Here is a 71,303-nt window from a genome sequence, read left to right as displayed (position 1 = left end):
GAACCCTCCGCCGGTCATCCTGGCCTGCTGGGCTTGCTGGGCGGAGCGCGTGTCTATGATGTAACCCAGCTCCGATTCGTCAATCGCCGCCTGGAGGAGGAGCTCATCCTCCCTACAGCGCTTCCTATTGGCTCCTGTCATGGGCTGGCTGCTCCGCATGATCACCTGGAAGCCGATCACACCTTCACTTCATCGTTATCATTATGAGCGGCGTCCTCCTACGGTTCTCACGCTGACAGAACTTTCATCGTTGGTTTGAATTTACTCAGCCTGAACTCACGGTCTTTTTGACTGAACCGACTGAATTACGCTCCGACCTCGACGTACAGATAAGGGGGGAAGACAGCTTTAATATTTAAAAAAAACAACTTCAAACAGCGAAGTCGAAACATTACAGAGTTTTGAAAACAAGACCCTGAATAACGCACAAGCACTTTCAGTACGGTCGGCCTGACCTTTGACCTCGACATGGAATTTTTCCGCCCCCCCGGGACCTGAGTGTGTGTGTGTGTGTGTGGGAGTGTGAGAAAGACGCAGTATGAAGCCATGCAATGCCAAATCATAAGAAACGAACGGATAACAAACTAATAAAGAAGCGAATAAAGAACTCCCGCGGCCGTGTCTGTCTGGTCTCACCCTGCCGTTGCGGTGGTGGCAGTAGCAGAGCACGGGGAATCTGCCGCCCTGTCGGAATCGCGCCGCCTTCACCAGGGTGTCGTCGTCCACCGAGCTCGGGACGATCACGGCGCCCGGGTACGACGGACACACCGAGAAATCCGAGTTCACTCTGCTCAGCCTCCATCTGTCCCACTGTTTAAGAGAAGAACGAGAGAAAGCGTGCTGCTTTGAACAAGAGGAATAAATACATTACGCCGTATTCGGGTTTACGTAAATCACGACCCCGGTAACGGCATGGTAACGGTTCAGTCTCTGATATGATTGGTTACACTTCATTAAAGTGACTCCTTAACGCACCTTTGTCCTGCTTTTGCTAAAATAAATCAGAAAATAAAAAAATAAATAATGTATTGGCACCCTTGCAGGGTGTACCCCGCCTTGTGCCCGATGCTCCCTGGGATAGGCTCCAGGTTCCCCGTGACCCTGAAGAACGATAAGCGGTATAGAAGATGGATGGATGGATAAATAATGTTCCGTTTTATTACACCATTCACGACTACCTCCTCGGTCTGATACCAGGTTCAACCATCTAATAACACGTCTAATAACGTTCTCCTAGCTTCATGAACACTATGCGGTTCTGTTTTATTTCCACTGAAATACACGTGTGTTTATTCTGTCTACTTTTACTTTGATTTCCAACTCCGTTTTGGGGTAAAAACTTCATGACAGCGTGAATAATCCTCCTCATTCCCATTCGTCATACCTGCATGTCAGCTGCACTGTATTCCCAATCTCTGCTGATGAGGTGTGATAAAACCATCGGCCCAAAACGAAGATCAAATCTAGGGGGCGTGTCACCCTGCGTAATCACCGGACACGCCCGTCAGTCAGAACGTTTACACGGACGACGATATTCCGATGTGAACCCGATTAAGACGATACTCTGTTTAAGAAACTAGCATGTAAACAGAGATGATCGATGACCTTAATCCGATTAAAGTCCTACTCGAAGTAAACACGAATGGGATTAAGACGTGTGGAGTATTCCTGTTTTAGTCGCATTACAGACATGTACACACCTTCATCACACTATTAACGCCGTGTGAGAGTTTTCACCGCATTGTGAGACAGGACACGTACACACACGGCAGCGCTCGACCGTTTGACGGCAAACAAGAGAGCACGGCTGCATCCCAAACCGCGTACTTGCCTGCTACAGTGTATAGTAGGAGAAATACATGTATATCAGCTACTATATAGACGGTAAGTACGCGGTTCAGGACGTAGCCCACGGCTTCAATCAGTCGTCTATTATCACGTACAGCACGACTAATAATTAACCGCACTTGAAGGTTTCGTAAAATTAAAAATAAAAACACCCAAACCTGTATACGGTCCCATAACGAAGACCAACTGTACACCGATACGTGAAATTCTGGAGGGAACGTCGGACGGCGTGGCGTGGGGACGTAATGACGTGCGCCGTTAATCCATCTACGTTCTATAACACGTAAAACAGGAACATGAAAGGAATCGTCTAAAAGCGACTCATGTAAACACCTTAATCAGAATATCGTCTTATTCAGAATAAGGTCCGTAATTAGATTACCGCTGTCCGTGTAAACGCAGTCAGTGATTGGCTGCATGAATCTACAGTCTGGTCTGGAAAGAAATCAGCAGCAGCCTCGATTCTCGTGTCTTCAATCCGTGGTAGAGCTTCGATCAGTTCCACAACGATCCAAAACCATCCACTTTAAGGCGTTTGTTCAGAAAATAGTCTGATGGATGTGAAAATGAAACCCGGAATTTTCTCCCATGTAAGTACGTGTTCTGTTTTGATGTGAACTTGTGTTTTGTGGTTTATTTGTTGTCACGCCCATGCACACTTTTTTATTTTTATTTTTATTCTTGTCTTTCTTTTCCTTGTCTTGTTTCTCTCTCGCTCTCTCTCTCTCTCATTCTCTCTCGCTCTCTCTCTCTCTCATTCTCTCTCGCTCTCTCTCTCTCTCGCTCTCTCTCTCTCTCATTCTCTCTCGCTCTCTCAGGAGTGGTTTTGTTTGTCCTTATTGTCCTCCGAGGGGTGGTTAAAAAAAGAGTGTGTGTGTGTGTGTGTGTGTGAGAGAGAGAGTGAGAGAGAGAGAGATCTAAAAAAACAAGTGAGCACAAAGATTTTTAAAAATAAGAGGAGTGAATTACAGAGGAAGCGGAGGAGGAGATGTCCTAGGGTCAAAATACACACACACACACACACACACACACACAAGGTTGCATGTCACTCTTTTATCACAAATGGTGTGTATGTTGTAAAGATATGATCTACAAATTGGCAAAACTAGTTTTAAAACACACACACACAGACACGCACAGAGTGCTTCTTTTCCTGTGAGTGTGTCAGTCACTCACACCACGATTCGTTAACTTCCTGTACCAAACCAACTGCTTCCTGTTTGTCTTCCTTTAAGGGGTTTTGAAATGCACGTGAGCATGTGTGTATGTGTGTGTGAATGTGTGTGTGTGTGTGTGTGTGTGTGTGTGTGTGTGTTGGAGATGATCTCACCATCCTCTCTGTTTGACTGTAGTCCTGCTCCGGAGAGGATAAACCCCAGGGGTCGCTCAGCCTGAGCCCACGAGGCCGGTGGAAGAACGGGTACATTGCTGTCACATTATCCAGGGAGGAGAGAGCCTGACGACACACACACACACACACACACACACACACACACACACACACACACACTAGCTTTACTGGGCTAGAAAGCCAAAAATAAATCCCACACAATCGATTTACGGCCAGCGTGTGCTGTCCCCGTCCCTGTGAACGAGCTGTTACCATAGAAACGATAACGCATCCGAACGAGCGCGTTAATATAAACCCGTGATACCCGAGAAACCTTCCGACCAATCAGAATCCAGTCTTCCACAACACGTAACTATGTTTAAATTAGTCACAGCAGGCCAATATTAAATGATAAAATTGGGAGCACGTGATTGGTCAGGAGGCAGGACCTCTCCTTAAAATGCAAAACGCTGCAATCCGATTGCTCGAGCACCTGTATCTGCAAACCGCTTTATTATTTATGAACCGTTAATAAACTCCAAGCACCTCGATGGAGCTGGCGATGTTCAGGCACTCTTCCATGCCGGGAATATCGAGCTGGAGGATGCGCAGGTCCTTACACTTGATCACGATGCTTCCAGACGACTCGGTTGTTCTACACACACACACACACACACACACAAAGTTCACTACATGGAGCGATTCTCTACAGACGAAAGTGAAAGAAGGCATGAGGAAGCGGTGAAGCTCGCACACGGGCACGGCTGCCGTCAGCAAGCGGACTCCACACAGAAAGACGGGTTTTCGCACAGACGAGACTTTTTGCTTCATAGATGTTTTCGATGTTTCCATTGCTTTCTTGACATTCCGAAAACAAAAAAAAAGCAGGAGAAGGAATCATTTCAGCTCATATTTTTTCTTTTTTCCTTACAATATGTTCAATATGTACAAAGAGGAAGGAAGTGAGTTGCATAAGCATTATCACACCTGGTTCTGCAATTTCATTGCTTACAGGAACAAACAATAACACTGAAGCAATACACTTAACAATGAGATTTTTTTTTATCTATAAACGCAGACAAAGAATAAGCACATATAGCAGTGCAAAGAAAACAACCCAGGATAAATGCAATGCAGGACAAAAACAGGTTTAATATAAATATAACCGGGCCTAGGAGTGAGCCCTGAGGGACACCTTGTGTAACACGGGCGAAAAACCTGCTAGTGTTGAGTAAATTTGAGTGTCTGTTTAAATTTTTTTTTTTTTATTCACAGCTTAAGCAGAGAGACAAACATAGTGAGCAAAGTAGAAAAACAATAAAAGGATAAAAGTTTTTTTCTTGCGACGGCAAACGTAAGCACGGATTGCGACACTTGCGCAGACAAGGAACCGCCCATAAATACTTAACTACAAGCATCACATCATTTAAAAAGGACCACTTTGTGTTTTGTGCTTGCAATTTGGGACGCAGCCGGATCAAACCTTTGCTTCTGGTTTGCTTTGGAGCCCTGCGGATATCCTAGAAGATTCTCAACACTGACGTGGGGAGAGAGAGAAAGAGAGAGAGAGAGAGGGAGGGAGAGGGAAAAAGATATAACACAAATATCATATCACGACACATGAAGACATTTCATGACGACACTACACGACAGTATAATCACGATAAGATTTCTACAAGGCACAATCATGCGTCTGATGATATAGAGGTTTCCTAACAATCTGCCAGCGAAACAGGAAAAAAACTCAATTTAAAAAGCCGAATTTCTAGACAAATAAATAATCTTAAAATGTTAAAAATCATCTACACACACACACACGTGCAGGTGTTTACATATTAACGGTTGTGTGTATATGTAAATCTGAATTCTTTTTCTTTGATTCTACTACTGTACCTTCAAGTACTTTGTGTACTAAGTGTTTATCTTCTAGCAAGAAAAGTCCATGTGGTGTACCTTTAAAGCTATAAAAGCTAATCATGATCTAGTTATACTTCTTAAATCATTTTTAAGGTACACTATATCCACATTTCAAGGTAAAAGGTGCATATTAAAGTTACGCCTCTGTAATATTACTATTTTAATCATCAGAAGTACGTGTACATGTTGTTTAGTACTCATCAGTACTGATTCAGAACATTTCTTTTTAAAGCTCTGTTTATGTTGTTACACGTTTCCCTGAAAGCGTTTCTGTACTGCTGGAAGTCGAGAATGTTTTTAGTTTTCATTGCGTCCGAATCCCCGATAGCGGCCGACCTTCAAGAACGACATACTGGCTGTTAATTAACAGCCGCTCGTTTTCACTCACCTGCGTCGTTCGCCGTCCTGCATTGAGTGTTACGTTTAAGATGTTTTTTATCGCTTGTATTATCGGAAGAAGCTGTAGCGCTGCCTCTGGATATTTTCGCAGAAAATTATTTGCGGTATGCTTTCCCTACGTTTACCGCCATTGTTTCACGTCGCACGCAGTCTCACCTGTGATCGAATGTTAGTATCGTAGCACGTGTGACTGAGCACGATATCGGACCGATACCTGTATCGGTATCGCTATCGATCCATCTCTAGTACAAAACATGGTACAGGTCAGGGCTAATTTATTAATTTTTTTCCCCCTGAGAGTTTGGCGTTAAATAATATCAACACGTTTTTGTTTTTTTTAAATTTTATTTTATTAGATCTCCTGAATACATATTATAAACCTCCAAATGGACAGGATGTGCATCCTTATGGTTTTGTATAGTTAATGATTCTGTGACGAGGCAAGCCAAGATAAACACCACGTTCGCACCTAAGTGATAAGTTTATTTATAAAGCAGGGGTATAGAAAGGTCACACACACAACCACACCAACCATGAACCTAATAATAGGATTAGAAAGACTAAATTTGACTATTACTGCATTATTTCTATACATATCTGAACCACAGTGTATGTGTGTATGTGTATGTGTGTGTACATTTCCTATTTTTGTTTACTCTATAATGTTATGTTATCTCACACAATTAACTCATAAACTAAAGGACTATGTCATTTCATTTGAAGGAATTCTGTGCATATGATAATGTTCTTTAACCTAAGTTAAGACTAAATGCAAACTATGAACCCAACAGTGAGCTCCATGATGATGCTCAGTGCCTGGTTTGGAAAGTTGCTTTATTATTATTATTATTATTATTATTATTATTATTATTATTTACCTTTTCTCGATGGCATCGATGTTTCTGAGGAGCAGCAGGAGTTGCCAGGTGCTGTCCTCCTCTCTGTCCGAGAACAGGAGGTGGTGTCCGGTCACACACAGCGCTCCTCTTCGCGGTGCTCGGAAAGCCACCCTCAGCACCACGTCCTCCACATTAGCCGTCTTAATGTGCTCTGAAAACTCCATTTCCGTTCATTACAAACATCGACCATCACGTTAAAAGGTGGCAAGTTTCACAAAAGTGTCTCAGACACCTCTCGACCCAACGCCTTCCGCTGTGAAAGCCGTTTAAAGAAGTGATAACTGAATCGGCTCCTTTCGAATGACTCTTAAACGAGTCGATCGGAAGACTCGATTCGCAACCGCAGACGAATCTAACCCGACAACAAAGCTGTCAAATCTGTATTTTATTTATCTGTATGTAATTTAAACTATATGATTTCCCCACCACTGTACTGCCGGGCACAGCTTAAGCGAATCGAGGAATCGAATCTAGGCTTTTATGAGTCTGCGAACCGATTTGTTTTAAAGATTCGAATCAGTAAAAATAAGTCAGAATGCATTTCTAGGTATGAAATGGGCTCCGCCCCTTAACACTAGCGCGTGAATATGAAGTGTATGTTTATTGAAAGGTCTTGTAATTATAATGCAGTCTGTTAAATTGAAATTAGAAGTAGAGGATCAAAGAAAGTCCATTTAAAAAAAAAAACAAACAAACAAACTTTCGTGTTTACGCTTTAATGAAACTGGTCAAATCTAAAAACCTAAGCTGTCACTTTTTGGGGGAACCATTAAAGGAACAATGAGTGCATATCAATATTTATACATTAAAATGTCCAAAGCCTCTTTAATCGACATGTTGCTGTATTTTCTCTTTGGTTAAGTATTACCCACAATGCCGTTCTGATAGTGGTGCAGTGGGATGTATCTCTCGCGTCTTCTCTTCCTCAAGAGAGTGCAGCGGCATTTTAGTCTGTCCCGATTTCTCACTTTCTTATCTGTACACAGATTGAACTTTCGTGCTAATACTGCCAACACAGTCACACTTGTCATCTCGTACATCACTAACCAGCTGAGGTGAATCTCAACTGCGTTGTATAGTTGCATCGCGTTCTGAGACTTTGGGTCTAGGATTTGTACTGATGTCTCCAATACTTCTGTGAGAAAAGCAACTCTTTTGTTTTTAGAAGCTAACAGTCAAACCTGACCGCTAACTCTTATGTTTGTTAAATTTGTTTCTCTTATATATCTCTATTGTAACTGTACTAGCAATAACAATGTTCTCCTGTGATGTCTGAGCAACACACAATAACAATAATAATAACAATAACAATAATAATAATAATAATAATAATAATACCTTTTATTTGTAACATGCTTTTTTTTAACACTCAAAGAGCAACAAAATTGAATAAACACATAACATACAACAGCAACCACCATGCCAACAAATTTAAAAAGACTAAACACAAAATTACAACAGACAGCAGCAACCACACGCAAAGCTAATATTAATAAAAATTAAAAGACCACCTTAAATAAATGAGACTTAAGTAAGTTCTTAAAACAATCTAAGGTTGGGGCGTTTCTAATAGTAAAGGGAAGAGCGTAAAAGGTAAAAAGGTTCCACTCTTGACAGGAGGGAAGCACAAGGCTGTTGTCAACCATCAACTTGAGATTTAGGTCAACTTTACGGGTAGCAGCCAGTGTACCAGTGAGCGTGAGCTCAGTTTGAGATCAGTTCAGCTTCAGAAAATGATGCTGCACCAGCACAGTTAACGTGCCGTTAATATCAATCCAGTGCTGATGTAGATTTGTGTATCATCAGCATAGCAGTGATAAAGGCCATACTTCCCAATAATCTGCCTGAGGGGAAGCATATAAATGCTGAATAGAGTTAGGCCCAACACTGACCCCTGTGGAACACCCTGATGCATGAACGTGCTGACAAGCACAACTACTAGCTTCTAAACACTTTCAGCACCAACCAACAGATTAGCACCAGAATCATCAAATATATCACAAATATCTCAGTATAAACATATATTTTTATTTTCTCAATAATATGTCAATATAAAAAACACACAGTTTCAGTGTTAGGGTTTTTTTTTCCCCCTATCAGAGAGAATTTCTTTTTAAGAACCTCTTTTCAGACCTTTGAGATGCAGAACAAGTGTTACCATGGATATAAATAAATATATAATTATGCTGCTATTAATGTGATATATATATATATATATATATATATATATATATATATATATATATATATATTTTAAATGTCACAAACTGAAATCTGATGAAAATGAAACTAAAATTTGGTACAAGCATGACTCGGATGAATCTGATATGTCTGATTATTTGAGACCTTTGGCACACTTTCGTTTTCTCCTTTGACTGGGCTGAGCTTCTCTCTCTCACACACACACACACACACGAGGAAGGAAATTAAAAGCATTTTGCAAAACTGCAGGTCTACCAACTACGTGTGAGTTGTCATATAATAATAATAATAATAATAATAATAATAATAATAATAATAATAATGCGGTACTGCAACACTTCCACAAGAGTCATCAGAGTCAGGACTTACATGTGAAAGACCAGTGAAAGCAGCCAAATAAACTATGATGCTAAAAAAAAACCTCAAGAAAAGCAACAAATTATTAGGATATACTGTATTTAGTAAAGTATCTCATTCAAGTGGAATAAAGTACAGATATTTAAAGGTTAAAGTATTTAAAATGATTCATGAATTTATTACTATAACATCGTGTATATACTGTATGTAACATGACAACAACACGAATGCTTCTTCCTCATCACCTGCTTATTAGTTTCAGTAACTGGTGTAGAATTCCCCTGGGTTGTGCGCCCAAAATGACGTGTCGAACGATATTTTTCTTGCTCAGCTGTATGTTCTCAGAATCCTTCAAACTCACGAGATCGAAAGTGACCCGTGTCAGTGATATAATCAGGTCCACGAGTGTCGCTTTCCATTTAGCTGAGAGAGTCTTGAGGATTTCAGACAGAGGCTTAACATCTCCGTTCACGCAAACCAGAGCCACGCCTCCCACAGCGGCACCTGACGACGTCACGTTATAGGGAAAAAAATACAGGTTTCGCACAAGGTCATGTGGTTTTAGAGGAAAATACAAACAAACATGCGGTGTTATTTCGATGAAAGAAATATACCACACCTGCCAGTACTCCACGGGCACCGCCGTAACACACTCCGACACCAGCAGCCGTGAGACCAATTCCTATCCCCAGTGCCATTTCCTGCACTACTGCCATCGTCCTGTCTATAAAACACAAAACTCTATGAAAACGCACACACACAAGCGCAACTCTTCGGATAAAATTCGTCCAATAGCGACACGATAGTGAATTTCACTTATAAATGACGTATAACACTATAATATAAGTCTGACACTGGAGACTCCTTCCACACATGTTAAATAAACCTTCACTGTACACGTTCCGGTGAATGCGCTGTTACTATAGAAACGATAACGTACTGGAACGAGCGCGTTAATATAAACCTGCACTACTCTCAGAGCTGCTGTTTTAGAAAAATAATCAACACCTTCTGACCAATCACGATCCAGAATCCAACAACACCGTGGTGTTTAATCCATAAAATGAACGAGAAGGGAAATGACCGAGAATGAAGAAATATTCACGTGAATATGGTTAACTCGCCTCGATTTCAAAGTAGAGATATAATATTTTTTAATAGGATTTTTTTTTTTTTTTTAATATGTGGCTCAAAAAACACTGAAAGAATAAATGGTTGTGTAGCAGATTTGTTATCTGGAGGCCTGCAGAGGATTAAAAACAGGAGGGTTTTCTGGTGTGACTCAGGTATTCGTTTTACTAAAGAAAATACCAAAATGAGAGAATGACAGAACTAGTCATATCCAACATGTTAAGTTTGTAGGTGCCGTGCTATAAATCATGCTGTAGTAAATGTCGCCGATTAAGCCAAATTTTAAACTGTTGATTACTGAATAGAAATAACAGAACTAATCATTAAATATATTAAAGAATTTAAATGTTGGCCGACGCCGTATCGGCTCTGCCGTGACGGAGACAAGGTGGACGTGTGAAATATATGAAATTTCATTTGACATGTTAACCAAAACATTGGAAATTCAGCATTCAAACATTCTAATTTTAAGTGGACTAAACAATTATTATTATTTATTTTTTTTTTAGCAAATCCCATATAACTCTGAGAAATCTTTAAATAAAGAAATCTGCAGTATAGTGAGATCTTAAAACTCGTTTTTGTACGCCATTCTACAAGAGACTGAAATTTTCAGTATGAATAGAGACAGGTCATACCACAAAAACAGTCCCAAGACCCAAGACTTTTGAACAGGAAGATCGGTGTAAATTGTTATTTTGTTTAAATATCTTATTTTTTTCATTTAGTAACACCCTTCAGACACTAAATAAGATAGCTACATGTCTCCCAGAAGACAAAATACTAACAATTTACACCGATCATCCTGTTAAAAAGTTTACACCCCCCCGTCCCCCGTCCCCCCGGCTCTTAACGTATCGTGTTGCCTTCTCGAGCATCAGTGAACGTTTGCACCTTCTGTAATAGTCGTGTACGAGTCCCTCAGTCGTCCTCAGTCTGAGAAGATGCATCTCGACATCATATAGCCGCTGTTGGAAAGGAGTCAAATATGCAGAAGATGCTGGAAAAGTAAAGAATGTGCAGGACCTGGAGGATTTTTCTGAAGAACAGTGGGCAGTTTAACTGCTCCGGACAAACAAGGGCCTCGTGAAGAACTTTCACAAAACATAAACACATCATGTCGTCGATCGTCCACGTAACGACACATGGGATTAAGAATCGAGCGCGTGTAAACTTTTTGAACGGGGTAATTTTTATAAACTCAGCTATTATCTTGTCTTGTGGACTGTATGTAAACATCTGTTATGTGAAATAGTTTATTCAGGACAGGACTAAATAAAAAATAACATGGGATTTTCATGATCCGCCATAATTTGTGAAGAGTATTAAGACTTTGCAGATTCTGAAAGGAGTATGTAAACTTTTGAGCACAACTGTATATATACTCAAATTAAGTTTGGCTTTAAAAATATACCTGCATCACTTTCAGTTGGTTCTAACAGTACGAGTTTAAACTCATAACACTTGATTTGTTAGGATCGTCTGAGTGACTATAGCTCTGAAAAGAACTGCAGGTGATTGATGTTTTGACCACCTGAGCGGTGATTATCTATAAATGTAAAAAACCTACTGTACAATACACTACACACTTACACTATGCATTATGTACTCTACTGTCTAGTGTATGAATTTTAGAAGGGTAGTATCGTCTCAAACTTATCGTGACGCCATTACAGTCAACAAAAATGAATTTCACCCTATCATTTTAATATAAACAATAAAAAAGTTTTCACACACCCTTTAAAAAAAAAAATTCTGAGCAAATTTGTGCCGGTGCCAGAGCCTGGTAACCCCACCCCACGTAGGCTATGTAAGCAAAGCTGCGACCGTTGAGTGTATGAAGTGTTCAACATTCCACACTTATAAGAGTAAGTGCATCATCCGGATACTTGAAGTGCACTTCTTGTTGGAATTTTCAGTGTGAACACACTACTCATGCTATTTAAACTACAAAATGGCGTAGATTCGTGCATAAGTATGGAACTTGGGACGCAGCTTGAGTAAGCTCGTGTCAGCCTAAACCTGCTTACTCTAGATGAGAGCTAGTTGGTCACTAATGTTTTCCATTTCAATTACATTAACAAGCAGAAGCATGAATGCAGACAAACTGAATAAATCCAATTAATTAGCATTTAATTCTTACTTGTTTTCCTTTTTCTGTTCTTTTTTCTTCCAGATAGATATTAGTGCTTCACGAGTGATGCTTCTTTTTAATTTTCTGTCATTATTTACTTTATTACTCTAACTGAATTCAGTTTTTTTTGCCCCCACACCACAAGGGGGTGTCCTTTGAGTGCCTGATCCATAAACCTTTTTTTGCTAAAAGTGTGTTTTTGATTTAGTTTTTGTTAATATGCATATTATTTCAAAATCATGGGGCCCCCTGGTGGTGCACGCGTGCTCACATGCTCCACAGTGCGCTGCTTAAAAGGGAACTCGTGACAGAACCCCCCCCCAAGGGCACTCCTCCCGGAGTGCCATGAAACATCCATCTCCACTGGCGGCCCCGGCCCCCTGGGCAGAATGTCCCAAGCAGAGCCTGGAGACTACACGGCGTTCTTGGCGAAACAAACAAGGCAGAGCGACGTACATGGCAGAGCAGGGAAGCAGAGCGACGTCCTCAGCTGAACAGGTAGGCAGAGCGACGACCACAGCCGGGCAGACAGGCTGAGCTACGTCCTCGGCGGAGCATGAAGGCAGAGTGATGACCACAGCCGGGCAGACAGGCTGAGCGAAGTCCTCGGCAGAGCATGAGGGCAGAACGATGACCACAGCCGGGCAGGCAGGCTGAGCGACGTCCTCGGCGGAGCATGAAGGCAGAGCGACAAGCACAGCTGGGCAGAAAAGCAGAGCGACGTCCTCGACTAAGCAGGGAAACAGAGCGCTGTACTCAGCAGAGCAGGGAAGCAGGGCGACGTCCTCGTTGGAGCATGGAAGCGGAGTGACGTCCCCAGCTCAACAGGTAGGCAGAGAGACGACCACTGCTGGGCAGGCAGGCTGAGCGACGTCCTCGGCGGAGCATGAAGGCAGAGCAACGACCTCAGCCAGGCAGACAGGCTGAGCGAAGTCCTCGGCGGAGCATGAAAGCGGAGCGACGACCTCAGCTGAACGGGGAGGCTGAGCGACGACCTCAGCTGAACGGGGAGGCTGAGCGACGACCTCAGCTGAACGGGGAGGCTGAGCGATGACCTCAGCTGAACGGGGAGGCTGAGCGACTTTGAGGTAGCTGAACAGTGGGGAATCCTTGAGTCCGGTAGGAGATGGAGCGACGTCTCTCACAGAACGTGGAGGCAGAGTGACATTCTCCACTGAACATGAAGACTGAGCGAGAGCCATAATAGGGGAGAGAGGGTGGGAGTTGGTCTCCGTCCTGACCACAGACTCCCCCTCCTGACGGCGTGGCATGGCGTAGTCCTTTGTGAACATTGCTGGTGGTGACCTGGTGCATGGTCTGTTCCGCCGCGGCAGCCCGAGCATGCGGTCATTCTGAGCGAGCAGTTCATCTGTCCTTCTTCCCTGCTCCAATAGTCCTCTATACCACTCCTCATATGCTGCAAACCAGGCGTCCATCTTGGTGATCTGCTGCTTCTGATAAATGGTCTTTCGTTCTGTCACGTATCAAGGTTGCAGCCCTGGAGTTGAGATCACCTCGTAGATCTCAAGGTGGGGGCTCTGAGGTCACCAGGTGAACCCTGGGCATGGGCAGAACTTGGGCGGCTAAGTCGGTACACTCGGGCGTGAGCAGAACTAGGCTGTGCGTGTCGGCAGACTCGGGCGTGAGCAGAACTTGGCTGTCCGTGTTATCAACTTGGTGGCTCATCCGCTCATAATGCATATGGAATGGAAGATCAGCACTGTTTGCCACATTAACTCCCTTCAACAGCTCATCCAAGTTGTAGCTCTGTCCTGGTTCTCCAAACTCCCCTCAGAAACAAGTCCGAAAACTGCCTACTGTCCTCCAGTACCCGGGGTCTCATGGCTGCTACTCGCTGTGCCCACTTGCGAGCTGGGCCAAAAAAATCAGGACATCATGAACTTAATCCATTGTCTCTCCCTTGGCTTCGGGTCAAACAGGCTTGAGAAGTAACTCTGGCAGTCCATCATAAAATAGTCCGGATAACCAAAGAAGCCATCATACCGATCGGGAAGGTCCATGAAAGTCCATTGCGAGAACTGCATAGAATCCAAGGCGGGGATGATTGGCGTGGACCTCCAGGTTCTGCGTTCTCGTGCTGCATCCATGAATGGCGGAATGTTCTGTCACTTTTCGTGACGCAACGGAGATAAGGTAGGATGCAAGCGCAGGTTGAACAACAGTTTTATTTAAAGAGAAACAGGCAGACAAATCCAAACGTGATCCAAAAACGTAATCCAGTAACATGCAAGGTTCAGGCGATCGGCAAACAGGCATAAACGAGGCAAGGCAGGAGTCAACATCATGGTCTCGGGATACAGGGTCGATATACCAAACATGAAACATAAACAGCAGCGAGGGACTGGGAGCAGAGAAACCAGCATGAACTTAACAAACGAAACTTGACATGGACTAAGACCATGACACCATGACAGTATGACACCATGACAGTATGACAGTATGACAGTATGACAGTATGACAGTATGACAGTATGACAGTATGACAGTGGCTCTCTATCGTAAGGCCTCTAAACTAATCGACTATCTAACTCATTCAACATTCCGCGTTGTGTGCTGGGAGGCGCGCGGTATATATGCGGAGATAATCAGCGTTGTAATGGCTGACGGCTGAGGGCAATTCAGACACAAGTGAAACTACAACCAATGACAGAACGGGGAGGAGACATGACAGAAACATAAACAAATGCACGTCTCGAAATGTCACGATTGTCCACAAGGGAAAAGCAGGTGCTCGCGCACCTGCTCGTGCATGCGCGCTCACATGCTCCACAGCGCGCTGCTTAAAGGGGAAGTCGTGACATTTAGAATATGATATTAACATTTTTCCTTCGCATGTAGATAGTCACCGCCTTGAGGATCTCAGAAATATGTTGGTGTATCGGTTTAAATAATGTGAACTCAAATGCTGTGAACTCAAAAACTGTCCCAATATATCTGACTTTACACTGTCTAATTGTAAACCACATTGTTTTATTTAGTTGTCCTTAAATGCATTAAATGATATTAGTTATTTAATTTAGTTTATTTTAAAGTTTTTTTTTTGTCCTGGTGCAATTTTAGCATCACGAAAGAAAACCGCTATATGATGTCGGAAAAAGTACTGTACAGGTATGTTTAGGTACAAATAATGATAATTCACCCTCAAAGGTGGAAGCACTCTTCTAGAATCCTGAGGAAATTACTGAAAGCAAGTTAGTGGTTTAGCATGAGCCTATGCAACTTGTCTCCCAGGAAACTGAGCATAGTACCCAGGTGTCTGATTTACTCTGAGAGCGGTAGAATGGTTCTCCTGTATAAGTAAGCTCTCTGCAATTTTGCATTTAATGCATCATTATATATTATATAAATATATTATTTGTGAAATTACTGAGTAAACTGAAAACTAGAAACGGTACAATAACACCTTCTTTTCTGATACTGAAAACTTGTGTATCTGCCCCACATTTACATATGCATGAGGTCATTTGCATCGACCAGTTGTGGATATTTTCTCTTCCTTATTTACCTAGAGAAGAACTGGTTGCATTATGTAATGCCACCTGTATGAGCATCCTGGACTCAGTGGCTCAAGAGACATAAGAAAGACATGAGAGACCTAAAGTAAAAATAAATAAAAAAATATGTACACCCTATAATTCAGTATCGTGTAAAAGCACCTTTGGGAACAATACGTTTTCTGTAGGAATTTATCAGTCTCTCAAATCGTTGTTTTTTTTTTTTTTTGGTCCACTCTTCTGTACAACATTGATTTAGATAATTGATGTTTATGGGAATATTTTCAGTTTAGTCACAGCTCTCTTAAGATCCCGCCACAGCATCTCAATGGGGTTGAGGTCTGGACTTTGACTTGGCCATTCCAACACCTTGTTTTTCCATCTTCTTTAGCCATTCAGATGTTGATTTCCTGTTGCATGACCCAATTTCAGCCCAGCTTAAGCTCATGGATGGATGGCCTCACATTTGTCTCAATAATATTCTGATATAAAGAGGAGGAGTTCATTGTTGTCTCAATGGCTGCAAGTTTCCCCAGGTCCTGTGGCTGTAACACAAGCCCAAATCATCAGCCCTACACCACCATGCTTGACATATAGTATGTATGAGGTGTTTGTAGTGATAGACCATGTTTGCTTTTCACCAAACATCCCCACCTTGGCCTCATCAATCCAAAGGATATTGTTCCAGAACTTTTGTGGTTTGTTCAGAAGAGAACTAAAGTAAAAAAGAAAAAGAAAAAAAAAAAAAGTACAACCTTGTAAATATTTTCTTGCTTTCTTTAGTTAGTACTTCTCACCTTGTAAATACACACCTCCTAAATTTCCTGTCCTACTGTCCTGGACAAACTTGTGTTAAACATAAAACAAACACAAGAAAAACACAAAGGACGCACGCCTCTCCTTCTCTCTGGCACATCCAGCCAGTCCTTTATCTCTCTCTCCCACTGATTAGTCAAATCAGTGCTGGGTGTGAAACAGCCTGGCTTCTCCGTCCTCCTCGTCACATTGAACTACAGTATACTGATACTCTCTGTCAGGTCTTCCCAAAATCTCAGCACATTTAAGGTCCATTTAAAAATGAATCCTTTCTCTTGGGCCTATGCTTAGCTGTAAGATGTGTGGTGTATGCTGATACAGTGCTGTGGTTTTTCTGTATTTTTTCATGTATTAATTTTTTTTTAACTTTATGCAATGTTGTATCTTATCTGTCTTTTAATTTTATTCTTGTATATTTTTTATGCTAGATTATAAATTTTATTTGATTAACTTGGATGAATTTATTTCATCAGGGTTATTTAAACCCTTCCATCTCACCTTATTTCTTCTTCTTCTTCTACTTCTTCTTCATGTTTTTTTTTTCCCTTTAAATAACTGAATATTTTTTTTTTCATTTCATAATAAAAGGGAAAAATGGAATGAAGTGTTTTTTAGGGTAAAGAAATCCAAATCATGTGCGTTCTACCCTTACATATTTTTGCATTTTGTTGAACTTGCATTGTCCTCTCCCTCAGTTTGGGAATTTGGTTTTGCATATTCATTTGTGTGCTGCTGTCACTGATAATTTAATTCCTGTAGAATTGTCAGAGCTGAGCTCAAACACACCACGGTGAGGGAAGATGGCTGTTCTGTCCTTCCTCCTGCTGCTGGCACTAACAGATGCAGCCAAAGGTCTGTTCTGGAGAAAATATGTTCACTGCAATATACCTTTGTCCTGGACTGATGCTCAGACGCACTGCAGAGATAATTATGTAGATCTGGCAGTTATTGAGACACAATGGGAATTCTACAGTTTCGTAAATCAAACGAGTAGTCAGAAATCTGACCAGTGCTGGATCGGCCTTAGAAAAAATAGAAGTGAGCCAGCTTTTACACAGTGGTCTAATGGAAAAGTACTGAACTTCAAAAAGTGGAAAAATGGGCAACCTGACCGTCCTGACACAGAAGACTGTGTGTTTACTGACAATAATGAGTGGCACGATGAAGTTTGTACACGAACTAAGAACTTTTTCTGCTACACTTGGGCACCTCAGATGATCGTGGTGCAGGAGATGAAGAACTGGCACGAGGCTCTGGTGCACTGCAGAACGCACTACACTGACCTGGTAAGTCTCACCACGGACACTGATCACGTTCTGGCCAAGAACAGCAGTATGGAAATTCTTACTCCCACTTTCTGGACCGGTCTACGCTTCATGGATGGCTCATGGTTCTGGGTGAACCGGGATTATATGTCGAGCCCGACTTCAATGCCTTCATGCCCCGCCTGGCCTTACCGGTGTGGAGCGAGAAACATTAGAGATGGTGTCTGGGAGAACAGAGACTGCGAGGAGAAAATGAACTTCATTTGCTACCACTACATTTGGTAAGTGTCTCGACTCGACATCTAATATCTGCTCAATAATGTTCTTTAACTAAGTACATCAAAATCAAATGGAAAACCAATAAAAATGTATCTCCATAGAATTCATTTATAAGATGAAGAGGTTCACTGCAATGAAGACCGGCACGAGACGACGAAGAGATGAAGGACAGAGATTCTGAGCGGATTAATATCAATGAAACAGCATTTAATATTCTATTCTGAATTATTTCACTAGAATTGTTACTCCAGTACTCAATATTTACTCCAATACTATCTTTAACTGCTAAATTATGTTACAGTAAATAGTTTTCTTTAGTAGATGTGTTTTTATTTTATTTTAATCCACTGTAAGGCATACTGTAACCTTTGCCCATAGGTATGATATACTACATGCTATAAGATATGATGTGTTATAAGCTTTTCCGAGTTCATGAAAGGATATTTGTATTTTATCCTCCACTGTAATGATAATAAACATTAAATAAAATGGTGAAGTTTAAAGTTTTGTCATGAAATTGAATTAAATTCTTACTTGCATGTTGTAAAATTAAGACATATTGCACAACTGCTCTCTTGACTGATGCCAGAGTATTAAGATTACTGCAAAACTCCAGATTATATTTTGGAATACACACACACACACACACACACACACACACACACACACACACACACACACACACACACACACTTAGTTGCAAACAAATTATTCAACCCTCATTGCAAACCAGGTTTACTGTCAAAATTTACAGACTTTCAGGTGTTTGTGTTGAACAAATCAAACAAAAGCGATTGAAATAGTTCAACACGGATGCTTCAAGTGGTTTCCCCAAATTCAACTGAAAATGCAACTTATAATGACTTCTTTTTGATACTTATTTCTCTCGTTGTCTTGTTTCAGAAGTTCTTTGGCCATGCACCTGAAAGACAAAAATATAAAATATAACAAGAATGGGGTACTATGGCCCATTTTCCAAGAGGGATCTTACTTCCTGTAATAATGGTGGGCTCTTCTCTGTGCTGACTACCGTGATGAGCAAACCTCCAAACGGGGGGGGGGGGGGGGGGCGCTTTATGATCATTCTCTTATCAGGCTGTTACTGTGGCCGCCCGGTCCCCCTGGCTCTTCCCCTGGCTCTCCACACTTGCCTTCTGTGCCTACCTCACACTTCTGTGCCTAAACTCAGCATGACGGTGAAGGAACTGGATTAAGGCCACTGTTTGCTGTTTTGCTTCTCGAAACCTGTCGGCGATGGCATGAACCGCACCGCTGAACAGGCCGGAAAGTTCAACAGGAGCATCCAGCAAGGAGACCTTATCATTGTCCCCCATCCCTGAGAGGTTGAGCCATAGGTGCCTCTTCGCCACAACCAGTCTACCCATTGAACGACCAATGTGACGGGCCATTTGCTCGGTCGCCCGGAGAGACAAATCCTCTGCTACTGCCTCAGGCGCAATTACCTCCCCATGCAGAGCATTAGAGCACATCATAGTACTCAGTTGGTCCTCCTTAAAGTAACCAATGATGATTATTTAAATGGTGAAAAATAGATCAAGATGGACGTAAAATCAATATCTGTTCAACTTAAATTAAATAGCGTATTTAACACTGAATCAAAATACAATTTATGTACAGATTATGATAAACTGGATAACAAAGTGATTTAAAACAATTAGATGGATTGACATTAAATCTAAGCCCCACCAGTTGGGAAATGAAACTGACCCAAAATCAACATTGATTCACTGTTTGTCTTTTCAACACAGAAAAATAATGAATTATTCACATTGATTCAATATTATTTAGCACTGAATATTCAACCTCAACCAAAATGATGATTCTGATGGAATTTCAACATTGAATCAATGTCATCTTGCTATCTGGGTATGGTTTTCCTCATATGTAAAAGACCTTACCATTTCAATCAGGATAGGAAATTCTTCCTCCTCCACAGCATCCATCACCTGTGGGGTACCACAAGGCTCTATCCTAGGGCTGATCTTAATCTTTTTATATTTGCTTCCATTAGGACACATCCCTCAGAAGCATAATATCTCCTATCATTTCTACGCTGATGATACACAGTTGTACCTCCCTCTCAACCTTGGTAATAATGGCTCTGTAATGTCTCACTGTGATTGTCCGAGGGACATTAAACGTTGGATGGTAGTGAATTGTGTTTGGACACTCTAGTTTCTTTAAAGTTCCTTGGACAAAAGGACACTGGCAAGAATTCTGTGGTTTATGAATATATATTATGCAATATGGATATTTACAGTCACTAGAAAACATCAGGTCAGCCAACGCCAAAACAACAAACAAAAACCTGACATTACCTGTATAGACAGCATGCCTTACCTACCAATTAACATAAAGACAAAGTAAAGACAAGCACTTCCCTTACTCACTGACTAAACAAACACAAACAAAAACCCCACATGCAAAACAGCCAAGCCCTACACCCGGTGACTTCATCTCTGACATCTTACGATGCTTAAAATTCTACATGCAAATTAAGTCATTTGTCCGTACAAGCTTTTTCTGACTTAGAACCAATCACAAGTTGGAGATTGTCTACCATACCTTCATTTCATTTTGTCTTGACTACTGTAATTGTCTTTACTGAGGGCTTAGTCAGTCTTTTCTCTTGAGCCTCCAACTGGGTCAAAACTCTGCTGCTTGCCCCTTGACTGGTACCAGAAAGAGAGACAGTATAACTCCTGTTTTGATTTCATGGTTTAACTTTTTGCTTTTAAGGCATTGCATGGATTATAACTGCTTTACATCTCAGAATGAATCTGCCTGCTACTTCGTCAAGGTTTCGTAGAGGAGTTAGTGAAGCTCTTCTGAATGTCCCACAGTCCCAGTTAAAGTCAGAGAGTGACTGTGCATTTTCAGTTACAGCCCCAAAACTGTGGAATAATTAACTGTAACAAACTTCACAGACGTGCAAGGAGGAGATGGGAACCAGCTGGACATAAACATAATGTTTAATAATAAATATAACTTAAACACAACACAGATATAACAGAAACATAAAGCGCGTATATGTCTCCCTCTATCTGGCACTTCCAGCCACTCCTTTATCCCTCTCTCCCACTGAATAGTCAAATCAGTGCCAGGTGTGAATCCTCACAGCCTGGCTTCTCCCTCCTCCTCGTCACATTGACCTACAGTATACTGATACTTTCAAACCGGTTTGGAAGCAGGCGAAATCCTGGCCAGCAGGAGCCATCTCTCCTCTTCATGACTGTTTTGAGCAACTCCACCAACTTGTAGGAATACACGGCATCGGCGACCAGATACATCAGCAAGTGCACTGATGAAGTCACTGTCTCCAAGACCATCACCACACGCTCTAATCAGAAGCCGTGGATGACCCGAGACTCCGACTTCAGGCAGGTGACAAGGTGGCTCTAAGAACAGCAAGAGCCAAACTGTCACATGCCATCAGAGAGGCAAAGCGCACACACGCCCAGAAAATCCACAGTCACTTCACGGACAGTGGCGACACGGGGAGCATGTGGCAGGGCACTCAGGCCATTAGCAACTACAGGACATCATCCTGACAGAGATGCCTCCCTTAAAGATGTGCTGAATAACTTCTATGCTCAGTTTAAGGCACTGAATGACGTGGCAGCGAGGAAGACCACCCCACCTTCCAACAACCAGGTGCTGTGTCTAACCATGGCTGATGTGAGGAAAACCCTACGCAGAGTCAAACCATGGAAGGCTGCTGGACCAGACAACACTCCTGGCAGAGTACTCAGAGGATGTGCAGGCCAGCTGGCTGATGTTCTCACTGACATCTTCAACATCTCCCTGAGCAGCGCCGTTGTTACAACGTGCTTCAAGGCCACCACCATTGCCGCTGTGCCGAAGAAATCTTCAGTGTCCTGCCTCAGTGTCTACCGTCCCGTTGCACTCATATCCATCATCATTAAGTGCTTTTGAGAGGCTCGTCATCAGACACATCAAGACCCTGGACCCACTGCAGTTCATGTATCGCCCCTACCCTACATCTGGCCCTTACCCCCCTGGACACACACACACACAGACAGACAGACAGAGACACAGACAGACAGACACACACACACTCTGAACTGCTGCTACTGCAATAACTGCTATGTCCATATTTGGTATAAGATAATCTGCTGAATAATAAGTCATAGCATGTTCTGCTTACATTTACACCATATTAAAATTATATTGTTACTCTGTCTTTTTGCACTGCCTGTTATACACTTCCACACTAAAACTGTACTGGTCGATGCTACACTGTCACTTTCTGTGCCTACTGTCCTGTTTTAATAGTACTGTTCTGTCTTGTGTTGTTAGCACACATTTGCATGTGCACTTTATGTAAAAATGTGTAGATCTTATTTAGTTCCGTGTCTCATGTGGTTAGTGTGTTGTGTGTAGCACCATGGTCCTGGAGGAACGTTGTTTCGTTTCACTGTGTACTGTACCAGCTGTACAGTATATGGGCGGGTGTGGATCAGGTGGTAGAGCGAGTTGTCCACTAATCATAGGGTTGGTGGTTCGATTCCCGGCCCATGTGACTCCCCGAAGTGTCCTGGGCAAGACACTGAACCCCAAGTTGCTCCTGATGGCAAGCTAGTGCCTTGCATGGGAGCTCTGCTATCGTTGGTGTGTGTGTGTGTGTGTGTGGGTGAATGAGAAGCAGTGTAAAGTGCTTTTTAAAACTGCTAAGGTTAAAAAAGTGCTGTATAAGTGCAGATCACTTACCATGTGTACATGGTTGAAATGACAATAAAGCCACTTGACTTGATAAAGTTATGATTTGTTTACAATTTTACTGCATACGCCCATGCAAATAAAGGATTTATTTATTCCTTAAATAAGCAAGTGCTTAAGAGCCTATGAATGGATCATTGCAGTGATTAATGTGTTTCAGCTGGTAATAATTCTTCTAACCCTAACTGATGCAGCTTCTCATTTCTTAAGCAGCCATGTCGGAAGACGTATTCCATGGTCATGGAAAGATGATGGTTATAAAAGTGTTTCAGACGGGGCAAATTATTGGCCTGCATCAAACAAAGTAAGCAAAGTGAACAGCTAAGGAGATTGCTGAAATCCCTGGAACTGGGATAAATGCGACGGGAACTTACAGGATTGGGGCTAAACAGCTGTGTGGCCTAATCAGTGTGAGGCTCATCAGAAAAAAAATATTTCAGTTTGCTAGGAAGCATAAAGATTGGACTGTGGAGCAATGGAAAAAGGTCCTGTGGTCCGATGAGTCCAGATTTACCCTATTCTAAAGTGATGGGTGTGTCAGGGTAAGAAGGGAAGAACATAAAGTGATACACGCTTCATTCATAATGCCTACTGTACAAGCCTGTGGAGGCAGTGTTATGATCTGAGGTTGCTTCAACTGGTCAGGTCTAAGCTCAGCAACATTAAGCAGCAATAAAATGGAGTCAACTGAGTGAGTACCTGAATGACCAGGTTTTATATATTATAAACATAAAAACCGGTCAAAGATTAGAAACACTCATTCTTTATTTTAATTTTATATTTTAGCATCTTCGAAGTATACGCCCTTTTTGCCTAGAATTCTCGACATTTTCTCAACCGATTTCTTGAGGATTTCCCTGAGATGCTTTTTAAACACTATTAAAGGAGTTCACACCTACGCTGGACTCTTATCGGCTGCGTTTCGGAATATTTCGCTCCGAGACGTCCATTTAAACAAAGTTTTTTTTTTGTAAATAAAATGTTAGTTTTCTAATGAAAGAAATGAATACGTCGGCACGATTATATTTTTGTCTACGACACCGATTTCACACGTTTAATCCCACACCTTCAGATCAAAAGGTTTTTAACGTCATGAGAAACATTTCAGTCGAGTGTCCACAAGCTTTTGACCAGTAGTGTATATATATATACACACACACACACACACACACACACACACACACACATATACAATTTCATAATAAAAGGGGAAAGGGACTTCAGCAGGAAACGTACTGAAGTGTTTTTTAGGGTAAAGAAATCCAAATCACGTGCATTCTGCACTTACATAAAATTTGCATTGTCCTCTCCCTCAGTTTGGTAATTTGGTTTTGTGTTTTCATTTGTGTGCTGCTGTCACTGGTAATTTAATTCCTGTAGAATCATCAGAGCTGAGCTCAAACACACCATGGTGAGGGAAGATGGCTGTTCTCTCCATCTGCCTCCTGCTGGCTCTAACAGATGCAGCCACAGGTCTGTTCTGGAGAAAATACGTTCACTTCAATACACCTTTGTCCTGGACTGATGCTCAGACACACTGTAGAGATAATTATGTAGATCTGTCAATTACTGACACAGAATGGGAATTCTACAGTTTCACAAATCAAACCAGTAGTCAGAAATCTGATCATTGCTGGATCGGCCTTAGAAAAAATAAAAGTGAGACAGAGTCTACACAGTGGTCTGATGGAAGAGTACTGTGTGTTTACTAGCAATTATGAGTGGCAAGATGAAGTTTGTACACAAACTAAGAACTTTTTCTGCTACACTTGGGCACCTCAGATGATCGTGGTGCAGGAGATGAAGAACTGGCACGAGGCTCTGGTGCACTGCAGAACGCACTACACTGACTTGGTAAGTCTCACCACAGAGACTGATCACTTTCTGGCCAAGAACAGGAGTATGGAAATTCTTACTCCCACTTTCTGGACCGGTCTACGCTTCATGGATGGCTCATGGTTCTGGGTGAACCAGGATGATATGCCGAGCCCGACTTCAATGCCTTCATGCCCCGCCTGGCCTTACCGGTGTAGAGCGAGAAACATTAGAGATGGTGTCTGGGAGAACAGAGACTGCGAGGAGAAAATGAACTTCATTTGCTACCACTACATTTGGTAAGTGTCTCGACTCGACATCTAATATCTGCTCAATAATGTTCTTTAACTAAGTACATCAAAATCAAATGGAAAACCAATAAAAATGTATCTCCATAGAATTCATTTATAAGATGAAGAGGTTCACTGCAATGAAGACCGGCACGAGACGACGAAGAGACGAAGGACAGAGATTCTGAGCGGATTAATATCAATGAAACAGCATATAATATTCTAATCTGAATTATTTCTCTAGAATTGTTACTCCAGTACTCAATATTTACTCCAATACTATCTTTAACTGCTAAATTATGTTACAGTAAATAGTTTTCTTTAGTAGATGTGTTTTTATTTTATTTTAATCCACTGTAAGGCATACTGTAACCTTTGCCCATAGGTATGATATACTACATGCTATAAGATATGATATGTTATAAGCTTTTTCCGAGTTCATGAAAGGTTATTTGTATTTTATCCTCCACTGTAATGATAATAAACATTAAATACATTTTTTTTGTCATGTTCACAAATGCAGTGTACAATATGCAATGAAACTCTTACTTGCATGTTCTCCTGCAACATCACAACAAAAGATACAAATATACATTATCAACATTATTGCAAAGTTAAGACAAATTGTACAGTTGTATACTTGAGTGTATATCTGAGACCCCAGCCAGACATCTAGGATGAAAATATATGTTCTAAGAGGACAGTGAGCTAAAGCACAGTACAAAAACTACAAAGGAATGACTTGAAATGAAAAGATTTGAGAGGTTTGTGATTTGAAAAAAGCTGGTTCAAAGTGAAAATCCATGGCATGACCTGAAAATTGCTGTCCACCAACATTCTCTATCTAACTTGGCAGTGTTGGAGAAAATTTGCATCGCAGAATGGAAGAAAACACCAAAATCAAAGTGCATCCGCTGAGATACATCTGAAACAATCTATAATTGCTGCACACAACGGGGTGAATACTTACCAAATAAGTGGTTTTTAATCTTTCTTTTATTTTCAAATAATTCTGAGGACATCTAAACAATGTATTAAATTTTACTTCTGTAAAGAGTCACTTGAAAAGGAGCAGAAAAATCCCATTCTGATATACTTAAATTTGAAGATGAATACTTTCTGGAGGCACTGTATGTACAGTATGCATCACATTCAGATGTTTTTATTATATTTTTGTAAGAGGCCGCACTACACTACTGGCAGCCAGCAGAGGGCGGTAACAGTGCACAGTGAGAGCGGCCGTTTGGGAGAATTTAGTTACCCAGAATCCTTCAGGCCGATTAACCTGGATTGCCTGCACCTGCCATGCAGGATCTTCAAGGCCAGTTTATGACGCAGTTCTTTGTAGAAAGGTGACCTGTACGGTATGTCAGGGCTTTGTTCTGAGAGTGACCTAAAGGACAAACCATTAGCATCACATAAATATTCATAAATAAAAACTCTGCTCAAGTTTGACATTTTTTCCTACTTTCTTTTGCATGTTCATGGAATTAAATAAAATATCAGCTTCCATGAGTGTACCTTCTGTCATTATTTTCACATTTGAATGACCATGTAATATGTAGCAATGTGATAACATGAAATTAAAAATGACCTTAATCATGGGCGCTGTTTCAACTCAGGACAGCTGGCATTTGCTGCAAGCAACTGTTTGACTCAGAGCACAACAGCTCTTCACCTTCACGTGTTCTCTGAAAGTAGGGTAATGGTTGAGAGGCAGGAATTTGGCAAATGGTTGGTGCAAACCTTTTATAATCGACCAATCGGTGTGCGGGAAGGTGGGAATTACAGAGAGGAGTTAAAGCAAAGCAAACATGCAGTATTAGACCATAAGCACATCATAATGAAACTAAAGCTGAATCCTGGACATTTTCTTAAATTTAGACATACTAACCAGACGCTGTTCTAAGGTCCGAAAAAGATGACATGTCTGGGAAAAAGAGGATGTATAGTTACCCTAACAAAAGCGTTTCAGAGAATAATTTGTGTTCATTTCTAGCAAAATTTATTTTTGGAGGTTGCTTACGTGAGCCATGACTGAACTATAATCAAGCAACGGTCTATATTGTGTTATGTCAAAAGATTCATTTCTTTGGTTTTAAATGAAAAAAAAAAAATTGTAATCCTTATAGGTATTCCCATTTCTTGGGTGAAGTGGGGGAGCATGAAGGAAAGCGAGCCAGCTTTGCCATTTTTTGAACTGGGTTGGAAGGAGATGCTGAAGTTAAACCTGGTGAAGAACAAAGCCCATCTTGTTTGGCAGGAGTTGAGATGTTTGACCATTTTGGACATATGGTCTGTGAAGTCCATGTTTGTAGTTCATGGGATATGGAGTTTGATGCTGATTCTAGCATAGACATGACAGGTGGAGAAAGATCTGCGTGGTTTATATCGGTTTCATTTTTTTGAACATCACAAACCTCTGTAATTTTAACATGGGTGTGTAAACTTTTTATATCCATTGTAAAGAACCATTTCAAAGAAGCAAAATTTTATTATTATTATTTTTTTTTAGAAATTTATATGGCATTAAAATACGTGTGCTTTGACCACACAAATGCAGTACTTGTACAGGTTGCCTTGGTAACCAAAGATTTTGCTGACTTGACAAAAAACCCCAGTTTGGATTGGAGAAAAGAGAGTCCATGTGACTTTATGAAACTAGTCATTTAATGTTTATCAGCATCACTGAAACACTACACACAGGTACTTCGCATGCATATGATAACTTTCTTTTCTTTTCTCCAATCACACTAGATTATTTTCTTATCATCAAAAGCCATGGATGTTTCACCATGGAATTGTTACTGCATGGACTTTTATGCATTGACCCATGCCCTTCGTACATGAATTGATATGCTGATCAGTCTGTTTACCATTATACACCAAGAAGCACATAGTGTAATACCTAGAACTCAACTTACGAGTACACTGAAAATGAATGTACTGTGTAGACACAAATAAGGGACAGAATTTAGATTAAATGGAGTGAAAACAACTGCATTTTTATTTCTAAACCTGCCAAAATATTCAAATTTGATAAAAGATCTAATATTTTTTGCTCCTCATTTCTCTTAATGAGTTAAACATTAACCCCTTACCTTTTTACTCACAACACTTTATCTAATCACACTGGCCAGTCAATTAAGGACAAACAAAACCGAAAATGAAAGTACAAGTTGGATACAACTACTCTGAAACCGGATTATTTAGAACAAAGAACAAAGGTTAAGTACACTTAATATTTTAAACTTTTCAACGTAAACACCTCAACATGAAGTGGGACGCCATAATAATAATTATTATTTTTTACTTAAATGAGAAAGCCACGTTACTTATCATACTTGTAATCCATGTTTTGGAACACTCTGTGTGCATGTATAACACAATAGTGCAATTTTATCTGCAAAATAAATCATATTAACCTGTACAATGAATATTTGGTGAATCTTCCCCAGAACACTTAATAATACTTATTTCTGAGTACTACACTATAGTGTAAGGTAAACCTGCTCCTGTATTATACTGCGTTTAAGCTCAACACTCTTTTAACACTTTATATAATCACCATATCCAACTGAATAAGAATATAACATACAACAATAAACTGACAGACCAAGTTGGATACAAACACGTTCACTTTGTATATTTCCAAAAATGTCCAAATTTGTATTTGAATAGTGTTTTTTCAGCTCAAGAGGCAATGAAGTTTATAATAATTATCATAATTACAAATGACATAATTGATAACGCTGTTGTCAATGTCGTCTCATTCAAAACTGAGAATTGCACCTGCAAACATCTCATCACCTACTGGTGTAATATTGAACTCATAATAAGCTGCAAAGTAACACTGTACATACGTGCATAAAATGTATTTTTCTAAACACAGACAGACTGTATAGGAGTATTATAAATAACACATAGGAGGAATGATTATTAGCTATTTGTACATTACATAAGCTTTCTAACTGAAACAGTGTGCTTATTTAAAATGTTAGCTGTAGGTCTGAATATGCTGCACTTTAATCTGTCATGTACGAGCAACCTATAATTGTCACGAGTCATGACGTAACGGAGATAGGGACGTATGCAAGTGCAGGTTGACAGTTTTATTAAAGAGAGACACAGGTAGATAAATCCAAATCGTAATCCATAAACGTAATCCAAAACAAGCAAAAGGTCAGGCGATCGGCAAACAGGCATACACGGGGCAAAGCAGGAATCAAGTAAGTAAGTAAAATTTAGTTGTATAGCACGTTTCACACAGCAACGCTGACTAAAGTGCTGCACAGAGTACAGAAAGTAAAATAGAAACAGAATTAGACCAAATAAAAGCAGACAATAGAAAAAAAATCAATAAAAAAAATTTGTTTAAACAATTAAAAATGTGATCAAAAAGTCTGGCAGAAGAGATAAGTTTTAAGCCTATTTTTAAAAGTGGTAATAGAAGGTGCAAGGCGGATGTCCAGTGGCAGTTGATTCCATAGATGGGTGGCAGCAACAGCAAAAGCTCTATCCCCCTTTGTTTTTAACCGGGAACGAGGGACATGCAAAAGAAACCTATCAGAAGATCTTAGACATCTGTTTGATGAATGTGGTTTAAGAAGATCCTCGAGATAGGAAGGAGCTTGATTATTAAGAGTTTTAAAAACAAACATCAGAATCTTAAACTGAATCCTAAAACGGACTGGGAGCCAGTGAAGCGATGATAAAATTGGGGTGACACAATCAAACTTCTTAGCCCTGGTCAACAGCCTTGCAGCTGCATTCTGAACCATCTGAAGACGAGCCAGAGATGACTGAGGAAGACCCGAGTATAATGAATTACAGTAATCTAAGTGAGAAGTAATAAAAGCATGAATAACCTTCTCCAAATCCTGGAAAGACAAAAATGTTTTGAGTTTCGAAATAATCCGTAGTTGATAAAAACTATTCTTAACGACCGAATTTATCTGCTTGGTTAAGCATAATTCTGAGTCCAGAATGGAGCCAAGGTTCCGAACCTGGGAAGAAATTGAGGGAAAGTGATTATGGAGCTCGTTAATGAGACCATCTCTCAGTCTCGGGGGGGCAAAAAACAATTATTTCAGTTTTGTCTTCATTAAGTTGGAGGAAATTATTTGTCAACCATTTTTTAATCAAGGTCGCGGTCACGGGATACAGGGCCGATATACCAAACATGAAACAAACAATCGCGAGAGACTGGGAGCGGAGAAACCAGCGTAAACTGACTATGACTATGGTAAGGAATCTAAACTAAGTATCTAATCTATTTTATCGATCTAATCTATCTAATATTCCGCGCTGTGTGCTGGGAGGCGCGCGGTATATATACACAAACATAATCAGCTTCATAATGGCTGACGGCTGAGAGCAATTCAGACACACGTGAAACAATAGCCAATGATGGAACAGGGAGGAGACATAACAAAACATAAATGCACGTGTCCAAATGTCACGGATGTCAACAACGAAAAAGCAGGTGCTCGCGCACCATGCTCGGCAGCGTGCATTCACATGCTCTGCAGCACACTGCTTAAAGGGGAAATCGTGACAATAATATACTGTATGTACATCTGCCTGCTGACCAGACCACGATTATTTTCCTATAACACACCCTGAAGTGTTTTCACCACAGCAATCTGCCAACAATTAAAATGTTGTGCAACACAGCTATACAGAACACAGACTATATTTTAAGTTTAAAAACTCAAGAAAAGTAAAAATAGTAAAGGTATACAAGCTTTCTGTTCCTTTCTCAGTACATAGTGAGCTTCTTATCTAGGGTAATCGCACACACACACACACACACACACACACACACACTACAGAGATCAAGTTTGAAGTTGTATTTGTAGGTCAGAGTTACCATGGCCTAAATACAATGTAACTTGTTTTCAATATCATTGTAATGTGATCTACAATTTGGTTCATTAGCGATACACATTCCAAAACCTTCCCCAGTAAGGCATTTAGATCTGTCCATTCCCACCCCTGAAGCAGCGCCTTGACACCGGTGTAGAGTTTCTCGCTCATATCCTTTGGAAGATTACTGAGAACGTTGTCTATAGACTCTGAATTCCACCAAGTCGCAGCTGCACCTCCCACAGCAGCACCTGACAACATTATAAGAATTTGGAGAAAGTTTTTTTGTATGCAAATACAAAAAGCACACATTCACAGTTCTGTTTTCCTGAAATATAGCATACCTGCCACATATCCAACTCGGCCAAAAACCATTCCGAAGCCAAAAGAGGCCGCTGCAGCCCCTGCACCCACCGTCAGACCTTTCTTAATTATACACAAATTTAGATGTTTTGCCACTTTTTCAATCAGTTTCCTGATATCATTCCTCCAATCTGTTAGCATTGTCCTGCCTCAAAAAAGAATAATATGAAATTAGTAATACATTTATAAAATTATTAATAATAACAAATATTACCTAAACCATTTAAACATAAACACTGAATCATGACTTATTAACAAGCTACCTTACTTATCATACTTTAATCATGGACAATACCAGAATGTAGTTTAGGGTTTGGAACAGACTGTGTGCATATACAGTAACACAATAGTACAATTTTATCTGCAAAATAAAGTATTATTCACTTGTACAACTAATATTCAGTAAAGCTTCCCCATGACACTTAATAATAACCACTTCTGAGTAACATACTACAATGTCCTTACCTTGTATTGTCTTACAGAAGGTGCAAGTGAAGAAGTGATACCGGTTCCTTATACTGCGTTTAAGCTCAACCGTCTTAACTTTTTCAATGGCAACACAATATATATATATTACCCCTATGCTAAATAAAGACACACAAAAATAGACCGAAAGATACAAACACTTTCACTTTCGTTTTCGAGAAATGAAGTTTATTTATATTAGCTTTTGAGATGAGTCACAAGTGATTCAGTGTTGCTTCAAAGTTTTTCACAAACCAGTGAGGTGATCAAAGGACTATGAGGGATTCAGTGAAGTGTGTTCTAACAGTAAATAAAATACGTCAGTAAATAAAGGTATTGATATGTAGTGTTTAGTGTATTAGTGTATTATTAGTACTTTTTATTATTGGATTATTCATTACATTCTACAGTATGTATTTCTAGGTTTTTAAACTTCAATGAATTATGTGAGTGCTTTTTGTACACCTATGTACAGAACATTGGTGTCTTCCATCATTGTGAATTCTATCATTCATAACCGAATTTCCAAAGTTTCACTATCCAGTTTAACTGGTTGCGCTGCCTTCTCCCCTACTTTGCTGTCAGTGAATTCTCATAACCGAGATTCCCACTTTTAAACACTCCATCTGCTTTTTGGATTAATTTGCTTTGCAACTTAATCTGATTTTGCATTTAGACCCATGTCTATTCCTAACATACAACAAAAACCTATTTTTTTGTTGCTGAATTTCAATAGTAAAAAAAGAAAAGCTTATAATATAAGTGAATAACATTCATTAATTTTCCTTTCACTTTTCCTCCTGGGGATCCCAAGATATTCAAAAGCCAACTGTGAGATATAATCTCTCCACTGTGTCCTGGGTCTGCCCCAGTGTGACGTATCTCTACCGGAAGCCGACCAGGGGGCATTCCAAACTACCTCAACTGGCTGTCCTTGATTCATTCCATCCTTGGGTGCATCCCTGTCCGTGAAAACCAGAAACAGGCGGAGACACAAGGCACACCATTAACAGGGTTCAACACCCACCATAAACGATTTTGACTTAATGCCAAGAATGTGGACACAACACTCACTGGCCTCATACAGAGGCAGTAACCCAGATCCCCTGTAGTCCTACATCCAAGGCTTGCACAGGAGTCTACCAACATTTTACTGCTCTTGTTCAGATCCGGGAAGCCATTCCTCCCAATCACACCTCTTCGAATATTCCCGACATTTCCAACATGAGCAGTGAAATCCCCCAGAGCACTATGGAGTCAGTAGGAGGTACCCTCTCAAGCACCTGCTCGACCTTCTCTCAGAAAGCTGAATAATCTAAACTGCTATTTGGTGCATGCACAAACAACAGTAATAGATTTCCTTCCTGAGGCTCAAATTCTCAAGTCTGCTGGGAAAATTTTCAACCTTTAGGGCCTCAGCTCGGGACTGATCCCCACACCCAGTCCTGTGGGAACTACGGAGTAGAAAAGAGACACCTCTGTACCTTACTGCATGTGATTGAAAAGCCAGTTATATCTAGTACATGCGTTCACTTTCACGCACCATCTCAGGCTCTTTTCTTACTGGCAAACTTTTCACTTTCCCAAAGCCAATTTCTGTTGCAGTTGTCTAGTCCATCTAAGAAAGATCATCACATGCCTGCTGCCCAACTAAGGGCAATAGCAGGTGCCATCTGCACAGGGATCACTCGCGAGACTTGTCGTTGTTTTTGTCAGGGCAGGAGAGAAGCTTTGTGCACTGTCGTGCTGGAACAGGTTTGGGCCTCTTAGTTCTAGTGAAGGAATCCTAAACTTAAAGCTACAGCATACAAAGACATTCTATACAATTGCATGCTTCCAACGTTGTGGCAATACTAGATTTGTGGAGAAACCACATATGGGTGTGAGTGTCAGGTTCCCACATACTTTTTGCCATATAGTGTATCTTGGAAGCTTATACCTGGTAACATGTTGGTTAATTGTTTTGGGGTTGTTGCCTCAGATGAGCCTCTAATTTTAGTTATGACATTGTAGACATAAAGTAGAGCCAGAATATAAAGAAAGTAACCTATCCAAGACTACTACACCTATCCAAACTACAAAAACCAAACATCAAAACCATAAATGCTTAACATTGTTTATTTCACTTTTTGGATTATCAAGTGGATAAAAGATTTTTAATGATTATGAGAATTAATTTCAGGACAGAGACATATTCCCAAAAGAAATAAAACCCTAAACAATAATATAAGTATGATTAAGACAATTTCTGTAGCTCATAAGAATATATCTGTGTGCTACATATCAGTTAAGGAAGCTTGAAGGAATGCATCAGTTAAAATATAACAGTTAAAGAAGATTCAGACGGGGTGATGCAAATAAGAGAAATAAGTGCGTGAAGAACCCGTTCCCTGTTGCTGAGCTTTATTCTATAGATGTCCATTCCCATTGCTGCAGCCATTTCTTGATACACCTGGTAAAGGTAGTTGAGGTGGAGAAAGAAAATTACTGAGCAGACAGAATAAGGGGCATTCTTGATATTTAAATATAAAGACATGATTACTAAAGAAAGGGCATGGTTTGATTTAGTACGGTAGCTACATGTGTGAGTCATTTAGAAAAACAGTTTAATAGGCACGCTCGTCTGTGAGTACTTTGTAACTGCATAATTTTATGTATTGTGCCTCTGCTTGTGATATTTTCATATAACAGTAAGGTCTGGAGTTTGTTATTCCACTTATACCACAGCAACTTGCTCACGATTACAGTATTCAATTTATTAATTGTACATTTTCATGGTTTATTGTTGTGGAGCGGCCAAAAGACAAGTTAGTTCCTGTTCACACTTACGTTATAGCTGCGATAAATGTCTCCGAACAAATGATTAGAAGAACGACTTTGTTAAAAGTCATAAAACACATTTTATGTCCGTTTATTAGTCTTAGATTGTGTGGTGCGTCTGCCGTAAGTCCCTGTGAATGAGCCGTTACTATAGAAACGATCACCTATTAGAACAAGCACATTCATATACGCCTGTCGTACATGTTACAGCCAGAACTACCTGTGCTGTTAGAGGAACATAAACACATTCTGACCAATCAGATTTGAGCATTCAACCACGCTGTGGTATAAATAAAAATAAGTGTTTCTTGGGGCATCGTGGAAGGGTTCATAGCCTTATTTCATCAAGATACAGATATTTTTACAGCACAAATATACACAAATATCTATAACAAAGATATTGATCAATATATTTAAAAGTGCTTAATATTTTAAAAAATAATATTTATTTCCACATTTAAATACTTACATATTTAGTGTTGAATTACTCCTGTTGACAAGCTTCAGTACTTTATTGCATTGAGTATCATGTACCTTAGGCAATCACATATTAATGCTTTGATTTCAGGAGGGAGGTTTTGGTAGTGCGTGATTATACCAGATGAAGCACACATCAACGCCACTACACCCAGGACTCCAAACAGCATGACAAATGAAAATAAACAGATTTTTTTTTTAAACAGTCAGTTATAAGTTATTATATATATATATATATATATATATATATATATATATATATATATATATATATATATATATATATAACAAAACACACATTCACACCATACCTGGTATCACATAACGTTTATTATTTTGAATTATTTCCTGCAACCTGCTCAGCATTTCCATGCCTTCTCCGGCGTTTGCATTCATGGTCAGGCCTGTTTATAAAAGACAACACATTTTAATAAAGTGAAGTCAAATTCAGTCAAGCTAAAAATACACTATTAAGTGCAATACTTTGAGATTCTGAGCTATTCATCTTATTGCACCTTACATAATTTCTGTAGTATCCTACCCTGTTATCTACTATTGTAATCACAAATCCTGTCACTATGAGGAATATTGGCAGTTATTTCATGGCTAGTAGAGTACTTCATGGGTTTTTAAATGCATCTGTAACAAACCACACTCTGGAGGACAGATAAGACCCATGCAGTGCAGAGAAACTTTATTTTAAAATGAAAGCAAACTTAGTTCAAACAGCCCAATAATGAGCAGTGAGGCAGGCAACGTTCAAATCAGGCATGTAATAACCAAAATAAAGTAATAATCCAAGAAGTAGTTTTTATAAACAATCAAAGGGTATATAGTAGTGGACAAGGCTCAGAACTTAATATTTGGCAAGACTTTGTAAAAGTCACAATGACAAAAAATTCCATGCCATGGATACACAAGACAAATACATTGCTTCTGCAGTTACAAATAAACTAAAGGAACTAGTGTTAAGTTAATAGTGAACAAGTTAAATAAAAATAAATAGTGAAAAAGCTTCCCTTGAAGAGACTTACAGAGGATATTAGATGTTAAATGTCCTTAATGAAACAAAAGACACAGACTGAAAGAAAGGACACTTTAGCTGTTTATTAAGACAAAAATACAATTAAAGTAACAGATAAAGGAGACCAAGACAATTAAACCAAGGCAGGAGCTTAAAATAATATGAATAGAATCAGGGAGTAAAGAAACACAGCGAACCCGAAAGGGAGCTCCCAACAGAAATGACAAAAACAGGATATGTATATATGGTGTTAGTATCCTGGTGAGGCGGGGCTCTGGGTTTGCTCTGGGTTTGCTCTGACGAGGGTGTTGTGTGAGCTGTGTAAGTTGGCTTGCTGAATGGACTGGACATGTTACACTTACATTTAAATGCTTTGTCTTATGCGCTAGTCAATAATGTCCATACACACACATACACACACACACACACACACACACACATATATATATATATATATATATATATATATATATATATATATATATATATATATATATGTGTGTGTGTGTGTGTGTGTGTGTGTGTGTGTGTGTGTGTAACATCTTAATGACACTAAGAATATGTAACTTTAGGATTGTTACCAAAGTTTGATTTAAAAGCCAATTAACCATCCAAACAGATAAATCCTAAACCATAATTCAAATTGTGTTAAATAAGCACATTTTATTTTATATAGCCTAATGTTACGAGTAGAAGGGGCAGAGTAAGAGCTTTTACTACCATTTGCTTCCACAAGATATATTACAATATCAACAATGGCCCGCCAAATATTTGGACACTTAATCCACGCTTACAGCATGCTCTTGTTTTTTCCAGGGAACACAACCAGGGATTACTCTGACATCAGCAAATACAAACTTCAGCATTACTGACAACACGGATAATCACCATGGAGCAAGTTATTGAAACAACAGCAGCTAAATTTGCACTTATTTTATTTTTTTGATGGTTGCATCGTTGATTGATTCAATTATAATGTTAATTTTTTAAACATCCATGAATTGAGTGAATGGTATTTGTACACCTAGCCTACTTCTGCTCCAGGTTATTGTCAGTGAATCCTCTGACTCACAACAATGAATCCCACTTTCAAACATCTCTCATTATCTCCTTATTGGTCAATTCATTGCTTTAAATTTATTGCTTTAGTAGAATTTATTTGTAAAGGAAATGATACTCACCTTGAAATGTCCTCTGTATAGTATCTGTTCAGTCTACAGGTCCTCTAACACAGTATGAACGATCTGATCTAGTCCAGGCATGTCAAATGGGTAGGGAAGGGGACTTCCTGAAGGGTGGAGAAAAATGAAGTTATCGAGCCAATTTCATTAAGTTACTACAACTTACATTTTGCTTTAAATCAGTTAATGCAGAAGTTGACATAATTATCAACATTATTACATCAACACAACTCATCAAAATAATGTTTACAACTTTAAATATTTAATTAAATCAATCAATTTGAATTTTTATCTTGCAACCACACATTCAATTAAGTTGCGGTAATATGTCCCCTGAATTACTTTTTAGAGTCCAGTATACGGAGAGAAAGATAATGACCACCATATACAGTGGCAAGAAAAAGTCTGTGAACCTTTTGGAATTTCATGTTTTTCTGCATAAATTTGTCATAAAATGTGATCTGATCTTCATCTAAGTCAGGGGTATTGACAAATATAATGTGCCTAAAATAATAATACAAAAAAAATTCTGATCTTTCATGTCTTTATTGAGAACAACCAAAAAAAACCTCATAGTGCTTGTGGAAAAAGTATGTGAACCCTTGAGTTAATGACCTCAAAAAAGCTAATTGGAGTTAGGTTTTAGCACACCTGGAGTCTGGTTAAGAAAATGAGTTTGGAGGTGTGGACTACAGCTACTTTGACTGATAAAAACCCCTCAAACTTTTGGAGCTTGCTTTGCAGAAGAAGCACACGCTTATGTGAGCCATGCCTCGCCAAAAAGAGCTTTCAGAGGATCTACGATCAAGAATTGTTGATTCACATAAAGTTGGCAAGGGTTACAAAGTGATTTCAAAGACTTTAGAAATTCACCAGTCTACAGTTAGGCAAACATTCCACAAATGGAGACACTTTGGTACTGTTGCTACTCTACCAATAATTGGGCACCCAGTCAAAATGACACCAAGAGCACATCGAAGACTCATCAACGAGGTAAAGAAACAACCCCGAATGACAGCCAAAGATTTGAAGGCATCATTGGAACTGGCTAACATCTCTGTTCAGGAGTCTACAATACGCAAAACATTGAACACGCAGGGTATCTATGGCAGGACACCACAAAGGAAGCCACTGCTTACTAAAAAGAACATTGCTGCACGCCTGAAGTCTGCAAAAGAGCACACTGACACTCCATAGCGGTATGGGCAAAATGTTTTGTGGACTGATGAAACTAACATTGAACTATTTGGAAAAACCCCACAGCACTACATCTGGTGTAGAAAGGGCACGGCATTGCATCATGAAAACATCATCCCAACCGTAAAGTATGGAGGAGGAAACATCATGATTTGGGCCTGCTTTGCTGCATCAGGGCCTGGCCAGCTTGCAATCATTGAGGGGAAGATGAAATCCCAAGTATATCAGACAATTCTTCAGGATAATGTGAGAATGTCTGTACATCAGGTGAAACCGTGTAGAAGTTGGGTGATGCAACAAGACAACGACCCGAAACACCGGCGCAAGTCCACAACAGAATGGCTTCTGAAAAACAAAATCCGCCTTTTGGAGTGGCCAAGTCAGAGTCCAGACCTCAACCCAGTAGAGATGCTATGGAATGACTTGAAGAGAGCCATACACATGAGACGTCCAAAGAATAAAATTCCTCCTGAACCATGTGCAGGTCTGATCCACAGCTACAGGAAGCGCCTGGTTGAGGTTATTGCTGCCAAGCTGGGTCAACCAGTTATTAATTCTAGGGGTTCACTTACTTTTTCCACTGCCATTTTGAATTTTGAATGAGTGTGTTCAATAAAGACATGAGGGATCAGAATTTATTTGGTGTTATTATTTTAGGCACATTATATTTGTCAATACCCCTGACTTAGATGAAGATCAGATCACATTTTATGACAAATTTATGCAGAAAACCATAAAATTCCAGAAGGTTCTCATACTTTTTCTTGCCACTGTAATCTAAAAATATGTGTGACTGCAATCAACATACAAATCAATTAACATATTTTTGTTAAGCACAGAACCTAATCAGGTGGCTGAATCCTACTATTATTGAATATACAATTATATTAGTCAGATATATGCAACCATGATGACTCTCTGTGGATTTCTGTTAAAGTTTCATCCAGTCTATTCTCTAATGTACATTATGTCACACTTTCAACATTTTCATTTCACCCCACCTTTTAAATATTTTAGATTACATTTTTTGCATTTTATATGACAAAATATTTTTGAAAAAAATATTTATTTAACACATTCAATATAACACAAATCTCGTAGTGCAAGGTGCGGCTCCAAGTTTAATATTAAGTATTCACATAACCTAACCCTAAGTGTCCTCTTCTGTTTCCTGCCTCGTATCCAGTGTTCAAGTTTAAAGCCAGCTTTGCCTAGACCGCGTTTCCTTGTTTATTGCGTTGAGTATTTGAATAAAGACTTTGATCTGTTCCTGCTCCCGCTTCTAGTCCCGTTTCGTGACGTACAGAGTTGAATTAATTCCTGTTGACAAGCTTCAGTACTTTATTGCATTGTTTCTCTGAGTATCATGTACCTTAGGCAATCACATATTATTGCTTTGATTTCAGGAGTGAGGTTTTGGTAGCGCGCTATTATACCAGATGAAGCACACATCAACGCCACTACAGCCACTAAATTATTATTATTATTATTATTATTATTATTATTATTATTATTATTATTATTATTATTATTATTATTTTACAGCTATGACACTATAAACACAGTAATAAAATATATTATCTTGTGGTTTTATAAATAAATTCTATATGCAGTAATTATTCATTGCAGTGGAAATACCAGGATGTAACCCATCTGTTTTTTGAACGCACAATTCTCAGGGTGCGTGTCAATAATTCAATACTGCAATAAAAATAAAAATAAAAATAATGCATTATATATATAATATATATATAATAAATATATAATGCAAATATATAATGCATTATATATTTATAATATATATATATATATATATATATATATATATATATATATATATATATATATATATATATATATATATATATATAATAAATGGTAAAACCAAGCTGATATACTCCTGAAACTATTCTAGGAAGTAGGTGCAGTGTAATTCTGTAATAATGGTCCTTCATCAGCCCAGAGTGCTTCTGAGGGTCTGGTGAAATCTCACAATGGCTATGCTTACACAGCTAGCAAAGAACTTTTATCTGAAATGTAGGAGTAGATGTTGCATCATTGATTGATTCAATTATGTTTTTTAAACATCCATGAATTGAGTGAATGGTATTTGTACACCTAGACTACTTCTGCCCCAGGTTATGAACGCCATATCTAAAAATATGTGTGACTGCAGTCAACATACAAAACAATTAACATATTTCTGTCAAGCACAGAACCTAATCAGGTGGCTGAATCCTATTTTTATTGAATATACAATTATATTAGCCAGATACATACAACCATGATGACTCTCTGTGGATTTCTGTTAAATTAAAGTTGCATCCAGTCTATTCTCTAATGTACATTATATCACACTTTCAACATTTTCATTTCACCCCACCTTTTAAATATTTTTAGATTAAATTTATTACATTTTATATGACAAAATTATTTTTGAAAAAAGATCTTTTTTAAAAAAAATCTTTTTAATCACATTCAATATAAAAGAATCATTGTGTCAAAAATCTCGTAGTGCAGGGTGCGGCTCCAAGTATAATGAACACTAGAGGTGTGCCATTTTGTTTCGGTTTCATGCCTTTGTGCTTTTGTTTACTTTGGAATGTGCTTTAGCATTAATAGCTACCGATTGTGCTGTCAAATGACTGTCATAAAGGTCACATCATTTCTATTTATATCCTAGCGATAATGATGACAAGGGAGCCTGAAAGCCCCAAGCACATTGTATATGTATACACACATATACCGTGCAGTGTGTAATTTACAGTATATTACAGTATATGATTTTAATGTACAGTTATGAAAATGAAGGATTTGTAATTAAGATAAAAATGTTGGTAATTAGATGTAACCATAGACTGCCATATTTTTGCACAGGATCAGATACACATGAAAAGAAAGGGAGAGATATTGGAGTTCTTTTTAAAGAAGCATAAACAGGCAGATATGGGTGTGTGAGTGTGTATGTGATTGTGCCCTGCGATGGACTGGCACCCTGTCCAGGGTGTACCCCGCCTTGTGCCCGATGCTCCCTGGGATAGGCTCCAGGTTCCCCGTGACCCTGAAAAGGAGTAAGCGGTAGAAGATGGATGGATGGATGGATAACAGGCAGATCAGGTGCAAACAGCCCTGTCTGCTTGATGCCTGCTGTATCTAATCGCAGTGTGTGTTGTTTTTTTTATTTTTATTTTTTATAAATAAACTCAGCAGTTCATGTAACAGACACATGCTACTGTTTCTTATCTCCTCGGTGCTAAAGCTTTATTTTCTGAAAACATTTAAGATGTTCAACACTTATAGACACAGAGCGACCCAATTCTGTGTTATTACAGTCAATACCAGAAATCTTTTGTCCCCATGAGGAAAACAGCTTATAAATCATATTCAATTGTACATATAAATTGAATTCATGACACAGGGGCAGATATCAGATATATATTTCATCTAGGATTATTTATAAAAGTGGCCCAGGTCCATAACAAATGATCAGATTTTTGTGTCTACACAGTCATGAAAAAAACGCTCTGTGTCACATTAAAGCAAAAAAAAAAAAAAAAGATAAAAAAAAGAAAAAAGGATTTGTCAGTTCAACATGGTAATGTGAACATAGGCAGAATGTTTGCGTATGTATTCACATAAAAGGCATACATACAGTAACAGACAATATTTGAGTCTGATAACAAACCTACAAAGGTTGTCTCAGTGATATTGTGATTTATTGTCTACATGAATAATTATTCAAGAAGGAAATAGGTAGTTGTGACAAAAGAGAAAAGATTTCAGTGTTGAATCAGCAATTTATTTCTGTAAAACTGTAGGTGTTCACAATTTATGTTTATGTTTATTTTCAATCATAGCATATAGCCCAGCTATAATAACTTATACAAGATGGAGGGCAAGTCTAAAGAAAACCCTATTTTAATTTTGCATTACATAATCAAAATCAAAACAAAGTGTTCTAGTACTTAATGAGGGACACGTAAATTAAAGTTGCATCCAGTCTATTTCTCTAATGTACAGTATGTCACACTTTCAACATTTTCTTTTGACTCACCATATAAATATTTTTATATTACATTATATATGTACAAAATATATTACCTCCAGGGTTGGGGTTCGATTCCCACCGTGGCCCTGTGTGTGCGGAGCTTGCATGTTCTCCCCGTGCTGTGGGGGTTTCCTCCAGGTACTCCGGTTTCCTCCCCCAGTCCAAAGACATGCATGGTAGGCTGAGTGGCATATGCAAAATTGTCCGTAGTGTGTTAATGCGTGTGTGAATGTGTATGTGATTGTGCCATGTGATGGATTGGCACCCTGTCCAGGGTGTACTGTGTACTGCCCTGTGCCCCATGCTTCCTGGGATAGGCTCCAGGTTCCCTGTGACCCTGAAGAAAATGAATAATGCAATATTAACTTTCTAGTAACTACTATTAACTAACTAGAAACTCTGATTAACGAATTAGTGAGTAATAGCACACAAATGAATCCGGTAGTTCACTATTATCTAATCAATAACTACTCTTTCTTTCATGCCTCCCAGATAACTACTAAGAAACTATTAATAACTATTATTTCTTTCACGCAGAATGTTTGTGTATGTATTCACATAAAAGGAATAAATACAGTGATAGACAATATTTGAGTCTGATAACAAACCTGCAAAGGTCCCTCTCTACTGGCACATACCCTACCTCATTTAAGCAGGCCCGGGTTACCCCATTGCTTAAAAACCATCACTTAACCCTGCTGTGGTTGACAACTACAGACCTGTTTCCCTCCTCCCTTTTCTTTCCAAAATCCTTGAAAGAACCCTTTTTAATCAACTCTCCAATTTTCTCACACAGAACAACCTAATGGACACCAAGCAATCAGGCTTCAAAAGCAATCACTCCACAGAGACTGCTCTGCTTTCCATCACTGAAGCCTTACGACTTGCAAGAGCAACCTCTAGATCATCTGTCCTCATCCTACTCGATCTCTCTGCTGCTTTCGACACTGTGAATCATCAGATCCTCCTGTCAACTCTCTCCAGCCTGGGCATCACCAGAATGGTTCTGCGCTGGGTGGAATCCTATCTCTCAGACAGATCCTTCAAGGTATCATGGAGGGGAGGTATTTCTGAAACTCGGCAACTCACAACTGACGTTCCACAGGGGTCAGTTCTGGGTCCACTGCTCTTTTCTATCTACACTACATCTCAAGGGTAGGTGATTGAGTCTCATGGCTTCTCATATCATTGCTATGCTGATGATACCCAGCTCTATTTGTTCTTCCAGACTGACGATCCATCCGTCTCTGCACGATTCTCTGCTTGCCTGTCGAACATCTCGGTCTGGATGAGGGAACACCACCTTAAGCTCAAACTAGCAAAATCTGAGCTTCTCGTCATCCCAGCCTGTCCCTCAATCAACCACAACCTCACTGTACAGCTCGGCTCAACCACACTCAAGCCAACCAGAATGGCCAGGAACCTTGGGGTGATTCTCAATGACAGCTTGACCTTCGCAGACCACATTTCAACACCTGCATAATCCTGTAGATTCATTCTGTACAGCATCAAGAAAATCAGACCCTACCTCACCGAACAGGCTACATAGCTAATAGTCCAGCCTCTTGTCATACCAAAACTGGACTATTGCAATGCACTACTCTCGGGCCTCCTGGCCAGCTCCATCAAACCCCTTCAAATGATTCAGAAAGCAACAGCACACCTCATCTTCCACCAGCCCAAGAAAACCATGTCACACCCCTCTTCATCTCCCTCCACTGGCTTCCTGTAGCTGCCCGCATCAAATTCAAGACCTTGATGCTCACCTACAAGACCTTGTCTGGAACAGCACCCTCCTACCCCAACTCTCTCCTGAAGGCTTACGTTCCCTCACGCAATCTGTGATCAATGAACGACCGACGCTTAGTAGTGCCTACTCAAGGTCCCTTTCAAGAACCTTCAAACAATGTTCCTCAGTGGTGGAATGAACTTCCAACCTCAATCCGGACCACAGAATCTGTCACCATCTTCAAAAAACAGCTAAAGACCCACCTCTTCCGTGAACACCTAACGAACCTATAAAAAATAATTTAAAAAAAAAAAAAACAACAACAACAAAAAAAACCACCTTACTCTGGCTCTTACACCTCGACTCTGCGCACTTTGCTTCTTCTGGAACTCAATTAATGGATCTTGTCTGGTAGCACTACTTGTATTGTTCTCTGCTTGATATATCGCTTTGCTTGTATTTTTCTCATTTGTAAGTCACTTTGGATAAAAGTGTCCGCTAAATGAATAAATGTAATGTAAATGTAAACATAACATTGTTTCTTTGTTTGAACAAAAGTTTGTATAACCAGAATACTACCTTCACATGACCACTTCTAGTCATGATTTGTTTTTCAACAGGAAGTGTCTCACTTCTTCTGCAGACACAATTGTCTCCATTGTTCAACTTGAGTTTGTTCATTTTGAGGTTGTGAACTCACACTTTCCTTCTCAAGATCAGGAATCTCTGACTCCATGAACAATGGTGCATATCTCATGTGTTTCACATTTCTCTTCATCAATCAAAGAACCATTCTCTGTATTTACAAGTTCAAATGAGTTATCTGAAATATGTCTTGCTCAAAAGCACATACTTGGAATCTTTGAACTTTGCATCCAATTTTCCTTGTTCTATGTTTTCAACATATACAACATACTCCCACATTGAAGAAATGATCTTTTGCTCTGTCTGTTTTGCCAGCATAGTCTTTCATTTTCTCTTTGTACACTTGGTGATGTTTCTTTACATCCGGTGTACTCATTTCTTTTGAAATCCCACACTTTTGGAAGCTCCTCCTTCCATCATTTATTTTCACACCTGCTTGTGAAGGCATTCACAAATGCCTTCTTGAGATATAGATGGAATTTTCCCATTACTCTTTGGATAATAAGGTGAAACATGTATGTGCAAAAGGTTGTTGAGCTTCACAAAACGGTAAGTGTCTATAAGAAAATAGCACAAGTGTTACGAAACAGAGGGATAGACAGGAAGTAAGTGCAGGAGCACTGTCTTTATTAATAAATCAATGAAACAAACAAGCAAACACGGGAACGCGGTCTATACGGAGTTAGCAAGAAAACATGAGACTAGAGTCGAGGCAGGAAACAGGACATGAAAACAAAGACCGCTTTGCATGCGAAACGTAGCCGCTACACCGTTAAGACTGATGCTTCTCACACAGGTATCTCAACTACAAATAATATCGCGCCCCGTCGCATAGACCCGAGGGGTTTAAATACCCAACATAATTAATCTAAACCAAAGACACCTGGGTTAAATCAAGGACATCCTCAAACAGAAACTAGAACTCGGGGAGAAAGCGAATGAAAACAAAACAAAGTCATGTGACCAGTCAGGAGCCGTGCCACAGTGCCCTCTGCTGGCTGTGGCGTAACAACAAGCATTGAAAATGCCCATTTCCACCATTAGGGCAATAATTAAGACGTTCCAGTCGACTGGAAATGTTATGAATCAACCTGGAATTGGACGTGTGTCTATATCGTCTCAACGCACTGTGAAGAGGACGGTTCGAGTGGACAAAAAATCTCCAAGGATCACAACTGGAGAAGTTAGATGCGTCTTGGGGTCAGAAAGTCTCCAAAACTACAATCCAAAATCACCTACCTCACCACAAGTTGTTTGGAAGGGTCTCGAGAAAAAAGCCTCTACTCTCATCCAAAAACAAACTCGAGCGTCTTCAGTGTGCCAGACACTACTGGAACTTCAAATGGGATCGGGTTCTATGGTCAGATGAAACCAAAATAGAGCTTTTTGGTAATAAACACCAGAGGTGGTTTTGGTGCACACAGAGAGGTAGCCATATGGAAAAGTACCTCATGCCCACGTATAAATATGGAGGTGGATCTTTAATGTTTTGGGGATGTTTTTCTGCCAGAGGACCTGGACATTTTGTTAGGATACATTGCTTCATTGACTCAAATATATCAAATATCAGCAAATATTAAATGAAAACCTGACTGCCTCTGCCAGAAAGCTTCAAATAGGCCGTGGTAGGATCTTCCAGCAGGACAATGATCCAAAACATACATCAAAATCAACACAAAAATGGTTTACTGACCAAAAAATCAAGGTCCTGCCATGACCATCCAAGTCCCCTGACCTGAACCCCATAGAAAACCTGTGGGGTGAACTGAAGAGGAGAGTCCACCAGCATGGACCTCGAAATCTGAAGGATCTGGAGAGGTTCTGTAAGGGAGTTTTTCCTTGCCACAGTTGCCTCTGGCTTGCTCATTACGGATAAATTTAAATTTAAATGTAAAATTTATATCCAAATTTCTGCAAATTTCCTGTGTGGCCATTGTTAACGATTCAATCAAGGGAAAAAGAAAGTACACCCTCATTCAATTATACAACCCCAATTCTGAAAAAGTTGGGACAGTAGGGAAAATGCAAACAAACAAACAAACAAAAAAAAGAGTCATTTAAAAATTCAGTTCACCGTGTACTATATTGAAAACACATTATTAACAAATTACTTGATGTCTTACATTTTTAGAAGGTGAAATAAATCACATTAGAATAACAAGATTTGAAGAAAATCGATCAACAACATATTCTAATATTGTTTGAACTCAGTAGACTACGTAAAACTGAATATATACGCTATGGATTGGTGACCCTGGACAGGAATCAAACCCTGGTCATAGTGGTGATAACCCAACAACTTAACCAATGCTCAGCAAGCTCGGTTGGACTCACTTTCAGAGAAACTCGTGGAGACAGAAATGGGGGAATAAAACAGAATTATTATTATCATTTTTTTAAAACTTCAGACAGATTCACCAAAACGGCAGACAGAGTTAGAAAGAAAAATCCAACCATAAAAGAGATGAATGTAAAGTAATGAAGCAAAATTCACAAAGATCCAAAGAGTACAAAAATAACAAAATATTCCAAAAAGGCAAAAAACATAAAGGACCCCAAAAGTAAAAAAAAAAAAGGTAGGCAGCAAGAGATAAAGTAATGATGTTACACATGACACTGAAGCTTTGAGGCACGTATTGAATACAATCTCCAGTGAAGCCCCATATCGGGGCATGTATCGATTTAACACGTGATTGACGACAAACGAAGCCTCATTTTCTGTCCAATCACATGCATGATTTACTTTGCGTGTCAGAATGTTCAAACCCCCAGATCTTACTTTACGAGCCATCGTTTGTTCAGTCTGGTTGGTTGGTTTGTGAGGAGTACTGTACTTTCAAAGTTGGATAATCAATATGTCACATTTAAATCATTACTGATTATGTCACAAATTATTTGTTGTTTTGTTCTTTTCTTGATTAATTTTTGCACTTTTGGTTTAGTTTTGGTCATTTATACACTTTGGCATTGCAGTTTCTTTGTACACCGGCCTCCTCTGTACCATGTGAAAGAGTGTTCTCTAAGGCAGGGGAAGTACTGTCCAAGAGGAGAAATAGACTCATCCCCAACCCTGTGAAACAGCACTTATTCCTCAATAAAAATCATTAAAAACTTCTTTGTCACCTTTCTGTCATTCCCACAGTTACACAAGCACTATCAATGCCAAGTCTCATAAACACACTTAATACCCAGATAATCCCATCACACAGTGTCCTTATTCACATTTTACTGCCTCACTTTATATGAATGGATCGTTTTGTCCATGTCAAAATTAATGATTTTCATTCATACTTATTCAATTACCCAGTGATACAAGAAATATGAAAAATAATTTCAGGCAAAATACTTGCCACACGCAACTCTATTAGTCATATAATGTGTACATTATTCTTCTGTTACATCATATTGAATTATACTAGTTCATACTGGCATTTATTGGCACACTTTAATGGGTAAATGAATTGATCAAAGGGAGAAATCACACACACACACACGTTAGGCTTTTATTTGTGCACATAACACTGAAACTATCTATAGACTGTGTGGTGGCTGCTTCATCCAATGGAGTTTCTTCCACAGGCTTTTGACTGTATATTTTTTAATAACCACCAGATGGCGCTGCTTTCGACACTCTCGAAGCTTTGAATCTTTCCCCGGAACAGTCAGGGGAAAGCCTCAGTGCTTCGTGAGGCTTCATTTCCCAATCCCTAAGATAAATCAGTTAGCGAAAAAGGCAAAGACAGTGGCACTCACATGAGAAACACGAGGACTCGGCAATGAACAAGGAAAGAGAGGGAATAAATAATCTAGCAAATCAGGGACAGGTGAAAACCTTTACAAAGGTTAACAGGGCAAGTGAACAAAAAAGGAAAGCACAAAGGTAGAATGTCTCCATCTAGTGACCAAAGTCTACAGTGGCTTTAAAAAGTGTACAACCCTGTTAAAAGGGCAGGGTTTTTTTTTATGATGAAAAATCATGTCAGAACCTTTTCTACCTTTATTGTGAAATTTTATCCCATTAATTAAAGTGAAAAACAATAAGAATCATTTTAGGGGAAAAACACAAAAAACAAAAAAAGGACTGATGGTTGCATAAGTGTGCACACCCCTAAACTAATACCTAGTTGAAACACCTTTAGATTTTATCACAGCATTCAATCTTTTTGAGTAAGAGTCAGTCATTTTGGAGCATCTTGAATTAGCAATACAATATTATTCAATTCTTCCTTGTAAAAGTGTTCTAACTCCATCAGACTGGCTGGGCATCTCCTGTGCACAGCCCTCTTCAGGTCACCACACAGATCTTTGATTGGATTTAGGTCTGGACTCTGGCTGGGCCATTCCAAAACCTTGAACTTGTTTTGGTGAAGCCGTTCGTTTGTTGATCTGGAGGTTTGTTTCAGGTCGTTGTCATGCTGAAAGGTGAGATTCCTCTTCATCTTAAGTGTTTTAGTAGAAGCTTTAAGGTTTTGTGCCAACATTGATTAGTATTTGGAGCTATTCATGATTCTCCCCACCCTGATTAAAGCCCCAGTTCCAGCTGAAGAAAAACAGCCCTAAAGTACGATGCTGCCACCATCATGCTTCACCATGGGGATGGTGATCTTTTGGTGATGTGGTGTGTTTTTTTTTGTGCCAAACATATCTTTTGGTATTATGGCCAAAAAGTTCATCTTTGGTCTCATCAGACCAGAACATATTATTCCACATGGTTTTGGGAGAAAGTATTTTTCATTTATTTTTTGCTTAAAAAAGGCTTCTGTTTTGCCACCGTACCCCATCGCTCAGAGATAGGAAGAATTCGGGAGATTGTTGTCACATGTATGGAGCAACCACTTGCCAGAAATTGCTGCAATCATTTTAATGTTACTCATGGCAGCCTCCCTGACCAGTTTTCTCCTGATCAATCTGATCAGTTTTACTGAGACAAACTGTTTTTAGTAGTGTCACTGTCGTGCCATATTTTCTCCACTTGTTGATTATTGTCTTTACAGTGTTCCATGGTATATCCAATACCTTGGTTTTTTTTTGTAACCTTCTCCTGATATTTTTTAACACTGAGATCCCGTACCTGCTTTGTAAGCTCTTTTCGGCCCAGGGATTTTCTAATTGGATGTTATCAAGATGTCAGGAAAATCCTATAGGAACAGCTGGACTTTATTTGGGGTTAATCAGTCACATTAATTGATGGCAGGTGTACACTGATTAGTATTTAACATGAGTTTGAATGTGATTGGTTGATTCTGAACACTGCCACATATCCCATTATAAAAGGGTGTACACACTTATGTAAGCTGAGTATTGGAAGTTTTTGATTTTTATTATTTTCCCCAAAAAACATTTCTAGTTGTTTGTCACTTGATATATATATGTTTTAATTTCACAATAAAGGTGAAAAAGGCTCTGACATGATTTAACTTACTTTAATTTTTTACATCCCAAAAACCTGCCAATATGTGCAACTGGACTGTGCATAGTCTTATAGTCTGCATATCGTTTGCATGAGCATATGCAATTTGTCTCCCGAGTTTTTTTTTTTTTTTGTTAAAGACTACCAAGCTTTAAAATGACTATTTTTGCCTGAAGCACTTTAAAAATACAGTTAAATAAATAAATAAATAAATAAATAAATACATAGCTTAAAATACAACTTACACAAAAACACAGCTTTCACACAAAAAAGTTACACTTACACTGCAAATATAATAAATACAATAAATTGTAAGTATATAAGATGTGAAATTAAATAAATATATATTATACAGTATCATATAATATCATATAATATAAATGATACAATTCAATTTAAAAATCCTAAAAACTACAGTCTATATAATGTTTCTTTGTATGTATCATATAATTTTAATAAATAAATAAATAAAGTTTCCAAAACCAATTCCAATCTTTTCTTTTTGTTTCCTTTTGGTTTTTTATTTCTTTCATGTCTGATACACCGTTTTATTTGCTGGTATCGACCCAATACAGATTCTGCTGATCAGATCAGTGACATCTCTACTGAATACTTATTATTTCATTGAGAGATTTAGGCCACTTTTAATGATGCAAAATCCGCATATGCAACTTCCCACATGAAAAAAAAAAAACGGGATTTTATAAAGAAATACTTGGTGGGAAATTATTATATTATATTATATTATATTATATTATAACATTATATATTATTATTGCAGCTCCATAATAAGTGCCTACAGACTTCTTGGACATGAGTATGATTGATATTTATTGCTGCAATTAACTATTCTGCAGTCTACAGTTTAATCCCCTCTCTGATTAAGGAAACCATTATTCATTATGTATATTGGTATTAATTGTGGGTACTTACATGCTGTAAACAGCTGTAAAGTAATTTCACACATTTACAGATGTATTAACAAATAGATAACAGAATGATATAAATAGCATAGAGAATGATGCATATGGCCCAGGGGCATTTTTGGCAATTTAAGAACTAACGGAAAAATACGGCGAGAAGCTTTTTTTTTTAATGTTTTTGGACACCACAAACATTTCCTTGCCGTGATGACTGGCTAATGAGCCGATTTAAATCTCCAAGAGCCTTTGTCTTGGAACTATGTGCTGAGTAGGTTCCAGGTTTAGAGAGACCCAATGTGTAATATCTGTCCATAGATTCGATTCGATTCAATTCGATTCAATTCAAGTTTATTTGTAAAGCACTTTTAACAAGGGACATTGTCTCAAAGCAGCTTTACAGAAACATATAAACACAGGTTATAGATCTTAACCCTTGCCTGTGTCAGGGATTTACCAGCCCAGGACATAATCCCTTTTATATTTTTTTTAGTTTATTTTTCAAGTTTTTTTTTTTTTAAAAAAAAGAGGTGATTGTGTCCTTTTCCCCCAATCTCATTCACAGCTTCCTATTTGTATTCCCCAACATTTTTTGTTGTTCTTTCCACCATTGTCAATGCTTCCTCACTGAAACATGAACGGGAGACCCCACATTTACATATTTATGAAATGTTGGTCATTTGCATTGAATATTTATGGATATTCCTGGGCAATAACGAGATAGGAGAAGAGGCGATTTTAATATACATGTTTGCTGTCCATCTATTCCTCTGGTTTCAGTTTTTTTTTACTCATTTAATCTTGTTGATCTGTCACGGGTCCTACACATAAGCCCGGACACACTCTTGATCTTGTTCTGTCAGTTGTTTTTTCTGTTTGTAACACTGAAATCTACAATATCTGTCTGTCAGGCCTATTACATTTGATGCCATTCTTCCTTGTCCAGCCCTGAAATCCCAAACTCCACAGCATCTCTCCCGCTCCATTCAGCCATATACTGCCTGACAGTTCTCAGAAACTTACACTGTAGATCCCTTAACCTCCATTATCTCATCCTTTTCTCCTTATTTAGCTACAGAACTGGTTGCATTATATACACTAACTCCAGCTGTTTGAGCATCCTGGACTCAGTGGCACGAGAGACGTAAGATAGAAATAAGACACCTAAAGTAAAAAGCACAACCTTGTAAGTATTGCTTTCTTTGTTAGTAATGATTAATGCTATGAGATCCAACTTCTCACCTTGTAACCACGAGCCTCCTAAATAGTCTCTTTATATTTGCTTCCATTAGATCACGTCCTTCAGAAGCGTAATATCTCCTGTCATTTCTACGCTGATGATACACAGTTGTACCTCACACTTAACCCTGGTAATAATGGCTCTGTAATGTCTCACTGGGATTGCCTGAGGGATATTAAACGTTGGATAGTAGTGAATTTTGTTTGGACCTTCTAGTTTCTTTAAACAGCTTGTTAACAACTTTATCTCCTCAGTCTAGCGTTGGGGACGATAACGGAATTGGTTTGACTGAGGAAAAAAAGTGGACGGACAAAAGGACACTGGCAAGAATTCTGTGGTTTATGAAATATATATTATGCAATATGGATATTTACAGTCACTGGAAAACATCAGGCCAGCCAACGCCACAATAACGAACAAAAGCCCGATATTACCTGTACAGACAGATGCTGCCTTACCTACCAATTAACATAAAGACAAACAAAAGACAAGCGCTTCCCTTACTCACCGACTAACCAAACACAAACAAAAACCCCACATCCAAAACAGCCAAGCCCTACACCCGGTGACTCTGACAACATCTTACGATGCTTAAAATTTTACAAGCAAATTAAATCTGTTTTCTGTACAAGCTTTTTCCGACTTAGAACCAATCACAAGTTCCTCACATTTAAGGATTTGGAGATTGTTTGCCATGCCTTCATTTCATCTGTGATGAAATCCCAATCTCATTCAGGTCTTCCACAAATCTCAGCATATTTAAGTTCCATTTAAAAACTCATGCTTTCTTTTTGGCCTATGCCTATAGCTGTAAGATGTTTGGTGCATGGTGATGCAGTGGTGTGTTTTTTCTCTATTTTTCATTCATTTAATTTAATTTTAACTTCATGCAGTTTTGTATCTTACCTGTCTTCTAATTCTTCTTCTTCTTGTATATTTTTTCAGGTTAGTTTCTAAATATTATTTTATTAACTTGGGTGAATTTATTTGCACTTTTGTACAGGATTTTGTTCAACATTTGCTGTTTTTAAATGTGCTTTGACTTGACATATATAAAAAGTCCACACACCCCTGTTAAAATGGCAGGTTTTTGCGATGTAAAAAAAATAAATAAATAAAACTAGCATAAGTGTGCACACCCTTTCATCATTGGGAGTTAAATACTAATTAATGTACACCTGCCATCAGTTAATGTGACTGATTAACCCCAAATAAAGTCCAGCTGCTCCTATAGGATTCTCCTGTCATCTTTTTGGTAACATCCAATTAGACAAGTCATGGGCCACAAAGAGGTTACAAAGCAGGTACAGGATCTCATTGTTGAAAAATATCAATCAAGAGAGGGTTATAAATTTTTTTCCAAGGCATTAGATATATACCCAAAGACAATAATCAACAAGTGGTGAAAATAAGGCACGACAGTGACACTACTAAGAACAGGACGTCCCTCTAAAATTGATGAGAAGTTCAGGAGAAAACTGGTCAGGGAGGCTGCCAAGAGGCCTACAGGAACATTAAAATAATTGCAGCAATTTCTGGCAAGTACAGGTTGCTCCCTACATGTCACAACAATCTCACCAAAAATATATATTTTTAAAAACATCCAATCTCCCAAATATGTTCTGATATGATTTACTTGGTGTCTTTATTATATTTTTTACATTTTTTTATATCACAAAAACCTGCCATTTTATCTCCACTGTGTACTCTAATGGGTCATCGTCATTAATTATTCTGCATGTATAACATTTTATTTAGCTGAACCATCTCAGAAGCAGAAATTATTTTCACAAACTGAATTGATGGTATTTAAGTTCTTTAAAATAAGCTTACCCTGGTGAGCTTTGACCAGGCAAACGCAAGCAATGTTTGTACAGGTCGCCTTGGTAACCGATATTTGAAGGATCCGTGTGACTTCGTGAAACTAGAATCAGTTTAACGTCAGTCAGCATCAGTGAAACGCTACGACATTACACACACGCACTTCACCTGCATGAGATAACTCAAATTTTGTCCTTTCTAATCATTTTATTCTGTTCATTATCGATGGAAAAGCCATGCAAGTTGACGAAGCTGTGATCTGTTCACAATTTTACTGCATGCGCCCATGCAAATAAAGGATTTATTTATTCAGGGGTTATTTAAACCCTTTCATCTCATTTCTTCTTCTTCTTCTTTTTTACATTAAATATTTTTTTTCATTTCATAATAAAAGGGAAAAACGTACTGAAGTGTTTTTTAGGGTAAAGAAATCCAAATCACGTGCGTTCTGCACTTACATAAAATTTGCATTGTCCTCTCCCTCAGTTTGGGAATTTGGTTTTGCGTTTTCATTTGTGTGCTGCTGTCACCGGTAATTTAATTCCTGTAGAATCATCAGAGCTGAGCTCAAACACACCACGGTGAGGGAAGATGGCTGTTCTGTCCTTCCTCCTGCTGCTGGCTCTAACAGATGCAGCCACAGGTCTGTTCTGGAGACAATACATTTACTGCGATACACCTTTGTCCTGGACTGATGCTCAGACGCACTGCAGAGATAATTATGTAGATCTGGCAATTTTTGACACAGAATGGGAATTCTACAATTTCACAAATCAAATGAGTAGTCAGAAATCTGACCATTGCTGGATCGGCCTTAGAAAAAATAGAGGTGAGCCAGAGTTTACACAGTGGTCTGATGGAACAGTACTGAACTTCAATAAGTGGAAAAATGGGCAACCTGACAATGTTGGCACTGAAGACTGTGTGTTTACTCACAATAATGAGTGGGAAAATAAACAATGTACAGAAAATCTGAACTTTTTCTGCTACACTTGGGCACCTCAGATGATCGTAGTGCAGGAGATGAAGAACTGGTACGAGGCTCTGGTGCACTGCAGAACGCACTACACTGACCTGGTAAGTGTCACCATGGAGATTGATCACTTTCTGGCCAAGAACAGGAGTATGGAAATTCTCATTCCCACTTTCTGGACCGGTCTACGCTTCATGGATGGCTCATGGTTCTGGGTGAACCAGGATGATATGCCGAGCCCGACTTCAATGCCTTCATGCCCCGCCTGGCCTTACCGGTGTGGAGCAAGAAACATTAGAGATGGTGTCTGGGAGAACAGAGACTGCGAGGAGAAAATGAACTTCATTTGCTACCACTACATTTGGTAAGTGTCTCGACTCGACATCTAATATCTGCTCAATAATGTTCTTTAACTAAGTACATCAAAATCAAATGGAAAACCAATAAAAATGTATCTCCATAGAATTCATTTATAAGATGAAGAGGTTCACTGCAATGAAGACCGGCACGAGACGACGAAGATACGAAGGACAGAGATTCTGAGCGGATTAATATCAATGAAATAGCATTTAATATTCTATTCTGAATTATTTCACTAGAATTGTTACTCCAGTACTCAATATTTACTCCAATACTATCTTTAACTGCTAAATTATGTTACAGTAAATAGTTTTCTTTAGTAGATGTGTTTTTATTTTATTTTAATCCACTGTAAGGCATACTGTAACCTTTGCCCATAGGTATGATATACTACATGCTATAAGATATGATGTGTTATAAGCTTTTCCGAGTTCATGAAAGGATATTTGTATTTTATCCTCCACTGTAATGATAATAAACATTAAATAAAATGGTGAAGTTTAAAGTTTTGTCATGAAATTGAATTAAATTCTTACTTGCATGTTGTAGAAGTGAAGACATATTGCACAACCGCTCTCTTGACTGGAGAGTGCTGGAGTATGAAGCCAAGTTATTCTGAACTGCACATGGCGTTAGCACCGTCTTTAATAGCTGTGGGAAATATGACCGTGTCACTGAAAATGACTAAATAAGATGGATAATTTTGTTTCTCACTATATAGCAGTTAGGGCTATAGCAGCTTAGTCCCAACATCCAAAGTTTGATACTGAAAATTCGCATATTTAGAACATAGTTGTAGGATTACAGTTACCGTGTGAATTCACGTGATTTCTGAGTGATAGAAGCTCCCACAGCATGGGGAAATTGTAGGGTGCTGTGGACGTCCTGTGGGCAGATGTATTCTCTGCTCCATAACCTATCACAAAACCTACCACACCAATTAGAGGCGAGCTAAGATGTGTGCACTCAAACCACACACGCTAACATTTAAACATGCACTTACGACTTTTAAACACACTCAGAAAGGACGGCTACCTATGAAACTAAATTCATCACTATATATGTTGTAAATACAATTTCCCCACGGATGCTTCCAAGCAATGCTGTGCTGCCTGCATTGTGACCAGGTACCATTATTTTCCCAGAAGAGCAATGACTGACTCAGATGATCATTTTAATTTGATAAACTGAATATTCTGTTTGTGTAACTGGTGTCATTTATTATGTTAATGTCATCATGCTGTTTAGCTTGCTGTACTTTTCTACGCTTGGCTGCTGTCTCTATTTCTTACAGACCGAGCTGCTTAAATATATCAACCAACTTGCGTTGAGTATGGGCGCAACCAAGTGTTCAATTGGAGTGGGGGTCACACACCTATTTTCCTTAACAAATGGAAATATATTAAAAAGGAATAGACATAAATAAATAGAATAGATGAAGAAAAGACAGACCCGTTGGCAGGGTTCATTAAAGGGGGACATATAGAAAATATTTTCTACTGTGTATTTGGGGGGACAGATTAGTATTTTCCTCAACATGGGGTGGGGTGGAGGGTGGGGGGTGGGGGGGCAGGGGGACGACGACGACCCCTCCAAAGAATGCGTGGTTACGCCCATGGTACATTTAATCTATGCACTGTGTACTCTACAGTCTAGTGCAGTGTTTCCGCGGACCCCTAGTGGTCAGTGGTGTAATTGGTGTAATGAGGGTGGGTTCCCTTCTGAGTCTGGTTCCTCTCAAGGTTTCTTCCTCTTAACATCTTAGGGAGTTTTTCCTCGCCACCGGCTCGCTCAATAGGGATAAATTCGCGCTTTTAATATCTGTATACCGTGTTGATATTTCTGTAAAGCTGCTTTGAGACAATGTCTATTGTAAAAAGCGCTATACAAATAAAATTGAATTGAACTGAATTAACTGCAGGGGGTTGGTAGGATAGTTTTAAAAATGTTTAAATAATATTTTATATATATATTTTTTGTTAAATGTATCAAAACAAATTGAAATAAGATGTTTTAAAATGAATCAATTTGGTTATTTGCGTGCGTTCACAAATATCACATTAGCTGAGCTGACGATCGTTCATTGATGGATTTATTTTTAATTTATTTACAAATGAAATGATAATTTGCAAAAACCTGAGCGGTAGAGAAGTTCAAGTGTCGCATTGAGGGATAAAATAAACAAAAGATAAGTCAGAGAGTCAAATTAAATGTCACACCAACAATCAAATGTAAAAAATAAAATCTTGAAATGTTTTGATTCAATTTTACATGTCCAATGTTAATATTATTAATGTTAAATGAATAATACATATTCTGGTGTGTGTGTGTGTGTGTATTGGGTTCTTTTCAGTCTTATATAATTGGTCAAACAGTTGTGCAAAGTTTTAGTCTAAAGTTTATATTTGTAACACTCAGTTTGTGGATTTTATTTTACAAAAAAAAAAAAAAAAAAATGGTACCGAAAGTTTGCCCCCGCCCCATCTGATTAATCGTTTAATCTAAAATAAAAATAATAAAAAAATTAAATAATATATAAAATATATATAAAAATATAAAATAAACTAAACGATTATGAAAATTAATTATTATTTTTTTTAAGTCGACCATTTAAACCTGAATAATTTAAACTCTTTCTCCGCCGTGTCTGCTGCCCTGTAGGTCCACATTGTGACCAGCAGATGGAGCCATTAGGAAATAAAACCTCCTGGTGTTTCTACATAGAACAAGAAACAGACCCGAGAACCACAACTCATGTAGAAATGATGAAATGCTCCTTTCCTGTTAACTCTAAATATTAATACCATCACTTTAATCTAATCTAATCTAAAGATGTAATAGTAGGATACTGTTCAGTTGAGCCAATATTGATCAATTTATGGTTACAGTCAGTGTTGTGAAACATCCATTAAACAAAAGTTAGTTCCTGTTCTCGCTTATGTTATAGCAGCTGTAGGCTAACAGTTGTTCCCTCAGCAGCCTATTAAAAAAAATTCTCTCTCGAGGTTTATAGAACAACAAAAATCATATTACTGTGAAACTACAGTGTAAACTCCTCTGTCCTGAAAATGTCAGAAAACTTCAAGTTACAGCTTTACCTCTGACACTGGAGACTCCTTCCATAAACGTCTCGTTACAGAACACGTCACCGTATCAACGATCAGCAGTGGGGTTTTTTTAAAACCGTGTATTTATGGAGCACGTGCCATGAGTGAACAAATCACTGTAAATGAGCCGTTACCATAGAAACGATAATGTATTTAAAACAATAACAGCACATCAACATAGGCTAAACCTGCGATTTCCAGCTGCACTACTGTCAGAGCTGCTGTTATAGAAACTTAATCAACACCTTTGGACCAATCACAATCCAGAACTCAACAGCGCTGTGGGATAAAAGCACGGCTTTGTTCGGGATTATATTATTTGGACTGAAATGACAATATCGAAGAACTCGCGATATCAAGTCGCAGAGAATGTAACCCTGCATTCCTCTCTCATGTGGGAATAAGTGATCATGAGCCGCAACACCTACAGTACAGTACTCCTCTCCCAGTGGCATGTAGGCGGACACACACACACACACGCACACGCATGCACACGCACGCACGCGCTGAAATGCTGCTACTGCAATAACTGCTATGTCCATATCTGGTATAAGCTAATCTGCTCAATGCTAAGTCATAGCATGTTATGTTTACATTTACACCATTTTAAAATTATATTATTACTCTTTTGCACCTTTTTTGCATGACATTTTTTGCATCTTTTTGCACTGCCTGTTATACACTTCCACACTAAAACTGTACTGGTCGATGCTACACTGTCCTGTTTTAGTAGTACTGTTCTGTCTTGTGTTGTTAGCACACATTTGCATGTGCACTTTATGTAAAAATGTGTAGCTCTTATTTAGTTCCGTGTCTCATGTGGTTAGTGTGTTGTATGTAGCACCATGGTCCTGGAGGAACGTTGTTTCGTTTCACTGTGTACTGTACCAGCTGTACACTATATGGGCGGCTGTGGATCAGGTGGTAGAGCGGGTTGTCCACTAATCGTATGGTTGGCGGTTCAGTTTCTGGCCCACATGACTCCACATGCCGGAGTGTCCTTGGGCAAGACACTGAACCCCAAGTTACTCCCGATTTCATGCTAGTGCCTTGCATGGCAGCTCTGCTACGAGTGTGTGAATATGTGAATGATAACCAGTGTAAAGCACTTTGTAGAACTAAGTTTAAAGTGCAGACCACTTACCATTTGTATGTGGTTGAAATGACAATAAAGCCACTTGACTTGACAAAGTTATGATTTGTTTACAATTTTACTGCATACGCCCATGCAAATAGAGGATTTATTTATTCCTTAAATAAGCAAATGCTTAAGAGCCTATGAATGGATCACTGCAGTGATTAATGTGTTTCAGCTGGTAATAATTCTTTTAACCCTAACTGATGCAGCTTCTCATTTCTTAAGCAGCCATGTCGGAAGACGTATTCCATGGTCGTGGAAAGATGATGGTTATAAAAGTGTTTCAGACGGGGCAAATTATTGGCCTGCGTCAAACAAAGTAAGCAAAGTAAACAGCTAAGGAGATTGCTGAAATCCCTGGAACTGGGATACGTGCGACGAGAACTTAGAGGACTGGGGCTAAACAGCTGTGTGGCCTAATCAGTGTGAGGCTCATCAGAAAAAAAATATTTCAATTTGCTAGGAAGCATAAAGATTGGACTGTGGAGCAATGGAAAAAGGTCCTGTGGTCTGATGAGTCCAGATTTACCCTATTCTAAAGCGATGGGTGTGTCAGGGTAAGAAGGGAAGAACATAAAGTGATGCACGCTTCATTCATAATGCCTACTGTACAAGCCTGTGGAGGAAGTGTTATGATCTGAGGTTGCTTCAACTGGTCAGGTCTAAGCTCAGCAACATTAAGCAGCAATAAAATGGAGTCAACTGAGTGAGTACCTGAATGACCAGGTTTTATATATTATAAACATAAAAACCGGTCAAAGTTTAGAAACACTCTTTGTGTGATATAGCAGAAACTGTTCTGCATTTATTTCTCCACTGTGTGAAACTCCAAGCCTTGTTTTCTCAAATAGAAGAGTGGTGTAGGACTTTAGGAGAAGTGTTTTCACCCATGCTCTTTATTTATGGGCCAAAGTATAACAAAAACAGAAAAGAGATCTGTGTGTTACTTAATTATTGGTTTGGGCAGGCAAAAATGGCAATCTGGATTTCAGGTAAAGGCAAACTTAATGGAGTGGGGTCAGCTGATGCAGTGTTGATTTTAAAGGGTCTAACAAAGTCAAGGTGAAGGTGGAATATGCGTGTTCCAGGTCCTCCTGTGTGACATGTTCTGAATTCCAGGTTCTCTTCTGTTCCAGTTTCTCCTGTGTCAACCTTTGTACTGTACTTGGTCAGGATCTGTGTCTGCTTTATATCTGACAGTGAACTGTTTAGGGCCGACAGCAGTGTAATCTGGACTGGGTCTGAGTCTTACTGTCCCACTGTTCCACATACGCTCTTCTCATCTGCTCAGTAATCTGGTGGACTCTGAATACACTGGTCTGAGTCTGCTGTGTGTTACTGGTTAGTGTGTTAGTGAGTCTCAGGACTGAGCTCTTGGGTTTTCAGTGCTTCATACTTCTTATAAGATGTTTCCATCATTTTAATTTTGTTTGTTGTACAGGTATAATCAATGGGAATCAGCCTAATTCTGCACTTTATTTTATTTATTTATTTATTTATTTATGTGAAAACCTAAATATGATCTGTTCTCAGATTCTAGACAAAGGTCAGAAAAAAAGAATACCCTTAACATTTTGTCCTACCTCCCAACTGAAATGATGGCTACGCCCCTGGGCTGCTTCATCCAATGGAGTTTCTTCCACAGGCTTTTGACGTCGTTATTTTTTTCACTAACCACCAGATGGCGCTGTTTTCGACACTCTCGAAGCTTTGAATCTTTCCGTGGAACAGTCAGGGGAAAGCCTCAGAGCTTCATGAGGTTTCATTTTCCATCCCTAAGATAAAGCACTTAGTGAAAAGAGCAAAGACAGTGGCACTCACATGAGAAACACGAGGACTCAGCAATGAACAAGGAAATGGAGGCTATAAATAATCTAGCAAATCAGGGGGAGGTGAAAACCTTTACAAAGGTTAACAAGTCAGGTGGGGGCAGGTGGGGGCAGGGGGATGGAAGCACAAAGGTAGAATATCTCCATCTAGTGCCCAAAGGCTATAGTGGATATAAAAAGTCTACACACCCCTGTTAAAAGGGCAGGTTTTTGTGATGTAAAAAAAATTAAACCAAGATAAATCATGTCAGAACCTTTTGTATCTTTATTATGAAATCTAAACGTATTAAGTAAGGTGAAAGACAATAATAATCATTTTAGGAGGGGAAAAAATGAAAAACAAAAAAGTACAATACCCTGGTTGCATAAGTGTGCACACCCCTAACTAATACCTATTTGAAGCACCTTTATATTTGATCACAGCATTCAATCAGTTTGGAGCGTCTTGACTTAGCAATACAATCTTTTTCCATTCTTTCTTGATTTCACTGGGAGCCAATGCAGTGTGGATAAGATCGGGGTGATGTGGTCGTATCTTCTGGTTCTAGTCAGGACTCTAGCAGCTGCATTCTGGACTAACTGGAGTTTGTTTATGCTCCTACTGGAACATCCAGACAGTAAGGCATTACAGTAATCTAATCTAGAGGTGACGAAAGCATGAACTAATATTTCTGCATCATGTAGTGACAATATATTTCTTATCTTAGAAATATTCTTGAGATGAAAGAAGACTATCCTAGTAATATTATCTACATGAGAGTCAAATGATAGACTGGAGTCAATAATCACTCCAAGGTCTTTTACTGCTACACATGATGACACAGAAAGTCCATCCAGAGTTACTGTGAGATCAGAAAGATTACTTCTAGCTACATGTGGTCCTAATACAAATACTTCTGTCTTATCAGAATTGAGTAAAAGGAAGTTAATAAGCATCCAACGTCTAATGTCCTTTACACAATGCTCAACTTTATTAAGCTGCTGTCTGTCCTCTGGCTTCGCTGAAACATACAGCTGTGTATCATCAGCATAACAGTGGAAGCTAGTTCCATGTTTACAAATAATTTGACCTAGAGGTAGCATATGTAAAGCAAAAAGCAGTGGGCCTAAAACAGAACCTTGTGGAACACCAAATTTAACCTTGGTATGTGTGGAGAAGTCTCCATTTACATCTATGAACTGATAACGATCGGTCAGATAAGACCTGAGCCAGGAGAGGACTGTTCCCTTAATGCCAACAACATTTTCTAATCTATCAAGGAGAATAGTATGATCTACAGTATCACAAGCTGCACTAAGGTCAAGTAACAAAAGCAGCGAGACACAACCCTGATCAGAGGTCAGTAGAAGGTCGTTTACTACTTTAACTAATGCTGTCTCTGTGCTATGATGAGGTCTAAATCCTGACTGATACATTTAATGAATGTTGTTCCTCTGTAAGTATGAGAATAACTGCTGTGCTAAAACATTTTCTAAGATCTTGGAGGTGAAGGGGAGATTTGATATAGGTCTATAGCTGGACAGTTGAGAGGGGTCAAGGTCAGTTTTTTAGTAACTGCTAATTTAAGTGATTTAGGTACATAGCCAGTGCTAAGGGAAGAATTGATTATATTTAAAAGTGGTTCAATTACTCCAGGACAAAGCTGTTTAAAGAAACATGTAGGTAAAGGATCTAGTATACAAGTTGATGAATTCGCTGAAGAGATTAATGTAGCTAGTTCGGTCTCTCTAAGGGGAGTAAAACATTCTAATCGTTGATCTGATATTGCTATATTATCATCTTCAGGGTTAGTTATAATACTGTCTGGTTTTAACTTAATAGCCTGAATCTTACATCTAATATTTTCAATCTTACCAATGAAAAATTTCATGAAATCTTCGCTGCTATGTAATGATTGTGATTGAGTGCGTCTTTCTGTAGTGGTTTTATTCCTAGTTAATTTTGCTACTGTGTTGAATAGAAATCTAGAATTGTTTTTGTTATCTCCTATTAAGGTGGAGAGAGAGACTTTTCTAGCATCGTTAAGAGATTGTCTATAGTTCAGTAGACCCTCCTTCCATGCTGTTTGAAATATTACCAATTTGGTTTGACACCATTTACATTCTAATTGTCAAGTGGTCTGTTTTAAGGTACACGTTTGTTCGTTATACCAGGGTGCTAGTTTTTTCTCTGTAATTATTTTCCTTTTGAGTGGAGCCACTCTATCTAGCGTGTAGCGGAGTGCTGACTCTAAGCATTCAGTCACCTGATCGAGTTCTATCGGATCAGACGGTGATCCAAATCTAATTGATGTCTCTGGGAAGTTGTTCATAAGGCAGTAGCTGATGTGAAAGTACGTTTTACGTGGTAGCGAGGCGAGGTGCAAATATTATGATCAGTGCGTATTATGAACGAGATAAGATAATGGTCTAAGACAACTTCAGACTGCGGAAAAATGAAAATATTTTCTATATTTAATCCGTATGTTAGTATGAGGTCAAGAGTGTGACCACCATTATGAGTAGGTCCGATTACGCTCTGCTTAATCCCCACTGAATCTAAGATGGACACAACCGCTGTTCTCAGAGGGTCTTCTGGGTTATCAAAATGAATATTAAAATCACCGACAATTAATACTTTATCTACAGAAACAACCAGGTTTGAGATAAAGTCTGCAAATTCACTAAGAAATTCAGTATATGGCCCTGGGGGTCTGTAAATAATAATTAGAGGAATTAACTTATTTTTTGTGGCTACATAAGTTATACTGGTATGAAGAACTTCAAAAGAGTTGAATTTATGACGAGGTTTTTGACGCCTAGATTTTGACTATGGATGAGACCAACACCTCCTCCTCTACCAGTTGAACGAGGCTGATGTACATAACTGTATCCAGGAGGACTGGCTTCATTTATTGCTATGTACTCGTTTGGTTTAATCCAAGTTTCCGTTAAACACATTAAATTACATTCCTGATCAGTGATGATTTCGTTAACAATAAGAGCCTTAGACGCAAGAGATCTAATGTTTAATAGTCCTAGCTTCAGATTAAAGGTGCTGGATGTGCATTCAGTATGATCTAATTTTATGTTAATTAGGTTACTAAAACAAACTTTCTGAAATTTTCTATGTATTTGTATAGCTCAGGGAACAGACACAGTCTCTATAGTATGTACTACAAGTGTTGAACTATTAATTGAACATTGCTTATGATGAACGTTGTTATTATAGGAAGATGTACTTACGGTAGGCAGTCACTTGGTGTGTAGCGCCTTGGAGATGTTGTCTGACAGCAGTTCCGCTCCGAGGCTGTTGGGGTGCAGGCCATCAGGACGAAACAACCTAGGACGCTCCCAGAACAGATTCCAGTTATTAACAAACAGCAGATTCTGTTCATTACACCAAGAAACTAACCAGTCATTCAAAGCAAAAAGTCTACTGAACTTTTCAGCTCCACGTCTGTAGGTGGGAAGAGGTCCAGAGACGATGATCTTCGTGGTTTGTGATCTGCCTCGTACCGTCTCGATCAGGCTGGTGAAGTCCCTCTTCAGAACCTTCGTCTGCCGCAGCCTGATGTCGTTTGCCCCTGCGTGCAGCACGACTGCTCCAATGCGCTCGTACTTCTTCAGGATCCCGGATACCTGCGCAGTGACATCAAGGACACGAGCACCAGAATCACAATGTGTGTGCACCTTATCCTTTGTTGAAGCGACACAGACGTTTTGCACAATGGAGTCCCCGACGATCACAGCGTTTGGTCTGGTCTGAAGGAGAGGGGCGAAGCGGTTCCTGGTTGAGATCTCGAACACCGGAGGTGGAGAGGTCCTCGCCTGGACCGGGGCATGGCTCACACCTTTCGCTGCTGGTGCACCCAAGGTCCGTGGTGAGTCGGCACCGGCATGAGGGAGACCTCGGCTGGAAAAGTCTTGGGTGCACGGTCGCTGCACAGAGAAACACATGGCGTAGAGGGGCTGGGAGTGGTAATACCATGCTGCGTGCTTACCTTGGATGTGTAGGCGGAAGCACAAAATGTTTCCAGCGCAGTTCTTCGCTCCAGCAGCTGGGCCTGCTTGTCGAGTAGGCCGTGGATCTGTTTCTCTACATCCTCCAGTTCCAGCAGCACCATGTGCAGCTCGAGTGAGTCCTCATCTGCACTCAAAAGCAGAAAAACAACCGACATATTTGCTTTAAAAAACAGCGGTAAATGAGATAAATGTGAAATGTAAACAAGGCTAGCGGTAACGTGATGCTAGTAAAAAGCTAGTAAAGTAAAAAGCACAACCTTTTAAGTATTTTCTTGCTTTCTTTGTTAGTAATGATTAATGCTATGAGATCCAATGTCTCACTTTGTAACCACGAGCCTCCTAAATAGTCTCTTTATATTTGTTTCCATTAGATCACATCCTTCAGAAGTGTAATATCTCCTATCATTTCTACGCTGATGATACACAGTTGTACCTCACACTTAACCCTGGTAATAATGGCTCTGTAATGTTTCACTGTGATTGCCTGAGGGATATTAAACATTGGATAGTAGTGAATTTTGTTTGGACCTTCTAGTTTCTTTAAACAGCTTGTTAACAACTTTGTCTCCTCAGTCTAGGGTTGGGGACGATAACGGAATTGGTTTGACTGAGGAAAAAAAGTGGACGGACAAAAGGACACTGTCAAGAATTCTGTGGTTTATGAAATATATATTATGCAATATGGATATTTACAGTCACTGGAAAACATCAGGCCAGCCAACGCCACAATAACGAACAAAAGCCCGATATTACCTGTACAGACAGATGCTGCCTTACCTACCAATTAACATAAAGACAAACAAAAGACAAGCGCTTCCCTTACTCACCGACTAACCAAACACAAACAAAAACCCCACATCCAAAACAGCCAAGCCCTACACCCGGTGACTCTGACAACATCTTACGATGCTTAAAATTTTACAAGCAAATTAAATCTGTTTTCTGTACAAGCTTTTTCCGACTTAGAACCAATCACAAGTTCCTCACATTTAAGGATTTGGAGATTGTTTGCCATGCCTTCATTTCATCTGTGATGAAATCCCAATCTCATTCAGGTCTTCCACAAATCTCAGCATATTTAAGTTCCATTTAAAAACTCATGCTTTCTCTTTGGCCTATGCCTATAGCTGTAAGATGTTTGGTGCATGGTGATGCAGTGGTGTGCTTTTTCTCTATTTTTCATTCATTTAATTTAATTTTAACTTCATGCAGTTTTGTATCTTATCTGTCTTCTAATTCTTCTTCTTCTTCTTGTATATTTTTTCAGGTTAGTTTCTAAATATTATTTTATTAACTTGGGTGAATTTATTTGCACTTTTGTACAGGATTTTGTTCATCATTTGCTGTTTTTAAATGTGCTTTGACTTGACATATATAAAAAGTCTACACACCCCTGTTAAAACGGCAGGTTTTTGTGATGTAAAAAAAAAAAGAGAGAAAAGTTAAGTTAAATCATGTCAGAACGTTTTTTCACCTTTACTGTGAAATTACATGATATAAATATCGAGTGACAAACACCCAGAAATGTTATTTTCGGGGGGGGGGGGGGGGGAACGGGGGGACGGACTAAGAAAAACCCAAAACTTCCAATTCTCAGCTTGCATAAGTGTGCACACCCTTTTATATTTGGGAGTAAAATACTAATTAATGTACACCTGCTATCAATTAAAGTGACTGATTAACCCCAAATAAAGTCCAGCTTGTCCTATAGGATTCTCCTGTCATCTTCTTGGTAACATCCAGCTAGAAAAGCCATGCTTCGGGATCTCATTGTTGAAAAATTTCAATCAAGAGAGGATTATAAATTTTTTTCCAAGGCATTAGATATATACCCAAAGACAATAATCAACAAGTGGTGAAAATACGGCACGACAGTGACACTACTAAGAACAGGACGTCCCTCTAAAATTGATGAGAAGTTCAGGAGAAAACTGGTCAGGGAGGCTGCCAAGAGGCCTACAGGAACATTAAAATAATTGCAGCAATTTCTGGCAAGTACAGGTTGCTCCCTACATGTCACAACAATCTCACCAAAAATATATATTTTTAAAAACATCCAATCTCCCAAATATGTTCTGATATGATTTACTTGGTGTCTTTATTTTATTTTTTAAATTTTTTTACATCACAAAAACCTGCCATTTTATCTCCACTGTGTACTCTAATGGGTCATCGTCATTAATTATTCTGCATGTATAACATTTTATTTAGCTGAACCATCTCAGAAGCAGAAATTATTTTCACAAACTGAATTGATGGTATTTAAGTTCTTTAAAATAAGCTTACCCTGGTGAGCTTTGACCAGGCAAACGCAAGCAATGTTTGTACAGGTCGCCTTGGTAACCGATATTTGAAGGATCCGTGTGACTTCGTGAAACTAGAATCAGTTTAACGTCAGTCAGCATCAGTGAAACGCTACGACATTACACACACGCACTTCACCTGCATGAGATAACTCAAATTTTGTCCTTTCTAATCATTTTATTCTGTTCATTATCGATGGAAAAGCCATGCAAGTTGACGAAGCTGTGATCTGTTCACAATTTTACTGCATGCGCCCATGCAAATAAAGGATTTATTTATTCAGGGGTTATTTAAACCCTTTCATCTCATTTCTTCTTCTTCTTCTTTTTTACATTAAATATTTTTTTCATTTCATAATAAAAGGGAAAAATGTACTGAAGTGTTTTTTAGGGTAAAGAAATCCAAATCACGTGCGTTCTGCACTTACATAAAATTTGCATTGTCCTCTCCCTCAGTTTGGGAATTTGGTTTTGCGTTTTCATTTGTGTGCTGCTGTCACCGGTAATTTAATTCCTGTAGAATCATCAGAGCTGAGCTCAAACACACCACGGTGAGGGAAGATGGCTGTTCTGTCCTTCCTCCTGCTGCTGGCTCTAACAGATGCAGCCACAGGTCTGTCCTGGAGACAATACATTTACTGCGATACACCTTTGTCCTGGACTGATGCTCAGACGCACTGCAGAGCTAATTATGTAGATCTGGCAATTTTTGACACAGAATGGGAATTCGACATTTTCGCAAATCAAACCAGTACTCTGAATGCTAGCAATTCCTGGATCGGCCTTAGAAAAAATAAAAGTGAGCAAGCGTTTACACAGTGGTCTGATGGAACAGTACTGAACTTCAATAAGTGGAACAATGGGCAATCTGACAATGTTGGCACTGAAGACTGTGTGTTTACTAAGAGTAAGTGGGAAAATGAAAATTGTACAAAAACTATGAACTTTTTCTGCTACACTTGGGCACCTCAGATGATCGTGGTGCAGGAGATGAAGAACTGGCACGAGGCTCTGGTGCACTGCAGAACGCACTATATTGACCTGGTAAGTCTCACCACGGAGATTGATCACTTTCTGGCCAAGAACAGGAGTATGGAAATTCTCACTCCCACTTTCTGGACCGGTCTACGCTTCATGGATGGCTCATGGTTCTGGGTGAACCAGGATTATATGCCAAGCCTGACTTCAATGCCTTCATGCCCTGCCTGGCCTTACCGGTGTGGAGCGAGAAACATTAGAGATGGTGTCTGGGAGAACAGAGACTGCGAGGAGAAAATGAACTTCATTTGCTACCACTACATTTGGTAAGTGTCTCGACTCGACATCTAATATCTGCTCAATAATGTTCTTTAACTAAGTACATCAAAATCAAATGGAAAACCAATAAAAATGTATCTCCATAGAATTCATTTATAAGATGAAGAGGTTCACTGCAATGAAGACCGGCACGAGACACGAGACGAATATCAATGAAACAGCATATAATATTCTATTCTGAATTATTTCTCTAGAATTGTTACTCCAGTACTCAATATTTACTCCAATACTATCTTTAACTGCTAAATTATGTTACAGTAAATAGTTTTATTTAGTAGATGTGTTTTTATTTTATTTTAATCCACTGTAAGGCATACTGTAACCTTTGCCCATAGGTATGATATACTACATGCTATAAGATATGATATGTTATAAGCTTTTCCAAGTTCATGAAAGGATATTTGTATTTTATCCTCCACTGTAATGATAATAAACATTAAATAAAATGGTGAAGTTTAAAGTTTTGTCATGAAATTGAATTAAATTCTTACTTGCATGTTGTAGAAGTGAAGACATATTGCACAACCGCTCTCTTGACTGGAGAGTGCTGGAGTATGAAGCCAAGTTATTCTGAACTGCACATGGCATTAGCACCATCTTTAATAGCTGTGGGAAATATGACAATGTCATTGAAAATGACTAAATAAGATGGATAATTTTGTTTCTCACTATATAGCAGTTAGGGCACTTCAATATGTAAAACATGTGATTTTAAACATATATAATCATCTGTTCTGTGTGTGTGTGTGTGTGTGTGTGTGTGTGTTGATGTTAACCACCAACAAAATACCCATTTGGAACTGCTATAAAATATTTCAGGAGGCTCAAACCCAAAAGTCAACCCCTTAGCTGCACCCCAGACTGAGATCAAATCAAAGATGAGCAAAATCAACGTGTATTATTTAAACATGATTTAAATACAAATGTTGTAATCTAGAGCTGCAACAACTAATCGATAATAATCGAGTATGAAAATCGTTGTCAACGAATCTCCTTATCGATTAGTCGGTCACGCACCAGAGAGCAAATAAATATAGATGTGTCCCAAATGATGAATTGTACATTTACACTACACATTGTGTACTCTACCGTCTAGTGCAGAGTTTCCGCGGACCCCTAGTGGTCAGTAGTGTAATTGCAGGGGTCCGTAAGAAAGTTTAAATTTTTTAAAAAAATATATTTTTGTTAAATGCATCAAAACAAATTCAAATGAGATGTTTTAAAATGAATCAATTTGGTTCACAAAATGTATCAATTCGCATGCATTCACAAATATCACGTTAGCTGAGCTTCATTTGATGGATTTATTTTTAATTTATTTACAAATGAAATGATAATTTGCTAAAACCTGAGCGGTAGAGAGCGGTAGAAGAAGGATAAAATAAACAAAAGATAAGTCAGAGAGTCAAATTAAATGTCACACCAACAATAAAATGTAAAAAATAAAATCTTGAAATGTTTTGATTCAATTTTAAATGTCCAATGTTAATATTATTAATGTTAAATATTAATAAAATAAAGTAACATATATAGAAATGACTTAAATATATAGCCTATAATTGTTGTGGAGTGAGGGGGTCCTTGTGGATTGTTCAAAATATGCTTGGTGTGGGCTAAAATTCTGACCACTACACAGTTACTATTATAAGTTATTTACAAAATCAAGTATACTTACAACCAATTGCCCGGGTGCAGAGTAAAGCACCACACGGAACCAGAGAGTGAGGAAAAGCAATGCCCAAGTTTTATTGTTCCGTTCCACCACACAAGATCCACACCGTTGAGAGTCTCAAAAGTGATCTAACATCCAGAGCTGACGCTCCCTTATTCATACAGTTTTCTAAACCCTATATGTTTAGAAAAAGCTTTCCCATTAATACCATTACGTACGCGAATCAACAATTTTGAGAGACCTTGTTCCCACGGAGTGTGCCGTTCTCATAGACGGTTATCTTGCGGCCTTCGCCGTTCCCAGGGACAGTTATCTAGCAGGTGTAGCCCAGCTCCAATACCATGATAATTGGCCCGTCACATTTCATCCTTAAAAAATAACCTGTGTCAATGTCAGTCCTGACTAGTCTATCGTGAGCAGAGGATTCTTCACA

General features: G+C 39.0%; 3 protein-coding genes and 1 long non-coding RNA gene across 6 annotated transcripts in view; 2 read left to right on the top strand and 2 right to left on the bottom strand.

Moving 5' to 3' along the window:
• Positions 1-6,685, bottom strand: part of zgc:154055 (uncharacterized protein LOC556036 homolog) — a 14,001-nt gene extending 7,316 nt beyond the window's left edge. Inside the window, exons 1-6 of one of the 2 annotated variants that reach the window (XM_053633178.1) lie at positions 6,373-6,685; positions 4,662-4,715; positions 3,725-3,833; positions 3,179-3,304; positions 637-810; positions 1-165 (exon numbers count right to left, since the gene is read on the bottom strand). The exon at positions 1-165 is cut by the window's left edge and continues 53 nt beyond it. In XM_053633178.1, coding sequence (XP_053489153.1) covers positions 1-165; positions 637-810; positions 3,179-3,304; positions 3,725-3,833; positions 4,662-4,715; positions 6,373-6,557 — 813 coding nt within the window. In that variant the 5' untranslated portion in view covers positions 6,558-6,685. The remainder of the gene's footprint in view (positions 166-636; positions 811-3,178; positions 3,305-3,724; positions 3,834-4,661; positions 4,716-6,372) is intronic. The other variant, XM_053633179.1, reaches the window with a different exon arrangement.
• Positions 6,686-16,775: 10,090 nt separating this feature from the next.
• On the top strand, positions 16,776-18,707 carry LOC128613236 (putative C-type lectin domain family 20 member A). Its single transcript, XM_053633908.1, has 2 exons — positions 16,776-18,094; positions 18,194-18,707. Coding segments are annotated over exons 1-2 (747 nt in total). The 5' UTR covers positions 16,776-17,348; the 3' UTR covers positions 18,195-18,707.
• A 14,948-nt stretch (positions 18,708-33,655) lies between these two features.
• Positions 33,656-37,440, bottom strand: LOC128612967 (uncharacterized). 2 transcript variants are annotated; one of them, XR_008386818.1, is made up of 4 exons: positions 37,157-37,440; positions 35,263-35,355; positions 34,944-35,108; positions 33,656-34,106 (listed from the first exon to the last, which is right to left on the bottom strand). It is a non-coding gene; the product is annotated as an uncharacterized LOC128612967 (long non-coding RNA). The 2 variants fall into 2 exon arrangements; XR_008386819.1 differs by lacking the exon at positions 37,157-37,440 and adding an exon at positions 35,986-36,330.
• Positions 37,441-68,725: 31,285 nt separating this feature from the next.
• LOC128612823 (macrophage mannose receptor 1-like) lies at positions 68,726-69,421 on the top strand. Its single transcript, XM_053633254.1, has 2 exons — positions 68,726-69,185; positions 69,285-69,421. Coding segments are annotated over exons 1-2 (366 nt in total). The 5' UTR covers positions 68,726-68,820; the 3' UTR covers positions 69,286-69,421.
• Positions 69,422-71,303: the final 1,882 nt, after the last annotated feature.

The sequence above is a fragment of the Ictalurus furcatus genome, chromosome 9 (genome assembly GCF_023375685.1).
Source record: "Ictalurus furcatus strain D&B chromosome 9, Billie_1.0, whole genome shotgun sequence".
Lineage (NCBI taxonomy): Eukaryota > Metazoa > Chordata > Actinopteri > Siluriformes > Ictaluridae > Ictalurus > Ictalurus furcatus.
The sequence above is the reverse complement of the archived record's forward strand: the minus strand, read 5'-3'. Positions and strand labels throughout refer to the sequence as shown.

Coding starts and splice junctions, on each gene's coding strand:
- LOC128613236 (XM_053633908.1), top strand. CDS start 17,349: ATGGCTGTTCTGTCCTTCCTCCTGCTGCTGGCACTAACAGATGCAGCC.
- LOC128612823 (XM_053633254.1), top strand. CDS start 68,821: ATGAACTTTTTCTGCTACACTTGGGCACCTCAGATGATCGTGGTGCAG.